The sequence below is a fragment of the Amblyomma americanum genome, chromosome 8 (assembly GCF_052857255.1).
Source record: "Amblyomma americanum isolate KBUSLIRL-KWMA chromosome 8, ASM5285725v1, whole genome shotgun sequence".
NCBI classification, from domain to species: domain Eukaryota; kingdom Metazoa; phylum Arthropoda; class Arachnida; order Ixodida; family Ixodidae; genus Amblyomma; species Amblyomma americanum.
This window is the reverse complement of record NC_135504.1, coordinates 67,898,520-67,964,330: the sequence shown is the minus strand read 5'-3', so window position 1 is coordinate 67,964,330 and position 65,811 is coordinate 67,898,520. Positions and strand designations below refer to the sequence as shown.

At 49.8% G+C, this 65,811-nt stretch overlaps 1 protein-coding gene and 1 pseudogene across 1 annotated transcript; one reads left to right on the top strand and one right to left on the bottom strand.

Moving 5' to 3' along the window:
* The first annotated feature begins 17,079 nt into the window (after window positions 1-17,079).
* On the top strand, window positions 17,080-38,608 carry LOC144102468 (uncharacterized). The gene is made up of 9 exons (XM_077635733.1): window positions 17,080-17,213; window positions 19,095-19,338; window positions 21,090-21,327; window positions 24,522-24,687; window positions 27,073-27,176; window positions 29,577-29,739; window positions 32,354-32,554; window positions 34,173-34,310; window positions 38,405-38,608. Exons 2-9 carry the CDS (start codon window positions 19,149-19,151, stop codon window positions 38,606-38,608), a joined length of 1,404 nt encoding a protein of 467 aa, XP_077491859.1. The 5' UTR covers window positions 17,080-17,213; window positions 19,095-19,148.
* An 11,694-nt stretch (window positions 38,609-50,302) lies between these two features.
* On the bottom strand, window positions 50,303-51,147 carry LOC144102146 (uncharacterized; annotated as a pseudogene).
* Between the last annotated feature and the right edge of the window lie 14,664 nt (window positions 51,148-65,811).

The following is a 65,811-nucleotide window of genomic DNA, read 5'->3' as shown; positions in this document are numbered from 1 at the left end:
TGCACAGCCAAAAACGAGTGGATTGAACGAGCAACCGCTGTAACCACTGCTCCACAAATGGGTACGATACGCAACAGGAGAGGCTTCGCCTTATAACTTCAGGGCTGTGGGGAGAAACAATATGTATCTGTGCCTCGCAGTGCATATGTGGCAACTATATAAAAAAAGAGTCGTCACAGTAAGAGAATAAAGATAGCCCCCTTACATCAAGTATGCTCCAATTACGAACAAAGTTGCGTTATCAGATAATTATTTATCTATTTATTCATTTAATTTAAATAGTAATAAATACCCAAAGCACGATGAAGGGACAGAGGCTAAAGGCTATCGATGTCTTACGAAGCCTCTGACCCTGTGCAGTTCAGAATGGTGCTGTTACCAAGCATATATATATGAAAACATATTCAAATAGGAAATTTGCGCTTTCATTGATCGCACAGGATATAAAACACGACATTTCACACTGTCCTAAGGTTACATGAACGTATCATTTAAAAATTTTGTACAGTATCACACCCAAGAGCAGAGACATTGCATTACACTATTCTAAACACCAATTAAAAAAAATTGCTGGTGGTTTAGCTCTGGCTCTGGTTAACCCTGATGGAAGGCGAAGAGCTGCATCTCCCTGGCTAAGATTGTGGTCGAGCGACTGGGGGTTTCCATAGATAGCCATACTGACATACACACAGTAGTAGGCATTTCTTTTTGTTAAGCACCTTGCTTTCTTCGAAACGACATTAAAGGCGCTCACACAAGAGATTATATATTTAATATAGCTTCGACGATATTTACACTGTATTATTGTTCGTTTTATGCGGAGATATGAAACCAAATCCGGTTCCAAACGTCGTGCAAACCGCGCAGATAATTTCATAAAGGCAAATTGAAAAAGAAACTGCTCTTTGGGAAAGGAAATGGCGCAATGCGAGTCAGGCGTAATTTCCTTTCCTTAAAACCAATTTTCATTTCATTTTCCTTCCCTTACGGGCGTGGTTCGAGTGTCCACCGAGATATGTGAGACAGGAGTCATTTCCTTGTTTGACCTCCAGCTACAATCAAGGTCCAACTTTAGGCCCGCTGACGACTGGAAAAGGTGGCGTAGTGAAGCTTTTCGCTTCAAAAGCCTAATCTCCCTGGCTACCTTTGTGGTCGGCCGACTGGCGGTTTCCATAGATAGCCATACTGACGCGCACACAGTAGTAGGCATTTTTTTATTTGTCAAACATGAGCGCAGCGGTGGCCAAGTGGTTGAGCATCCGCCTCGCATGCGGGATGTGCAGGGTCCGATGCCCAGTGCCGCCGGGGGCGCAATAGTGATACAATCGGTACAAGCTTTCCCCTGGTTTAATGCTCGGATTCCTTAGGGTGAAATGCTTGGGAAACGGGTCTTTGACCCCACATTGAGAAATCGAGAATACCTTGTGCCATGGCGCTCTTTGGCCATAGATGCTATTGCGCCATAAAAATTCATAATCATCATTTGTTAAACATCTTGCTTTCTTCGAAACGACATAAACCTTCCGACCATAACAGCTACCGCAAGCGTACAAGCAGTAACTGCAACTAGGCCTGCAATGGTCTTGAGCACGACCTTTAGAGCAAACGTTTCAAGTCCTTTGGGGACCGCGCTTAACGTGCTGTTAACCCCCTGTGAGACTGCACTCGCAACCCCGCTGCTGGATGCAGCGGCTGCACCGGCAACGTTAGCGTTGCCTAGCGCGGTGCTTGTCAAGGTGGTAGCCACGTGACAACATTATTACACCCTACCTCCACGGCAGGTGTCGCATCGATCACACCTAGCATTCCGCTGAACGCATCAAAGTTCATCGCTGTTTTATGGAGAGCCCACTTTCATGACCTGCGCATGCGATGCCGGCGGACGCTTTCCCGCCTGACCGATGGTCAATGTCAAAGATCAAGATCAAAGGTCAAGGTCGAGATAGTTGGTGTAACAGTCGCTGGTGTCGCTGCTGCTGGTCTCAAAAAGAAGACAGGCCCCTATTGCTAGCATTTCTGGATACGAGGGTGCTTACGACAACGTTATTTAAGAGTTTTTGTGGGACGTACTGGGCACATTGGATGTGGAAGATGGAGTAAATAATCTTTTAAAAGATATTTTTAAAGGTAACAGAGTGCTCATAAAATGGAAAAAAATGTATCAGGGCCTGTAGATATACAGCGGGGGCTTAGACAAGGATGTCCTCTGTCTCCTCCGTTGTTCATGTTGCACGCGCAAGGGTTGGAGACTAAGCTAGAGAGGAGCGGACTAGGCTTCAACCTTTCTTTTTTCAAGAAAGGGGCATGGATTAAACAGTCATTACCGGGAATAATATACGCGAATGATATAGTGCTAATGGCTGACAACAAGGAAGACTTGCAGAAGTTCATAGACATATGGGGTACAGAGGGAGATAGATTAGGTTTCAAGTTTAGTAAAGAAAAATCTGCAGTCATGATATTTAAAGATGAGGTCAGCGAGCGTGGAATACAGGAGTTAACGCTAGAAGTAGTGGATTTGTACAAGTATCTTGGGTATGGATAAATAACGGTGCTGAGTATCTGACAGAGCATGAAAAATATCTAACGAATAAAGCTCGTAGGAATGGAGCTGTCATGAAAAATAGGGAACTGTGGAATTACAATACGTATGAACTGGTAAGAGGAATCTGGAAAGGGGTGATGGTTCCTAACCTGACTTTCGGTAATGCGGTCCTCTACATGAGACCAGATGTTCAATCAAGGTTATAAATCAGACAACGCGGCGTAGAGAGGCTAGCTTTGGGAGCACATAGCAATACACCAAATCAGGGGGTACAGGGTGATATGGAATGGGCGTCGTTCGAGAGCAGAGAAACCAGCAGTAAGATAGCATTTGAGGAAAGATTGAGAAAGATGGAGGAAAAGAGGTGGGCTAGGAAAGTTTTCAGATACCTGTACATAAGGAATATGTTGATAAGAAAAAGAGAAAGCGAACTAGAAAATTGACAAGCAAATATCTGGACAGCACTAGAGGGGAAAGTCAACAATTATCGGTTACGAAAAAAATTAAAGAAACAGAAAGACAGGGATGCTGACGAAATCGGCACTGGGGACAGACAGGATCTTTAAGCAGGAAATTGTCAAACAAAATATCTATGATAATTTCAGGGGAAGCTATTTGTTCTTTGAGGCCAAGACGCGAGTTTTGCGGACTAAGACATATAGAATCAGGTACCACGAGATAGACACGTTGCGCGCTGCGTGCGGAGAGGAGGAGGAAACGGCTGAACACTTGAAGCTTTTCTCTAAAGGGCTTCCCCCTACAGTGGAAAGCAGCGGGGCTAATTTATCGAAAGCATTAGGGTTTAAGGACAGTGAAGGGAAAGTAGATTTTAAGCAGTTAGGAGTAACCAGGCGGAGGTTATCTGATTTGTGGCTAAAATCAAGACAAGAGTAAAATTTCATACGTCATGGCTAGGTGGCTTGAGCCACCGCCCGATTTAAAGGGTTCATTCTCATCCATCCTTCCATCCATTATATGTCGAACCTGACTACCATCAGTTATGGTCATGGTTTTACCTCCACCTACATTCAAGGTGAAACTTCCGGCCACGCTGACCTTTAGCTAAATTCAAGGTCAAACTTGCCGGCTTCGTTGACGGCTCCACGAAATGTCGTAGTGGAGCTTTTCGCTTCAATATCACATAAAATAAAGTATAATATAACGCATAATAAAAAAGATACTTTGCAGTTGTATACGTTGCACTTCGCACAGCACACGGGCGCATTTTGCATCCGTGAGCTGTGCGATGTCAGTGCACGTTAAAGATACCCAGGTGGTCGAAATTATTCCGGAGCCCTGCACTACGGCATTTCTTTCTTCCTTTCTTCTCTCAGTCCCTGCTTTATCCCTTCACTTACGGTGCGATTCAGGCGTCCGCCGATATGTGAGGCAGTTACTGCGCCATTTCCTTTCCCCAACAGCCAACTATTATTATTAATATATACCGCTTCCCCTCTGTAATACCTCTGGCTTTAGGTGTTTAACAAATGAAGGAAATGAAATTATGTTTTACAGCGAAGAGCATATAGATGCAGTTGTGTTTTAGAAGCGAAATCGACCTTCCCGACCAACATTAGCCAAGCCAAATACAAAGTTCTGCACTTCTTTCGGCTTTAGTTCTCATTGCGGAAGAAGTGCTATTTAAAAATCCGAATGTACACCCCCCGTCTAAAGTGTACAGCCCAAGGGGTTCACTTCTGAGCCCTGCGACGAGCCTAGTTGTCCGTGGCATCCTGATCTGCCGTAATCTCTCGAACGATAAATGGCTTCAAGTCCTCAATCCTCCCAAGCTTTGGACTGCTAAATATTGCAGGGAGCCCCGTTAAACAGCTTAAACACGAACCCTTTTGGCTCTATACTTTTGACGGGGGCTGTACGGTGACGGTTCTTGCCGCTCTTGGCAATTTCCAGTAACTCTGTAGTTCAACAAGGCTGATGAGTGATTCTAAAGCTTACGATTCTAAGATGAATCTAAAGTTCACTCGAAATCCTGTGTGAACTCCGGCTCCCGTAAAGCCGTTGTTTATTTTATGTTTGGTGAGCGATCTGGCGTATGTAACACCACTTTACATCTTGCGTATTTACGTGCCTTTTTGTTCGGGGACCCAGACACAATCGCCAATGGACAGAACACTTGCTCGGCCGCACATGCTTTGAGCGAGAAGAAGAAGACTGGTTCTTTAGGCGGACGTCTCGGATCTGCTCCAGCACAGTGGCATCGCCTAGGAGGACCTCCGCTTGTCACTCCACGAAGAAAGGATTTCGGTGGATGCCTGAGACATGGGTGAGGACACTGCAGGGTTTTTGTGTTGTCTAGATTTATCTTGTTCGCACAAACATTGTAAGATAGGCTTCGTCAAGCTGCACGCGGAGGTGAGAATTGCAAGCACACGAACTTCTAGCGCGACAGCGTTAAAGGCCTCGTTTCCAATAAATCCAGTGTTGCCGTTATCGGCGTCAGCGTTGTGAGCAAAAAATCACGAGTATGCCTATGGCAGGTGGTGCTTAGAGAGTGACCTAGGAAGCAGGTGGGCCACCTAGGGCATGTGACCTTGCAGCTTCAAGTGAACTATCTCGGCATTATACTTTGATTTCCATTTTTCACCTCAGCGGTGACCTCGTGGTTTGAGCGTCCGCCTAATATACGAGAGGCGTGGGTTTTGATGCCCAGTGTTGCGGGGTTCCCACTAGTTCCCTGTGGATACAATTTTGCCCCTGTCCTGGCACCCGATTTTATGGGATGAAATTCTGGGTAAAGGGCATTTGGCGCCACCTTGCGGCGACGAAAACATCTTGTACCATAGCACAGTTAGTCCAAAGCTGTCCTTTGCGCCATTGAAATTCGTGATACCATTGATAAGTATCACTTGATTGAACAAATTATTCTGTTTTGTGCCTACGTGTTATCACAAAAGCTCATGATCTTGTCTTGAAGAGATGTGCGAGTCATGTCTGCATTCACTTACCATAGGCAAGAAGGCAATCTCTTACGGAGGAACAGCCTACTGCAGAGTTGCAATTTCTGTCCCTGGAGAACTTTAGGATAGGAAACATTTATGATATGATTAGGGGTTTGTGATCGGATGTTCGGGAGGACCTGCGTGAAGGTGTGCGGGACTTCGGGATAGTTTATGTCCACTTGCTTGGCTCTTAGATTTCGATGGACCAGTATGGAGATGTTGGATTTCTGGTTTGGGGTTTTTGTTGGTTTCATGCGTAATTGCTGACAAGTGTGGTGTCGGTGCAACTACAAAAAATAGGTAGGTACAACCGTGAAACACACTGCAGGAAAGTGTTTAGAATTCAACGGCGGCTCCCACCAGAAGACAATGACTCCAATGGCCCGCGTTTCTCTGTCGGTTCTATCGTTGAGCGATAGTGGCCTTGTCTCACGAGTTCAGTGGTAGCGTTCATTCGGAACGCATTTATCATTCATCTGCGAAACGGACTTTTTAGGCGCCCCACGTCTGTTTACTATTCAGCTCCAAAACAGGACGCATTTCTTCTCATACACGCATCGATACGCGCGTCGCCCTGGAGGATTGGCTTTGTAGCGATGAGACCACTCGGGTTTCGCGCGGCGCTGGTGACCTCAATGGCATTCGCTTCCCCGTCATTTTTCCCCGCACGGCGACTTTCGCTCGCAGCGCCAATTTCCCTCCAGGGTACGGACAGAGCATTTCGCTAAGTCCGTTTTAGGTTAGGTATCATGTTCTCAGTTCACCGTGGTTGCCGGACGGTGTTCGCCTGTGTCATGGCGGGAAAACGATATTTTGGCTTACTTGATGAGAAACTGAGTGGAATTATTGTAACAGACTAAAGAGCAGCTCGATAAACGTAGATGGCACAGCACATGTAGCTCCAGTGAACTACAAGAAGTCCAGCGATGGAAATATGAAGCGTGTTGTAATGTTTAACGGATTGAGTTGCATATATATGAAGAGGTCCTACTTGCACAGATGCGTATGCGTTCTTACTTTCAGTATTCCAGCGGTATTTATGGCATCTATTACTTCATTTTAGTATGTGTGTTTTGGAACCTTATTCGTGATTACTCTATATTATTACCTGCATCTGTTCTTTCTTAATAGAATATAATTTTTGTTTGTCTCCACAGCTGATTATTCCACAGCATTGCTTGCGAGTAAGTTGTGATTTTCTAACATCAAAAAAATATGCACCACGCCGCTAAAGGTAAGAAAGCAGCCACACATCGCTAACTTGCAACGCGTCAGGACTGTGAAGTCACAGGAGTGTGGTTTTTGCATGGACGCGATCCTATAAGACTTTTGGCACATTCCCAGCAGATTGGACGACTTCGCCTCCTGTGTTCACTACTTGGAAAGCTATGCCGGCGCCATAAATTCAAATAATCGGTCATCAAGGCTATCAGAGCCACGTTCTTTCGTGCCGACTTTCCTATCTTAACCAGAAAAGTTAGCACCTGCATGGTTTCGAAACGATTACAATGTGTTTCATACCGGAACGCTTAGTCACGGGTCACAGTAGAGTGGATACGAATATGCGCGGAGCCTGAAATTTTCGTGATGACGAGTCCCATAACACTCCATGCTACCATATGGATTATTTAGGGTCCGTTATGGAGCAAAGAGAGTCAATATGGACTATATGGGAAGAACGTATGGAACCTTACGGACTTCACACGAGGTAATGCTCAGTGTATAGAAATTGAATGGAAATATGTTGAATGCTTATGGACTCCCTACAAAAAAAATATAGATTTCCATATATTATTCCGTAGCGTATGGACTATATATTCCCATAATTCTATAATAGCGGCCAATATGGCAGGTTTCAGGAGAAATACTACACCAATACTTCGTATTGCGCGAACACTGTCATCACTGATCGCCTAGTTTGTCATGTTTACACATGTCTGTCTGTCCGTCCGTCCGTCCGTCTGTCAACTTTATCTATCTATCTATCTATCTATCTATCTATCTATCTATCTATCTATCTGTCTGTCTGTCTGTCTGTCTGTCTGTCTGTCTGTCTGTCTGTCTGTCTGTCTGTCTCTGTGTCTGTCTGTGTCTGTCTGTGTCTGTCTCTGTGTCTGTCTGTGTCTGTCTCTGTGTCTGTCTCTGTCTGTCTGTCTCTGTCTGTCTGTCTCTGTGTCTGTGTGTCTGTCTGTCTGTCTGTCTCTGTGTCTGTCTGTCTCTGTGTCTGTCTGTCTCTGTGTCTGTCTGTCTCTGTGTCTGTCTGTCTCTGTGTCTGTCTGTCTCTGTGTCTGTCTGTCTCTGTGCCTGTCTGTCTCTGTGTGTCTGTCTGTGTCTGTCTGTCTGTCTGTCTGTCTGTCTGTATGTCTCTGTCTGTCTGTCTCTGTCTGTCTGTCTCTGTCTGTCTGTCTGTCTGCCTGCCTGCCTGCCTGCCTGCCTGCCTGCCTGTCTGTCTGTCTGTCTGTCTGTCTGTCTACGCACATACCTACCCACCCACGCGCCTACCTACCTACCCACCCACCCACCTACCTACTTACCAACCCACCCACCTACCTACCTACCCAACCATCTACCAACCTACCTAGCAACCCACCTACGTACCTACCTGCCAACACCCTGTCTTATTTTTTTTATACAGGCGAGTTTCCAGCAGTGTCTACCGGTGAGTACTCTAACAGTAGCTATTCCCTAAGTATCTGCTGCTAAGAGACACTTCCGAAAAATAAATACTTGACGCTTTTGCACCACTACAAAAAAATTGGCTGAAGTTCAGCCCGGCTGAATCTAGTATTCGAGCGAAAGCAAAGCCGGCGGTATTTATATCCAAGAGTGGTATGACGTCGTTCCTACGCCATCGCATGACGTCACATCAGGCGATGCCATTCTCAGCTCTAAAGGTCAAAGGTTAAAGGCCATCAGTCATGGGGTTGCTGTCATTAGCTATGATTATACCATACAGACACATTATGGCTATGCGCAGCAAGACACATAGTCATACATTGTTAATCTCGGGGATGTCCGCTTGGTTTGTCCTTGATCGTGCTTCAAGGTCAAACGCGCAAAGCCAAGCGAAATTGGTTTGGTTTGGTTTATGGGGGTTTAACGTCCCAAAGCGACTCAGGCTATGAGGGACGCCGTAGTGAAGGGCTCCGGAAATTTCGACCACCTGTGGCTCTTTAAAGTGCACTGACGTCGCACAGTACACGGGCCTCTATAATTTCGCCTCCATCGAAATTTCACCGCTGCGGCCGGGATCGAACCCGCGTCTTTCGGGCCAGCAGCCGAGCGCCATAACCACTCAGCCACCGCGGCGGCTCCAAGCGAAATTGAGTTGCGCAGTGAGTAGTAAAGCTTTCGCTCTGAAAAATTCTTTCTCTCCCTCCTTTATCCCTTCCTTGACGGCGCGATTCAGGTGTCCAACGATATATGAGACAGATACTGCGCCATTTCCTTTCCCCCAAAGACCAATTATTATTATTAAACGGCAGCCTGCAGTCTTGAAGGAAATTTCATGACATCGGCACACATAGTTGGGCCGAGAAAAAGTTTTCATTAGCGCTATTTTTTAATTAAACACTACCAGTCCCAACAAACTTTTCTTTTCCGCTTAGTGTAGTTTTATAGCTCAGAAAAATTCAACAGCAATTTTACGACCAATCTAGCAGTCATAACTCTAGCATCACTAAATAGAGGCTTTCAAGCCCCGAGACCATCAGGTCCGTTTTATAGATAGATAGATAGATAAAGAGGAGGAGGGAAAGGCAGGGATGTTAACCAGAAAGGGGTTCCGGTTGGCCACCCTGCCCTGGGGAAGAGGGATTAGGGGACTAAAAGAAGGAAGAGAGAAGGGAAAAAATGAATAACACACACACACACACGCACAACGCTGCCACAATTTGTCACTCAATCCAGTCGCTCTCAAGTAGGCAAAGAGTGCCTTGTATGCCTTGAGGGCAGTCGACTGCTGTGGCCATGGACCGAGGATCTTTTGATCTGTTAATGGGCGAGGATCGAGGCGGTCCAGGGCACAACACAGTGTATTTCTTGCACTCGCAAATGCAGGACACTCACAGAGAAGATAAGCGATGGTCTCCTCACAACCACAGCTCTCACAGGCAGAGCTGTCGGCCATCCCCATCCGGAAAGCATAATAATTGGTAAATGCAACACAGATCCATAAACGGCATAACAGTGTTGCGTCGCGACGTTCTAAGTTACGTGGAAGACGAAGACGCAGTTCAGGGTCCAGTGCCTTGAGGCGGAGGTTGCAAAACTCTCCCGTGTTCCACGCTGAAAGTGTGAGCTCCAGCGCCAAAGGGCGAAGCCCGCACGCAGCGTCAGGTCTCGATATTGGGATCTTCACTGGAAGTCCGTCGTTGTGAGCAGAACGCGCAGCCGCATCGGCCTGGTGATTACCGTTAATACCACAGTGTCCTGGCAGCCATTGAAAAATGATGTCATGACCTTTGGAAACGGTGCCGTGGTACAGTAGACGGATCTCAGCAACAAGTTGCTCCTGCGACCCGCGGCGTAGCGCAGCTTGCAGGGCTTGAAGTGCTGCTTTAGAGTCGGTGAAAACCGTCCAGTCATGTGGAGGCTCTTGACTGATGAACTCTACCGCAGCCCGTAAGCCCGAGTTCCGCACCAGCTGAAGATGTTGGATAGGTCGTCTTCACTTTCATGAAGATTGATCTGGCCTGTATCACCACCGACTCCGCGGAACTGGTCGAGTGAACTGATCCATCTGTGTAAATATGTATGCGGTGACTGTGGTAAGAATGCAGGTGATTCAATGTCAGTTGTTTGAGAACGGGCAATGATACACCAGCTTTCTTTGTAATGCCAGGAATATAGAGGTGAACCCGAGGTTCATGAAGACTCCATAAGGGTGAGCACGGTCTTGACGCAGTGGTGAACTGCGATAGAAGATATGCGCGATGGGCTTCAATGACTATGGCGAATGCAGTACGCGGCCTAATTATTGGGAGTGTTGCGAGGTGATGACAGGGAACCCGTGTGAGGTTCCGAATATGTGTTTTAATGGTGTCAACAGCAATGTATGTAGTAACAGGATAATCCCGGGCAACAAGAACAGTTGCTGCTGTTGATGAACATTTAGGCAGTCCAAGACAGATAAGGAGAGCTTGCGCTTGCACACTTTGAAGAGTCTTCATATTTGTTTTTCTAATGGAACTGAATATCGGAAGACTGTACCGCATGTAGCCCAGAAATAGGGAACGGTACAGTTGTAGCATCGAGCGCACTGATGCGCCTCAGGACTTTCCCCCGAGGAAGGAGAGGACGTGGACAATCGAAATTAGTCTCTTTCTCATGTCGTAGATATGTGGACTCCACGAGAGGTTCCTGTCGATGACAACACCAAGGAATCTGTGGCTTCTCTCATAGGGAATGGCTTCGCAATTGATGCGAATGGTGTAACGGGACATTATTTTGCGTGTGAACGCCACAAGGGAACACTTTTCGGTCGAAATGTTCCGGCCCTGCAAGCGAAGATAAGATGTCAATATCGATGCCACTTTTTGAAGTCGCACGAACTTGAGGACGGGTCACCCCTGATGCCCAAATACAGATGTCGTCTGCATATACCGAGATCTGAGCAGATTGTGGCAATGCGTCGACCAGGCGGATAAGAGCAAGGTTGAAGAGAACTGGACTCAGCACTCCACCATGAGGGACTCCGCGCGAATTTCGATGTAAGGACGTTGGTCCGTCCGCAGTCAGGACAAAAAATGACCTCTCTGATAAAGAGCTGCGTATCCAGCTGAACGTGCGGCCTCCGATCTCAGCAGCTTCCATTGCGTCCAAAATGGCCTGATGCGTTACGCTGTCGTACGCGCCCTTGATATCCAAAAACAATGCCACGGTCAATCTTTTCAAACGTTTGCTTTGGTGCACCGACGTTACAAGGTCAACCACGTTGTCGATAGAAGAGCGGCCCCGTCGGAACCCAGACATGAAGGTTGGATAAATCTGATATCGCTCCAAGTACCATTCCACGCGTGTGAGCAGCATTCTTTCCATGACTTTGCCGACGCAGCTGGCGAGTGCAATTGGACGGTATGATGAAAAGTCGAGCGGTGCTTTCCCAGGCTTAAGAAGTGGAACCAGACGACTGGTCTTCCAATCATGAGGAACTATGCCAGCAGTCCATGACTTTTTATAAGCGTCCAAAAGAGCCCGTCGAGCTTCTTGACCAAGGTTTGCAAGTGCGGAGTACGTCACACCATCGGGCCCTGGTGATGATGACCTTCTACAACAAGCCAGCGCAGCATCAAGTTCGTCTATGGAGAATAGTGCATCCATCCGAGAATCCCGTGAGGGTGGAACATTGTTGCAGTGCAGCGTTGCGCCTGGATTCGGAGGGCCTGTTATTCTTGCACAGAAATCTTCGGCTACCTCAACCACACTGCGCCTTTGGTGGAGCGCTACGGATTTGAACGGGTAGCGCTGTTGAGGGTACGTGCGAAGACCCCGAATTACACTCCAAACGCGTGACAAAGGCTTCCGTGGATCAAGTGTTTGGCAAAATGTCCTCCACCGTTGTGTTTGCAGTGCCTGAATTCTGCGATGAATCTAATTCTGTATGCGCCTAGCATCTCTTAGGTCTAGGCGCGACTTTGTGCGTCGGTATCTGCGCTCTGCCCTGCGCCGTTGTGATAGCAGTCGCTGCAATTCGAAGTCAAAATCGGTGTAGTTAGCGACAGGGTTAAAGGGGCAGGTGGCGTGTTCCATGGCTCCTTTATTTTTTGTTCAAGACCGGTAGAGAAGCCCTCTGCACAAGCAGCCTCCATAAGTAATTTAAAAACTGTCCAGTCAATGCGCTCCCTACACGTGGCTGGGTAAAATGTGGAATGGCCGGTAATAATCAGATAGGTTGGGATATGGTCGCTGCCATGGGTTTCTACATCCGAAAACCACCGGACGCTGTTGTTAAGGCACTTTGAAACGAAAGTCAAGTACAAGCAGCTGCTATAAGTCTCCCCTCGTATATAGGTCGGGCTTTCGTCATTCAGGCACTGGAGGTCATGGTCAGAGGCGAAGGACACAAGTCGTCTTCCCCTAACGTCCATCCTAACGCCTCCCCACATGGTGTGATGAGCATTGAAGTCACCCATAATAACCCTCGGAGCAGGTGTAGCTGCCATCAAACCACTCAAACGTCTGGCGTCGAAACGACTTGATGGCGCCAAGTACACCGCCAGTAGCGTAAACGTCAGGTCTCGGCTCTTCACTGTCAGGCAAACGTGCTGATTGTCTTCGTTCGGAGGAACTGCATGTTGCACATATGTAAGTTCACGTCGAATGTAGACGATGACTTTGCTGGATCTGTTGCACGTGGGTGATGAAAATGCCTCGTAACCGATATTCGCAAAATTGCCGGGGTCTTCGGTTCACAAATCACAAGAATGGGGATGTGATTCTCGTAGACGTAGTGCCGTAAATCGGAAATCCTGGACTGGAGCCGATGAGCATTCCATTGGAAAATGAAAGCTTTGCTTGATTTTCTTTTGAAAAGACAGGTCCGAAGGAGCCATGATGCCGTCTACTGTAGAGCCGCAAGAACTGGATGTAGCGCGTCCAGCACTTGAAGTGCGCTATTTGTTGCTGGCGTGCGTAGGCTCGAAAGCAGAGCACGCATGGCATTCATTAGTGTCGTGAGCATTGCAGTCACTTGCATATCTGGGCCATGGCCTTGATCGTGCCTGTTGGCTGGATCAGTCGTAGGCGCTGCACACTGCCCTGAGTGCGCCAACATCCCTGACGCAGTAGGCGTAGAAGGCTTTGGCAATGATGGCCAAGTTGCATCTGAGGCAGCAGGTCCAGCCTCACCAAGCTCCGGGCTTCCTTGATTTGGTACGGTTTTTGGTGGAGGCGGACAAGCTGCAGTTGGGTGTGGGGCATTATTGTCAAATGTGACTGCTTTCTTTGACGACCTTCGGCGGCGCGAACTATGTCGTCGCACCTTTGCGGCGGCTTGTTTGTGTGTAGGATGGTCTCGCACCATTTGCTTCAGTACCGCCCGCTCGGTCTTTAGACGGGGGCAGTCTTTCGAGGAAGAGTCATGAGGGCCGTGGCAGTTGGCGCACTTCAAGGTAGTCGCGCGGCAAACATCACCGCTGTGTGACTCGGAGCATCGCGGGCACACGATGGAGTTGATGCAGGCGCCGCTCACGTGGCCGATCCCCATGCACTTCCTGCATTAAAGTGGCTTTGGCACAAAAGGTCGAACTGGATGACGAAAGTGCCCAACCTTCACGTACGATGGTATGCAGTCACCCTTGAAGGTCAGCTTGATGCATGTAGATCGTCCTAACCGCTGAACTTGAAGGATGGAAATGCCGTTGGTTGCCGGCTTGATCAACATGGGTAAATCTGCATCAGAGATGGCGATGTCGACGTTGTAGATTACGCCAGCCGTAGTGCCGCTCTCCTGGAGAATAAGGGGGCGTACACTGATGTTGCCGAGTTTTGTGATTGCGGTTAAATTCTCTAGTGAACTTCGCTCCACCACATAAATGGCAATGACGTTTTTGAACGGATTGATTCTGACATCTTTTATGCCTCCCGGTACAAGGCTCTCCAGATAAATAGAGATGGCTTGCCTGTTCAGTAGGTTCAAGTTGTCCGTTGAGTTCAACGGCACAAACAAGGCTGTATGCGCTGAGGAACTTCGCGCCGTGATGATCGTTGGCGTTCTTGATGAGGACACCGTTGACGTGCTCGATGAGGACGATTCGGTTTGTCTACGCAGTCTGCGCTTGGCCAACAACCGGTATGAAATCGTCGTCGGCCGAGGACGAGGAGTCTTCACTTGGCACCGAGTACACAACAGTGCCCTGGCTGCTCGAGTCACTCTGGCGGTGCAGGCGCTTCCTCTGGTCGGCTGCTGCCGACCCACCGGGTTCCAATAGAGGCACAGCAGCCTCCACTTTCATCACCGTGGCAAAAGGAGAGCGGCGCCTCCCTGATTATAGCACAAATTACCAAAAAATTGCACAGACGTGGAAGCAGCGTTCTGATACAGAACAACTTCCGTCCGTTTTATAAACAGCATTAAAGCACATACCCTCATCCTGTGAAGTGTCCTTGCATATGTATTCACGGACGGTACAAATATTTAATAACTAATTACTTTTGTGATATATTGTAATTTTTTTTAACTCTCTCTAAATTTTTTCTTGCAGAAATGGGATCAAAGTAAGCAAGTAATTGTATTGCAGTGCTTCGAAATGCGTCTGTCCTTACATCGATCGAATCTACTGTGTGGCAAAGAACACTCATATTCATTCGCAATAGTAGCTTAGAACCGTGTTCAGCTCAGCCCAGTGCTTCCCTCAGTTCACCGTAGTTCACGACTGCCACCTTAAAGTCGTGCCCTGTGTTCCTCGTAGTGTACCGAGATTCTTCCTCTAACCCCGAAGCAAAGAGCTCTCACAGCCAGCGTTCAGTGTCACAGCCATAAGCGTACCACAACCACCGCCGTTTTTTTTTTAGTACATCGACTCGCAAGTCAATGCGAAAACCAACCGAACGCTTTCGACAACGACTACTCTTCGACAAGCACGACTTTTGGAGCTGAAACTCGCATGCTCAGAACTTTTGCTGGCCAGAACGTGCATATGATGTTTCATCCCAACCTTCGATGTCGTCGCTCTTCAATACAAATGAATTCCCTCATACGCATGTCGTAATAAAATTCGGTGCCGAATTCCTCGTTCCCATTCCTACTTGGCTGTACACTCTAAACAAGTATCCGCCTATATGGGTGTAAAAAGGGAGTCAGCTGCCCCCTAGCGAACTTCTTTTCGTAAAAGGGAGTTCGCTAGAGGACAGCTTACTCCCTTATACTCCCATATAGGCGCATTCGCGTTCCGAGTGTAGTAGTCATCACGTGACAACAAGGTGTGTTCATACTCCCATCATTGTCGTTCATTCCAGTCGTGTCTCATTATTCCTGCAGCAGTAGTGACCGCGACAGTTGGGGGAACGTGGTGCTGATGGCCTGTGTCCTCATGCTCGTCGGCTTCTTGCTGTTTGTGGCGGTCTTCACCGGCATCATCGCGAGTAAGTGTACTGCGCTCGACGTTGTTGTCAACTGCGCAACAGACGGCAAATCTCCGCAAAAGTGAGACTGTGTTGTTGCAGTACATGTTGAGTTTTCCTGACTGGTGGATACCAAAAATAGGGTGCACTCTGCGTCTCCTTGCGAATGACTTGCCTGCGCGCGTGTGGTGGTTGTTTTTGACGCTACAGCGTTAAGGCTCCCGTCATGCAGAAAATTCGGCGTTGTCGGTGTCGTCATATGCGTTGTGAGCGAAACAAGGGCCGGGGTTGGGCCACGTTACCTATAGGTGGTGGTTGGGCCACCTAGGTCACGTGACCTTGGGACGTAATCACAACCTGCCCACAGGATTGTGAGCAAAGTGCCCACCGTGGCAGGTGTCATTTAAGTTAATGATTGGTCGCTCGGGAAGAGCAACCTGGGTCGCACAAGCCCCACCGGTGGAAACACCTGCAGTCCCAGAGCAGTGGCGCGTTGCTTATTCGCTGCATCACAGCGCCAGGAGGGGTATGAGGATTCCCAGTGATCTATGCATGTGAAGTAGAGAATGGCCAATTGCACATATAAGGATGTTAACTTATTAATAGCGTCATACCCTTAAGGTGGAACGAAGGTGTTATTTCCAATTTTTATTGGGGTATGTGAAAGACTATGAATGGTGAGTATAGCTGAAAATCTTTTTTCCTGTTTTCTTACCTTCTGGATGCTAGGACACGTGACACTTCTCGATTGATCTGTGCGCTTGATGGGAAGCCAGCGTCATTTTGTCTCATTAACTCAGAAATCACTGCGATGCATTTTCAGAAACAGAACGCATCCTTCGTAGTCGCAAGATACTGAGCTCATTTCTTAGGCATATCTCATGGACGGTTTACTGCTTCATGTCGCCTGTGCTGTACAAATCTTTCGAACTGTCAAATGAATGTCGTCTGTATCTTTAGGTAAGGGTGGTTTATTGTTTAGAAAACGCACATAGGCTATGACAGCAGCACGCCGTTATAGAAGATTTTCTATTAATTTCGGCCAGGGTGGAAGGGGGGTCACCAGCGCACTGATGATTTTTAATTTCGCCTTAATCGCAATGCGCCCGCGGCGGCCAGGTTTCGAACTTGCGACCTTAGTATCAGCAGCACTGCGTCAAAGCGAGTGATTCTATGCAGCGGAATTCAGTGTCACTTAAAAGCAACGCTGCCTTTTGAGTGGAGTAGGTTTCGCAACAGCCATTCACGCTACGCTGGCTGACGAATAAATGTCGTAGTACTGGCGATTTTTTTCCTGGCATTTGTGACAAATGTTGCTGCTAAACAATTTATTACTTGTGTGGAACTGCAGTGAGCTACAGATGGGCTTTTATGCACTGTGACCAACCAAAGAGGCGAATTTTTGACGTACAATCTGTTGACTGTAAATGACTTGTGCTTTGCTTCGGGCCGGCCTTTGCGCGTTTATTTCCCAAAATAAGATGTCCGTCTTGTTCTGATGCACAGGCGGTGACGACGCCGACAACGGAGATGACGAGGGACAAGCGGAGGGAGAGAAAGGGAACGACGAATCCGTACCCCCAAGGCGTGGACCCAGGGCGAGTGGCGTCACCCCGCCCGACTTACAAACGAAGACTGCCGAGCAGGTACCTCTGGGCTCATGTTCACCTCGACGCATCCGGGAAGGAACTTTCCTTTTTTTAAGAGCGTTAGCTCTTGTTCATCGCGTTTCTCGATTTCTTGGGGTCTGACCGCAGCGGTGGCCTAGTGGGAGAGCATCCTCCTCGCATGCAGGAAGGTGCGTGGTTCGATCCCCAGTGCCGCCGTGTGTTACAATGGGAAGAAGCTTTCCCCTGGTCTGGTGCTCGGCTTATTTAGGGTGAAATGCTTGGGAAATGGGTGTTCGACCGCACCTTGAGAAGAAGAAAAATAACCATGTGCCATGGCGCTCCCAGGTCATAAATGCCCTCGTGCCATAAAAAAATATTTAAAAAATTTCTTGGGGTCTGCCCTTCGGCGTGAAAATCTCTATGTACGAGGATTCAAGAAGGCGGCCCTCATAGTAAATCGATTCAGCAACCGAACTGGTGATTGAATGGTGAGGTCATTAGTAAATCGGATTGGTGATTGATTAGTAATGTCAATAATTTTGTGCCATCTTAATTAACTACTCACGTTAATATGTTTATCCGCCTATAACTCAGTAATTAATGAGGTCATCATAAAACGAATTAGATATTTGGACTCCTGTAGATGAGCAGAACACGTTAGACGCCAATATTAACTAATTAATTTGTAATTTTTTGTAATTGCTGATAAATATATAACCGATAGCGTCATGATCTAATTGCATATTCGTAACGGGTTCGATGAGTATAACATGTTAGACTCCAATATCGCTTAATTAAAGTAATATTAGTTATGGCTAGGCTTAACATGGTAGCCGTGACGCCAGCACTCAGCAGCTCACCATTTCATACCCCATGGCCTCCAGGCACCTACCGCCTTGAGGTAATAAAAAAGGGCCCTCCAAAAAGTCAAAGAACTTTTTGGCCCAAACTGGTCAAAAATATCCGATCTTAAGGCGGTAGGCGCCCGCTCGCCGTGAGGTATGGAAAAGCAGCCTAATCACATGGTAATACATCGCATGGACGATAGAATGCGTTACCAAAAAGCTAACGCTCGTTACTTCAACGTCTTCCACAAGGTGGCGGCATATTTTTTTCTCTATACGATAAAGACATGCGTTGTTTCCAAAAGTATGAGTATTGATTGGTCATTCTCCGCATCGCATCCGTACGTTGAAACTCTTGTCTGCTTCAAACGGTCGCATTGAGCTGCTGCACGAGTGACTGCCGCAGTGATCGCCAAAACTCCTGAGTTTTAGGAAGCGATCCTTCACTGAACATAGCAGCAATGATGAGGGATCGGGCAGTGGCTAAAGCACACAACAGCCTGAGTCGGCTGTTCGCAAATATAAAACACAATATGTGAAATATATTACAACAGACTGCCCCGAAAACGCCTCTTTGCTAAGTAGCGGGGAAAAAACGACTGCACTGCGATGGGCAGAGACATTCTCTTTGCTGGAAATGCAATCCGCACCTCTGTGTAAGCAAGAACAAGTGTTTCTGCGGCATTCATTATGAATAAATGCCTTCCAGTTGGTCTTCCATGCAAGTCTGACTAGATGTCCAAAACAGAACCAGTGGTCAGCGATTCGCAGCACCTAGTAATCAAATTCCTGGCGCAGTAAAAATTTGGTATCTGCTTTTGAATGTGGGCACAATAGGTGGTAAATTTGGAGGTTATGATTTTTGTTCGATTCCTTTGTAAGAGTGGAATGACATGTTCGGCGAAGGTGGCTATTTAAAGCTGCTTGACGCCACCGTCTTAGAACATTGCGTTCTATAAGAGGCCTCCGGTGTCTCAAATGCGATTGCCAGTAGTTCCACCAGCGACTTCTATCATGCGACGTTGAAGAAACGGTAACTCCAGCTGTCTCTTTATCCATCATGCCTTCGCAGCCAACAACTCGCCCACCCGTCGTTCTAACAATACCACACACTCCACCTGTGACGATGACCTTCCCAACACTACCGTCTCCAACCCTGCCGCCTCCGCCTGTGACGAGCGCCTCTTCACCTGCGACTTCAACCGTCCACACAACGCCGACTCCGAGTTCTTCTTCGTCTAGTACCCGTCGCACTCCGCCGACCACCACTCCCAGCCACACCACGCCGTCTACCGCAAGCCAGACCACTGTCTCATGTAAGTATTTATGTCACCGCACTCTTCGGACTCTGCTAGGACACAGCCCGGTAAGAACAGCTGGTTTCGGGTTTCTGAGTCAGCGTCATGTTTCTCGGAACCTTACTGCGCCTCCCTGCACGTAGGCTTTTCACGACACCTAAAGTCAGAGCTTTGCCTCTCGGCATCGACTGAAATGAGCCTCGCAATTTAAGGTTTCAAAGAATTTCATTTCATTTTCATTACCTGTTATTACTTTAACGCTTTAACAACCAACCCTGATTTCTACTCGTCATGGGAGATTGTACCAAAGTCGCCAATGACGAGTCGCACTTGTGTCCAGCCCATTGTTGCCCTGCTCCCACCGCGAAAAACGAGTTAATGTCAGTAACTGCATTGATTGCAATCCTCTACACTAGAACGAAAACTTGGCGATCATGGTACGTTTTTTTTTTTGGGGGGGGGGGGATTAATTTGGTATTTGAAGGGGTAAATTGAAGTCTCTTATAACGGTGGATTAAAAACAAAAAAATTGCTATCTGTATATGGTGCACGGCGACAATTCCACGGAATCCAGAATGACAGGCGATGGCTGCGATGCTGGGTGGATGGTCATTCTAGTCGGGTGCTGTCCTGGCAAAGAATTACGTCGAAAAGGCTATGGTACGGCCATCTAGTCGTGAAGCTTGAAAGTGGTGTCCAGTGCGGTAAGAAATGCATGAAGCAGGTGCGCAGATGTAGGGTTCCTCTGGATGTGTCGAGTAGAAAAGAATGTCATAAAGACAGACTAGCAACGCGACGGCTAAATGTAAGATGCACCAAATCAGATTGAGACTTTAAGGATGAAATGCTGATAAAACGCGAGTAACAAGTCTATATGAATCTAACTGTTCTTTTCTGCACCCCCTCGAGAGAATTAGCGAAATGCAGTTACTTGGATGCCACCTTACAGGTGCGTATTTTAGTTTCGCTCGGACCTGCGTTGTATGCGGTTAGTCCTAGATGTTGAGGGGCATTTCGCAGGCTATACTTAAAAATGTCTCCTGACCTTTTAGTGGATGATAAGTTGTTCGTCACATGCACATGCAAGGTTAAATCACAAGAGAGAAACACACGAGCACACATATGTCGCAACTCAAGAGTCATGTGTGGTTTGGTTTTCCCGTTATAACATGCACACAATCTCTGAAAAAGCGTAGAAGCTTTATGCATAGCAGTTTGTTCTGCGCCGAAGATAATTGCACGCGGCGCATTGTAATGGCATTTATATCGTCGTCACCCTGTCACAATATATCTACATTCAAGGGTTCTGCTATAGAGACAACTTAGAGCACGGCGGCCTCCTTAATCGACAGAGGCGTTAATCACGATGGAAGGTTCCTTCACTATATGAAACTCCCCGGGAAGTTTCACAACTAATCCCAATGCTATATAAGAATCGATCCTATAAAAAAGAATTTCTGTTGTTACAACAGATTTTCCTGTAGTGCTGACCTGACAACAGAACTGCTTGTAGTAACAGGGCTCTCTAGTATTAAGCGGTCTTTTGTCGTAACGACAAAGCCAGTTCTGTCGCAACAGCAGACAACTTCACAAGTCTGCAGAAAAATCTGTCGTAACGACACGACAACAATTTCTGATGTATTTTGGGACCGGCTCTGTCGTAGTTTTGGACGGGTACTCCTCGTGATTATAAGATGGCATCCTCGAAAACCCAGCCATGCAGATATATGTATGCATTTTCTTTCGCGCATATTTTCTTTCTCCCGCAGCTTCCATCAGCTTCCTGAACAAGGCACCCACAAACTCTTCGCTAATCTGCACCGTGGCATGCACCAAGCCTATCTCGGTGCCCAACGACGGCCTCTGCGACTTCATGCTGTTCGACTCGCTATACTCGTCGTGCGGTGGCGAGGTTGCAGCACATTCGCTCTCGCGCAGCCTGCAAGCATTCGTGACACTGGCGGCGGCAAGCAGGAACACGCAGTACGGCTGTTCTGTCGACGCCCTGTGAGACTACGCTCGCTGTTCTCTTAATCTCTCTCAAGCGCCTAATAGCCACCGAGACAAACACCCGCGTCAGATGAGTGCAAATACAGCGCCACGCGCATTCACAAACGCCATGTCCATGCTGCTCTCACGAATTTGTTTCGACCAATCTCGCCTTTCCCGGTCGGCATGGAGTCTTTTCTTTCATGTCATCTACCTAGCGTTGCGAAGTGCGCCAATAAGAAAAGAACACGTAATGTACACAGGAGCAGACGTCAACAGCTCGGTAAGGGTTAGATGTCTGCGGCTGCTTCGGGTGATATAAAACACATTCGTATGCATAAACAAGGATTGGAGTAGCAATCCAGTATGCAATAAGTACAATTTATGGTTGTGATCCCAACCTAATCCTGAGTGGGTTACGCAATAACTAAAATCTGTGGTTGGGAACCCCACGAACCTAATCTGAGTACGTTTCACTCTAACTACAGTCAGTGGCGTAGCAAAAAATTTTGTTCGAGGGGGGGCTCATGTTGCAGCGCGGCCTCCTCGTTATAAATTTTTATAGGGATCAAATACATTAATCATAATTGCATTGCCATTGCCAATGCTATTGCGTATTAGATGATGCAAACGAATTTTGAACGCTACGCACTGTCAAGACAAGTAAAATATGTATTTTTCATAACACAATATATCCTTATGTCCCCAAAACTGTGTCAGAAATAACTGATTTCAATGCTTCAATCTTTTTTGTCTATTCAGTAAGTAAAGAAAATGTCCCATGAATTTTAAACCTATATCAGTTGGAAACCACCAAAGTAGCGCATGTCCCTGATATGAATAGTCAAGTTGAGGACAAAAGAACCTTTGTCATTCGAGAACCTTCTTAACAATTTTGTACATATGCAATGGCCAAGAAAAAATCTCTGACGCTGTCCTTCGTTCCAATGTATTGCGCGGGCGCAGCTGTCACCAGTTGAGTATTGTATTGCAGCGAAATTATAGTCGCAACAGAGAGCACATATAAAAGCCGGGGTTCTGCAAAATATACATTAAAAATGCGAAGTTACAATGAAATACCACAAATGCAAAGATACACCTTGATAAAGGGCAAAAAAGCGTCGCTGGAAACAAAGTTGACTGCATGTATAAACAAAACATGGCAATAAGGTATTTAAATATACGTATATTATCTAATAAATCTATATACCTAAGCTAAAGTCGCTTTATATAATATGCCAAACAAGCCAAATAAATAAGTTGTGCCATCACAGATAGTAACCTTTACGCATAGAAAGACCGACTATCCTGCAAGAATGAAACTATGTTCGCAGAAATCGTGATATGTATTTGGGCCATGATGCGGTCGCTGCAGCGCCATATGAATACAATAATAGAGGAAGAATGCAGAAATCAATACGAAAATGTATATTTTAGCTGTCTGCACTGTGGATACAATCACTCTGCACAGAAAATTAAAGAAGGGAATTGGTCTGGTCCAAAAGGAAGTAAAAGTAGGTAGCTAAAAAAAAAGAAAAGGACAGACGAAAGCCACAGATGATGCGACAATTTCAAGTACCCAATATACGACAGTGTTTGTTGGGAAACGCCGTGTGGGCCGGGCTTTCAATGAGCAAGGTCGGTCAAATTGCATATTGATGTCCTCGTAACCTTTATATTCGCATAACTTTGATTATGATGCAAACTGTTACAATAAACAGCAAATATTTATGCGGTTTCAAAGGCTAATGAATAGTCATACGTTTTCCTAATTACGCGTTTATGGACCTGAAAGAACAGAGCCTTTTACTTGCATTGCTTTTGCTGATTCGCTATGTAAAGGAAAAAGTTTCTGACAAAGTTATATCCATAAAGTTTCGCAATTAAAACCCGTGCGCTCTGTAGATTCCGCGGCCGCCGCGAGAGGCCGCGACGAGCCTGCTCGCCATCAAAACGCCCTTGAAACTTTGTGCTCCGATGGGGCTCGTCACGTTATACGACTCCAAGTGTATGGGCGTTAATTGCCACGAAATCCAGCCCGAGCTAATAATGTTCTCGCCGAAATGTCTTTTCAGGCGTGAAAAAGATATTCTACGCAAAATCCAGCACGATTTCCGGCGCCAGTGGTTGTTTTGGTCGGCGGCGCACGAAAGCACGAGAAAAATTTCGAGGGGGACTGAAGCCCCATAAGCCACCTCCCTGGCTACGCCCCTGAATGCAGTCTATGGGTGGGATCCCCGCCAACGCACTCTGAGTGGAATCGCAGCGCTAGCAGACAAAGCAGGGAGGACACAAACACACACTTGTGCTGCAATTCCAAGTGTGTGTGTCCTCCCTGTTTTCCTTGTCTGCTAGCGCTGCGATTCCATGATGTTCGATCACTACGAACTCGCCCAGCAACATACCCTGCAATCTGAGTGGATTACGTAATACCTACCGTCTATGGCTGGGATCCCGACCACCCTAATCTGGGTAATACGATATAACGGCAGTTCAGGGTCGTGACGCGATATTCATTTCATCTTACTACTCTCATAAAAGCAGCATCCAAGGCCGAAATCTCGGTTACATTCACCTACACTCGTTTCCCGTCGAACAGCATCTCGTCTCAATTTCTTTCATGAGTTACACCTTGCCATCATTCGATCAAATGATTCCACGCGCAAGACAGATTTGCCGGCATAACCGACCGAGCGCTCTTCACCCAGAACGTGTTCTTAGCAAGACATTTCAACAGCCGTTTTTCCAGAAGGCTGTCCGCAACATTGATGCCCTTCCTGCCGAATCGCCTGCAGTTTTCAATCTACGATTCTCAAAACTCAACATAAAGGTAGTAGAGTCCCAGGAAAATGTATCCGCTGAATCTACAAGGAAGCCCGATTTTTCCCTCCCCGCGGCAACTTATGTCCGTCGCTGAAGCAGCTGGTGCCGTCTAGAAAAAGCTTTTTGTAACTAGACGCACAGTCTTAGTCAAAAGTCTTAAGGCCACAGCGTTTAGCTGCAGCGAAATGAATGTTCCTTGTTTTCTTGCTTTTCCTAGTTTGCTTGTTAGTTTTCTCAGTACAATCAAAAGCCCTGCAGAGCGCAGAAATTACTGCTTACCTATTTCTTTCCATATTTACATTCTTCCCTCTATATCCTTAACATCAATTTCGTGTATTCCATATAAACGTCGTTTAATGATTTTTTTTCTCGAAAATCGATGCCTACAGGGCAGTCGGAGACTTCGTCAACGGCCTCAGGAAGACGCAAGCAAAAGCCTGGGTGGAAGAAAACCTACTGAAGAATAAAGTGTACCACTGGGGCGCCATGAACGTCCACAAAGTGTACCTGGAAGGAAGCCAAGGCGTACTCAAGGCTGCACTCGAAGGGCTCAAGGTTCTTCCCTCTCCCTCTTTTCTATCTAGGTTGTTGAGCAGTAAAAAAGTCCGGTTAGGAATCACACCAATTGATTCGCGCGTTTATTTGACAGTTATTGACTTTAAACTCACAATGGCTTGTTCCAATCTGCAGCTCATAAAGGAATGTCCGTAAAGCTTGCGTTGGGACTAACTGGGATGAATCTGAAAGCGACCACACTACGTTGTTTTAGCATGAAACTCAACTAAAAGGCAAGCGGTTAAGCACAAATGCATGTCGTGTTCAGTTTATACCCGCAAAAATCTTCGGGGCATCAGAAAGTACTAAGTAAGCCTCTCTAGAGTATTGTGCTGCACGGTTCATGGCGCCTCTATTCTTGCATTTCTCTTTACATATGAAGATTGTCACCTTCTCATGGGCACAGTGACAAGGGGAGCCGTAATGTGGCTCACCGACCATTTGATTGCAAAGCCCACTGCAGGGCTCAGCGGTAACCGTAATTTGAAATCTTTTGTTTATTATTACTTCCAACAGGCCGTTACTGCAAATCGCGACGAACTAACACAAGATGGAGACCAATTGACAAATCACTAGTCACGGCTTCTCTGGGCGGGGCGACGCTAAGTATACCCTAAAAAGAAAGGAGTAAAAACAGAGTAAGCTGTCCTCTAGTGCTCACCATTTTGTAAAAGGGTGTGCGCTAGAGGGCAGCTTACTCCCTTTATAACTCCCATTTAGGCGCATTCCTGTTTAGAGCGTATATTTTACCCCCGGCCATGCAGTCAGGCCGAGTCAGGGGGACCTGTTCCCAAAAACCGTTCCACATCCACGACACATTGTGGAAAAGCAGTGCGCATTTGTCACACTAATTCAGATTTGTTCGAGAGTGTTGCGACGTATGACTGTGAGCCGTGGAATGAAAACTATTAAAACTCAGGTTATATTGTGACTATGAGGTCGTAGTATGACTGAATTCTCATTATAGCATTAAGAAAGTTAAGTGAATCAATTGCGCTGAAAAGAAAATTGGTTTAATTAGTAAATAATCGAACCAATTACCCTTTGGTTTCGAGTCACACACGTTACCCCTAGGCCAATGAGGCACTCTCAAACATCAAGAGCGGACATGTGTGCCAATCACGTGAGAAAATGAAAACTCTTTCAAGGAACACAACTCTCCCATCAACTCGATAACTTCATCTCCTGAGACACGTTCGTTCGACTTCGTTAAAGGGAGACATTGCGCGTCTTGTGGTGTATTACATGGTCTAATACTCCTACTGATGTATGCTGATGAGTGTGTGCGTGAAATTAGAAAGAACTAATTAAGAAAGGAACTTTCAGTTAATCATCAACGCTGTCGTGTCATACCCTTAAGGCCGAGCCTTGAGTGTCCCCCTATAGGTTTCTTTACCACAAGAGGTTTAGCGTCGACAGAACACGTCAGGCGTGTCAAACGCGTCGTAATGTTCCGTCATACATCGTCATTGGTCCGCCAATATATTATGTGGGCGTGTGTCTGCAACTACTAGCGTGACGTCATTCCCCGCCGCCTTCGTCGCCGTAACCAGTGAACAATAGCAGAGAAGTAAATGATACGTTACGAAATCCGACCCCAGAATTGCGTCACAAAGCAGCGCGTAATCTTGGCAACATCCTCTACTCGGTAAGCTTGTGCAGCATTTCTTAGCGCCCAGTAGCTCTAAGCGAAGGCTTTCGGTTTTTAATCGCTACACCGACGCGGCCCCATTTAGCCCGATAAGAGCACCTCTGAAATCTATAACTTTATTATTGCTGCCTAACTTGACTACCGTGTTGCGCAAAGGTGAAGACAACAAAATTAACGAAAGTTGCCCAAAATACCAACACGCGTTCGAGTCGTTGCGCAAAGGTGAAGACAACAAAATTAACGAAAGTTGCCCAAAATACCAACACGCGTTCGAGTCGTTGCGCAAAGGTGAAGACAACAATATTAACGAAAGTTGCCCAAAATACCAACACGCGTTCGAGTCACTTATTCCGGAACAAGGGCGTCACAGAAGCCCTGCAGCCAACGCTCACTAGGCATGTTTCTCTAAATACGGTGGCAGTGGGAATGTTCAAGACAGCGTGGACAGGAGAGCTTAGTAGTGGAGCTCCAGAAATACTCAAAGGAATTTCGTAAATGGGAATTGCCATTTGCTGAAACTTCTCACCCAAAACGTCAGGATGACGACGCTGCAACGCCATTTTTGTTGAGCGAGGATTTTGAAGAAGCAGACCTCGCGTTTCTGGTATGCCCGCTGGGCGATTAGGACTCGAGATGCGCGCACTGCTGGTGGTCGCTGGTTCTTCGGGAAACGCGTTATTGGCGCCAGTGGTCTTTAAGCATTTCCCGAAAGGAAGTTTTCTTTTCTTTGTCAGGATGCTGTAACATTCTCTCGGCCTTTGGCTCATCAGAGGCAAATTGCGCCGTACACATTCCTTGGCTGCTACGGGGGCTGCCAGACGATCGGCCAAGAGCTTAAGTGAGTATGCGTTTTGTAAAAATCTAGAGAGAGAATCCATCATTCGAACCCCAGTTGCACTAGATCGAATATCGTCAGAGATTTTCAAAAAATACATTGGTTTACCTCAGGTCAAAGCCATGTAGATGGGCCCTCTCGCAAGCTCACCTACATCACATACCGGGCGTTTCAGCAAACACTTCAAACATTTTCAAAAATAGGATTTTGGGGGTATAAATATACCTCTTGCGGCATAGTATATAACCAGTCTTGGTTGGCACCAGAAAACCGGTGAATCGTCTTTGGTAGTAAGCCGGTTAACTAATTTTTAATAATTAACTTCTGAACTAGTTGAGTTAGGAGCCTAGTTGCAATTAGAGGTCTGTAGCCGGTCGTTAGTAATAGCCATGTCACATTTTAGACTTCCGAAAACGCGGTTACCCTCGCCGCTATGGGTCGACAAAGTTTGTCTGCATCGTGCGATAATGCGTGCGCTTTCGAAAGCATGCAGGCAAGGCAACTCCTCCAGTGCACGTAAGGAGTCGGAAAAGCCAATTTTTGCGAAGTATAATGTACTTCGCTTTGTCGTTTAAGTTAGTAATGTCATTTGCACGTATGGTGAAGACACATGTGTTGAAGACTCATTGCGTGTAAGACACGCTCGGAGTCTTATTGAACCAAGTCTTCTCGGTGTAGACTTAAAAATAATCATTTTCATTACCGTTGAAAATTGCAGAGCATTTCTGACAGGTCTACCAACGGCATAAAAACGAAAAAATGCCTGGGGTTCACCGTGGCTTGAACCTTGTTACACAAGCGAAAACTCTGTTAAGCATCATCTCCACTGTCTCAAATCAAATGTCAATGTCAAGGGTCAAGAGTCAAGGGCAAAGGTCAAGGTCAGGTACCCAATAATCATAGTCATATGATCAAGTGGTCATGCTACCATAGCTTGGACCACACTACCACGTAGTCAAGTTCGGTTACGACCTTCTGAGGCTTTGAAGGTCGTTCTCTCATCCACATCGAAATCAGAAGTCGTACCCAGAGAAGTCGAGCTTTCGCTCTAAAAATGACAGGTCATGCTCTGCAAGAGCAAGGTTTGAATGCGCTAGCAAGCAGTTGACAACACCAACGATTGTTTCGCTATTTTTCAAACCACAGCAAACACCGTTTGTTGGTCACTGCAAACACCTCCTCTTATTCACTCTTAACTTCTGCTGAACCTCTGCCACCACCGTCTTGTTCACGTAGCGTGATTGTTGTTTTCTTGTCGCTTTTATTCGAAACAGTGGCTTGTTTAAGACACGCCAAGCCAATGTGCGTTTTGTTTTGTCCAGCTTTGCGGCTGATGCGAGTGGGCGACGCGCGGAGTTTTTATAGGTGACCGCGCGGTAGCTTTCGATGGCGTCAAAGGAGGCGGAGTTTGTTTACGCTATCCAACTTCTGATTGTTCACGCCACCTAGGATGACGTCATAGAAAGTTCCGTCTCCTCTGCTGCCACCCTGCCGCGTAGACTGTGTTCATTTCTATCTACCAAATAACCGGGAACTAAAAGTTTCTTTTTTATGCTCCATACGAACACTCTTGAATTCAGGGCACACCTATAAGAAAATAGTTTTTTTTTGTGCCTTGAGCAAATTATTGCTTCATATGCCGAAAGCCTGAAACTATTGAACACGTTTTCCTAGATTCTTTGGAAGCCTGTTTCGTTTGGGACATCCTCCAACGCACGATTAAAAAAGACAAAGTTGGAGGCTTTCGGAATCAGATTTTTGCCCGTTGACAATGAAGACGTGGTTCCTTTCGGCATGATCGTAATACTGGGGCCTGCACAGTATTCTGCGATTCAGGATGGCATTCAGCCATGCAGACATTAACGCGAGGCCGATAAGAGAGTGTTTTCGTGAATCTGTGAGCAGAGTTATTGAAGGCTACAAGACACAAGACCCAGTGCCTGAGTGGCTTCCAAGAATGGAAGCTTTGTTCTACGTGCGCGAATTTAATGTGTTCAAGTAACCTCAAGTGCGAGTGCCATATTTTTAGCATGTGTTTTGTGTTCTTCGCGCGGATTGGTTTGTAAAATGACGTGCTGAAGTTGGAAGTAGTAAAAAAAAAACTCAACGTGGCTGTGAGGTTCCGTCCTCGCTTCCCACGAGAAGTTCCTATGTTCGATTCCAGCCGGCCCTTGACTTTATTTCTGGGTTTTTTTCTGTGCGTGGCGCAGCAGGGCCACACACAGATCGCTGAAATAGCTCACCACGGGCAGTAATGATAAAGCGTTAAAATCTGGAAACAGCAGGAGACATATCAGCAGGCTTTCGGCCGACTGCGGCGCATGCTATAAGAACCTTAAGCAAAACACGGCAAATTGGTGAACCCGAAGATCTGCTCACACCATTAAATTCTTCTGCACTCAGGTCCGTGTTCACGCCAGACGCCATTGTTATCCTGGGCCACATGTCCTTCCAGCCCTATGCGATTTCGAGCGAGATTCCCAACTTCAGGTGCATCATACTGCCGCCAAATATCTACCAGATTCCAGCACCTGTGCGCAGCCTGGCACCTTATGCGCACACTTACGTAAGTGCTCCTGGTAATATTGGTAATATTTTTTTTCTCATCACCCGCGTCCTTCTTGTAAACGTCCCAAGAAAAAACATCGGTTTTTACGGTTCTTCCCTACGGCCTTTGTTAAAATAGCCCACGTTTTGGACAGCGCTATGTTTTTGATGACAAGGGCATTTAAATAAAAAGCATCATTTAGTTCGGAAGGTCGTGGAAGCCATTAAAGCTAATCTGTTCCAGGCCTCCTGTTTCAATGATGCAAATATTGTCACCAAAATGAAGCGCTTATGTTATGAGGCCCTAGAAGGTAGGCTTTAAAGTATGGACTATTGGACTTCGAATATGGCATCTTTACTTCTTGAATAGACGCAGAAGAAGAGAAAAACGCGCTTAAAGTCCAGATGAGAATGCAGTGGAGCGGGGCAAAGAAGTGATGCAAACATGGAAAAAAAATTATAATGGAAGCAAATAGATTGCTTTCAGGTGATCCCTACTAAAACCAATATTAAGGAGCTAATCAATTATACTAAGCTCAAGACACACCATACAAGATGATGCAAATATTGTCATCAAAATGAAGAGACAAGAAACAGAACATGGAATGTATGAAGGTGACCTCTTAAAAATTTCTTTAGACAGCTCATAGATCTTTGTCTATACAGTCTGCCGACAGTGCATAGAATACACAAATTTTATAGCTTAGCTTACAGGCAATACAAATCCTATAGACACTCTACAGACAATCTAGATTCACGGCCATACTTTCAGTAGCCATTTTCTCTAGAGAGTCTGTAGACTACGAATGGGGCAAGGGGAGTGATGCAAACAAAATAAAGGAATAAAAATTGATAATCCAGACAAAGAGATTGTTTCAGGTCATTCCTACTAAAACCAGTATTAAGGGGCTAAAGCACAAAACTCACAGTAAGGGTCAAGACACAACAGCCAAGACGCCATTCACGGCACTAACTCGAGTGTTGCCAGAGATAAGAGGCAGAACACGGAATGTATGAAGGTGACCCTTAAAAAAATTTCTTTAGACAGTCTATAGGCTTACGTCTATAAAGACTGCAGACATTGTACAGAGACTTTCTTCAGAGTATGGGGAATACAAATCTTGTAGAGCGTATAGACAATCTATAGATTCACGGCCATACATTTTCAGTACACATTTCCTATAGGAAGACTTTAGACTACGAATAGACAAAAGAAAATAACTGTAGGAAATCAATAGAGTCTACAAAAAGTCTATAGGCAGTCTATAGTTCAGTTTTATAAGGAACCAGTGACTCACCAGAAGGTGGTATGCAGTGTGTGGGGTTTAACGTCCCAGTGCGACATATGGGCAACGAGCAGCGCCGTATAGCAGAGAGTTCCGGAGTAATTTGGACCACCTAGGGAACGTTAACGTGCGCTGGCACTGCGGAGCACACCGGCGTTTTTTCTGTTGAGCCACCGTCGAAACGCGCCTGCCATAGTCGGGACTTGATCCTGCAGAGTTGGTATCAGTAACCGAACGCCAGACTCAGAGTCGCCGCTTCCAGTCATAATCATCATCCTGACTACGCCCAGTGCAGGGCAAAGTCCTCTCTCATATCTCTCCATTTAGCCCTGTCCTTTGCCAGTTGCGAGTACCCTATGCCTGCAAACCTCCTAATCTCATCCGCCCACCTAACCTTTTGCCTCCCCCTGCTACGCTTACCTTCTCTTGACATCCACTTCGTTCCCCTTAAGGACCAGCGGTTATCCTGATGCCTTGACACTACATGTTATGCCCAAGCCCATTTCTTCCTCTTGATTTCTATTAGGATGTCATTACTCACGGCGGTTCCCTCGCCCACTCTGCTCGTTTCCGGTTTATTAACGTTACACCTTTCATTTTTCTTGGCATACCTCGCTGGGTTGTCCTTGACTTCAGCTGAATTCCGGCTAGTAATAGAAAGCAAATAAAGATGCTTATTAGACTGCACGTGCGAGGCGATTTTTTTTTGTGCGGTACCGCGACTAGAAAACTTTGCAAATTGGTTTTTGAGGAATGAAATAGGCGCAGTATAAGAGGTGCCGTATAAGAGGTGCCGCAGTGGAGGGCTCCGGAATAATTTCGACCACCTGGGGATCTTTAACGTGCACTGACATCGCACAGCACACAGGCGCCGTGCGTTTCGCCTCCATCGAAACGCAGCCGCCGTGGTCGGGTTCGAACCCGGGAACTTCGGCTCATTAGACGAGCGCCCTAACCACTGAGCCACCGCGGCAGGGTTAACACTAGTAGGCACATATTCCGATTTCGGACACTCGGATACGTACGTAACTCAAGCCTACTTTGTGTGCACAGGGCCCACCTGGCCAGGCTTTTCCCCAAGCATTTACCCAAATGAGTTTAGAGTAAAGGCCTTGTGATAAAGGTCTTTAAGGTTAACGCCTTTGAGGTAAATGCCTACCAGCTAAAGACCTTTAGGTCACATGCCTTTAGCACGTAAGAACCTTAAGTGCCCACCGTAATAGTGCTACTGCATGATATTACGCGATTAGACACGCTAAACCATTCGCAATTTTTTACACTCTAGAATGTTGGATACTTTATTTTTACTGAAGTCCCGATAAGCTTTGTTATTGTTTGGCCTTGCAGTACGAAGGATGCAGACTGGCGGAGTGTCTGCGAACGCAGCACAAGTTACAGGTCCCCATCGGCGTCTCGCTAACCCTGAAGGGACGCTGGTGGGTGCCCCTTACGGACGATGAAAAGTCAGCACCATCGGCAATCGGCAGCTACGGGTTGTACAAGGAGTGCGCTCTGAGGTCGTTCGACCAAGACGCACTTCCGGGCGTGGTGAGTGAGCAGTGCTTGAGAGCGGCGCACCTAAAACGTAGCAGCAGGAGCGTTAAGCCTTGTTAGCAGGGAAGTATTTGCTGTATGCATACGCCCGATATGGTTACAAGGAAAGCTAGGCAGCCGCCGCAACTTTGCCCATTTAAACAGCCGTCCTGCTCCGAGGCTAGGGTTAATCATCATTATTGTAGTAAACTAATTGGCAAAACACAAGACCTCAAGGGGTGGAAACAGAATACGCGGGGCCTCTTATGTAAAAGTACTGATCCCTATTTATCACGTACGGGGAAGGTTAGCAATTCATAAGGGTTCTACAAGAGGAGTATAACTAGACCAGATGAGATGTTATGAAGTGTCGAACTTAGGTCCGTAGGGGACTGCCTCAAATTCCAAGACAGCAGTGGGTTGGAACGTGCACTCCGGCAAGATAAGGCTTTGTCCAAGGTTGGCATAATTAGACGAGAGCAAGATATGTCGCAGTCACTATAATGTCGCACCAGAGGCCGTTCCACGTCAAGGCAGTATATAATGCAGGAGTGTATTTAATGCTAAAGCATTCCTTGTCTCATGAGTGGCGTGTACAGGGCCACGTGTCGGCAGAGTGTGTCCGCATGAACTGTCATTAATCAATTACTATGGCAATAATAAAATAGGTGATTAAATAGCTACAAAATTAGCACGAATTAATAATTTATTCACCAAAAAGGTTGAATGAATGTAGAACAAATTAATTAATTGAATTAGTAAACTACTCAAATGAATCGGCAATGTTCAGACAGGACAGACCATGAGCTAAAAAAGCTAATTGAGCCTGCAAAATTTGGTTTTCTTCCCGGAACCATGTTTGGATGGTATAAGTTTGTCGACAACGGATTTCTCGATCGCGTTTCGTGGTTATGCGATGCACGAAAAATAACAGTTATTAGCCATTCATTGCTCTGTGTCGTGATTTCGCCACATGCCACTTGGACGCTGTGCACTCATTACCCCGTGGAGCTTGCATACAAGATATTATGTCAGCATGCTGCCAGTAGCCAGCGCTTTTCACTAAATATGTTTGGCGGCATTGTATGAAAGCTGGGCGAAGAAAATGCCGCGTGAATAGGCGACATCTAGTAGCCAGAGTCCAACAATTCTTCGTCTGTCATTCTTCCGACGACTCTTGCGGTATAAACACGAAGGAATGTTTTGGATAAGAAATTGTCTGCCCTCTCTGTGATTTCGATCTCCTCCGAGGCCTTCAGTATGGCATTTCAAACAGCTCAGAATACCAGCAAAAAATGAACTAAATGCTAATTGTTGGCAATATGTGGTATATCGATGTGAAATGTTATTACGCGCTAACAAAATTTTGATATTGAAATTCGAACGCCGGTCGGGCTGGCAGAACGCAGAGATGACGATTTTTTTAAAGGTTAAGGAAGTGATTGGAACCTTATTCTGCGTTGGATTGAGAGGCATTATTCCTCATTGATGAAAACAGCATTTCATTAGCAAAGAGACGATGCTTCACTACTCGATATATTGCGAGCACATGATATGCGACAATACCATGAAATCTCACACTTGTTCTTCCTCCTTTTCTCTCTGTCTCTCTCCTCTGTCTTCCTCAATAAAGGTATGCAACATGACAAACGCAAATTACACCAAGAATGTCCAACTCGACCAGGACGCTCAATCGCTGACCGCGTACGACAAAGGACCCGGCTTCAAGCAGACCTTCGCTTTCGACAACCACCAGACATACCGGCAAAAGGTTGGCGCCACTACACGTCATAATAATAATAATAATTGGTTTTTGGGGAAAGGAAATGGCGCAGTATCTGTCTCATATATCTTTGGACACCTACGTCATACAGTGCCAGGAACCGTATTTCGCGAGGAGTTATTTCATTGGGTCGTGACCTCAATCACGACGACAGAATCAGGAGGGAGGGTGCAAACAACCAATCACTGCATGTACGGTCGGCTCTGTCCCGGCGTCTACACTAGCAACCCTTATGACGCTGCATCCAGTCCGACCGAGTTACATGGATCGTGAGGTTTCGCCAATTCGTCGCACAATAAGGACCTGGTTAGATTTATATTAGTGAGCTGGAACTAGGTTCCACGCTAACGAAAAAGCTGCCCTGTCTGCACGCAAATGAAGCCTCTAAGTATAGTTTGGTAAGCTCGGAAGAGCGCCGTGATTGTTGCAGCCAATCGGAGGAAAACCAGATAACCTCTGAGGAGCGTCACGCCAGCTGCTGCCAAAGGGAGGAAGCCCGGGTAAGCTGTGAGGGGCGTCACTTAAACTGCAGCCAATGGGAAGGAAAGGGATTAACTGCATTCGGAAGGGCTTCTCGAAGGGAGCAGTTTAGGTCGCTGCGAACTTCTTTGTCCAGTCCAGGGCCCCCGCGGAGACAGCCGCCTGACATGTTTGATCTATAAAGGCGAGCTTATCCTCAATTGTGACCACAGTAGAAAAAGCCCTGGCCAAGGCCACCTCCCACTGCTCCACACACGTGAGAAAATGGGCCTAAAGTGCTGGTCAACTGGAAGAAGGTCAGGTAAGCTCTGAGGAGTGTCACACCAGCTGCGGTCAATGAGAGAAGAGCGAAACATGCGCAGAACAACAAGCAGACGAAGAAGATGGAGGCGAAGGGTGAAGTCTCAAGAGGAACGTGCAATGCAGCAAAGGGTAAATCATGCAAGAAGCCGATCCTACGACAGATTCCGAAGCGGAACGACTTGCTCCGTCGAGCTGAGCAGCGACTCGAAAGAAAAGAGCGCCAACGTCAGTCAACCGATTCAGAGGACGTAGCGAGGCGGCAGGCCGAAGCAGAGCAGCGAAGACATTGGCTAGAGTGGGCAAGAGAAAAAGAAATGAAAACAACAGTGCCCTGAAAGCATAACCTAGCTAAACGGGATGCGGAAACAGATGAAGAGCGAGAAATTCGAAGATCGCGAAAGAAGAGGCTAATAATGAAGTCCCTGCAGGAGCTTGCAGTAATGGAAGTGGCTTCAGAGACCACCGTAACGAGAGAATGGAGAATCGAATCGCAACGAGCAGCTGAGACGGCTTATCGCAAGAGTAACGCCGAGGAATGGTTTAAAGAACATTTGAGTGCAAAGTCAGAAGAGCTAAACAAATATAAACAAAGCTTAACAGCAGGAAAAGTGCTTGCGCACTTAAGTCACATTTTGCTTAACCGGATAAATCTGGAGCATTTTTCTCCCGTGACCTCATTAGCGCCGATAAAAGTCGTTATCGTATCAAACCCATCGTCATTCTCCGTTATTCGTCGGCATCGGCATAGATTCGCCAGACCGACATGGGCTTGGGACGAGTTTATGCTGGGAAATGGCATCACGCGCGCGTTTCTGCATCGACCAGCATAACTTTCCGAAAACGGAAGAGGCCCAAACGAAATAAAAACGAAGTTATTCTTCACACATGACACGTCGTCAGGTATTTTTTTTACAGCGGATTCTTTTCTTAGAGTGAATGAATTTAGAACTTACATCGCGTGGTCTGTAATACTAAGGAATAGCAATTGTTTATACGCGTTGGTGTTTCCGCTCAAACAATTCATTGAGTGGAAGCCTAGGACAAATTCAAGCAACATCCATCAGAAATTCGAATTTTCGTTGCTGGTATTATTTGCGACAAAAAGCCAGGCCTTCTCTTCTTTTACGCGCAATATCTAATAATTCAACTGCAATAAATGTGCGCCATACCGCACCTGCTCAATCTATAGTGGATGCAAACAATAGATCTGACGCCTGAAAAAGTATTGCTTTAAGGGCAGAACACTGACCAAAACATGACATGAGATTACGGCTGAAATGAAAAGATTTGATCACTGCATTATCAAAAAAACAAGGAGTTATAATTTTAAATTGGCATTTAAAATCGCTTAAAAAGCCATCTTGCAACGAAACTCGCCATTATCATTCTAGTCAACCACGTGACCACATATAGGCAAAATACCGCCTACTTGTTTTAAGTGCACAGTGTTTTTTTTTCTATCAGGAGAATTCGTCATGGTTTATTATAGGTTACACTCTTTCCAGAGTGTCATGCGATGAAAAGCAGCGTTCCCTTCGCATCGTCGACCATGCGCTTTTAGCTTTTGTAACTAGGTGACGCCAGAGTGCTTCGAATTTCTTGGATGGAGTGACAACCACGGTCTACTAAAACCTTCATTGACGAGGCTTACACCACTGTGCTGTAGCAGCATTGGTATGGAAACTGATATTAACGCTACTCCTCATACTGTAAAAACATGTCATTTCTGTCCGGCAAGTGAGATTTTTATTGGATTTTGTTACAGCACTTTTCCCGATGTGCAGTTGAAAGTTATACTACGGCACCTCTTTCTTCCTTCACTCCCTCCTTTATCCCTTCCCTTACGGCGCGGTTCAGGTGTCCAACCATATATGAGACAGATACTACGTCATTTCCTTTCCCTAAAAACCAATTATTATTATTATTATTATTATTATTATTATTATTATTATTATTATTATTATTATTATTATTATTATTATTATTATTATTATTATTATTATTGCCATCGCGCGCGCTGATCATGGTTTCCAGCATCGCATAAACAAGGGCGCATGCAATGATTCCAAAATTCTCGGTACAAATTTTCTAGAGCGTTTCCAATAAAACCATTCTGGAATACAGCACCTTAGACAGCAAGCTTTCCGTTGTGCCGAAAAAAAAAATGGGTCCCTCAAGTTCATTGTTCTGTCCTTTTAAATTTTGTCCTCAAATATGATTACTGTAATTGCTACTCTCACTGTGAGAGTAGGTGGGCTTCCATGGCATTGATTTTGGGAAATGGGAGTCATCTTTATATATCGTTTCCTTGCAGGAGTAGGGGTGAGATGCTCAGGGCATGAAGCTAGGCTTGCTTAGTTAATCCTCCAATCTGCCTTCCGCTGTGATTCCCGCATCTTCAAGTAGTATAAGGAATTCATCGAGTATCCTCTTGTTAACTTTGTGTAGCGGCTTTTATACACCTGCATATGGAGGACCCGGATCTTAACTGCCACTGTTGTGATCGGATACCCAAGCATATCACCACATTCATTTGCACGTCACGGGCGACTTAGATTGCAGGAGGAGATTCCAGCATGCGTGGTGAACGTGCGGAGTTGGCCGATTTTACTATACGGCAGCGAGCAGCTTTGCCGGGAAAGATTTAACAGTCAGAAGCTTGGTCTTGTTTTTTTTTAAAGGTGACGCTTATTTCTTCTAACCTGTAGATAAGATGTTCGCTACGGACTGTGCCCAAATTTGTTCCCCATCCAACAAAATTTAAAAAATTAAGTGAGGTTCAACCTGGCTAAAAGTAGTAGACGAGCGAAAGCTTGCTTTTGCAGGGTTATGCAAGGTTATTGGGTACACATCAGGCGATGCGAATTTCAGCTTTAAAGGTCAAGGTCAAGTGACTACTGCTCATTGGTCACATGGCTGCTGTTCATTCTATAAGACCATACCATGCAGGCATTTGGGCATGCGCAGCAAGACATAGTAATACATTGTTTTTCTAGGGGGTATGTGCTTGGTTTGACCTTGGTTGGGCTTCAAGGTCAAACGCGCAAAGCCAGGCGAAACTCTTGTGTCGTACCTCGAGTAGTAGAGATTTTCGTCTAAAACTCGAGGCATGAATCTGTTAGCATCTTGCAACCCTGAGTGTTATTGTTTACTCCTTGCGTAGTTATCTGGTCCTGCTACTCGATGTTCTTGCCCGTAGAATAGGCATTGATAGTGCTAGGTTAGATAACGTAAGAGTGCAGTCAGCGTATCTTAGGACGACGACTGACTGCCCCTGTCTGGTGCCCACACGTACGCAGCTCTGCGACGCAAAGTACAACCTGACGCAAGTCGTCTTCACCGTCGCCGCTTACGACGTCAACTACGACAGCGTCACGATGTCGTGCCAGCGGACGCAGGTCTTCGGCCGCTACGTGCGAACAGTGAGGCTGAGGCGCATCGGCCGCTTCCTCAACGACAACTACACGGACTCGTCGAAACACGCGTCGTGCCTCGCACTGTAACGAATTTCAGTCCTCACTTGCTCACTAATGTTTTGACTTTATTTGGTTTCTTATTGCCCACGAATAAAATATGTATTTATCGATTCACTCTACTGTATAAGCCCTACCGAGCTTTTGTGTCCATCATAACCAGTTTTACATCCCAACGAGTACCCAGCCCAGTGCACACACATTGATGGTCAAACCAGTATGTACGTCTACAATCAACATCAGTCTGAGTCCACTCCAAGAGAAAGACCTCTCCCACCGATCTCCAGCAAACCTTTTCGTGTACCAGCTCTGAGCATGCTTGCGCCAGTCTCCTTAATCTACTACAGCCTGCTGGCACTCGCTTGCCTTTCCATGAAATCCGCTGTGTCCTAAGCGATCACTGCTTATCTGTTCTGAACACTGCTGCCCTGCACATGCACATTTCCTCTTCTTGATCGAGGCTAGCAAAACATTAGAGCATGTTTGATAACCCACTCTTCCCAACTAACCCACTCTGCGCGCTCGTCTCCCTTAACAATTTCCCAACGTGTCTTAATTTCTCATAGTCCCCCACAGCCTGGTCTGCCGCGCTCTCGATACCTATCTTCTCATTAGACACCTTTAGCATACCGTGTATACCGCGCTACCGTTACCAGAGTACCGGGAGCCCTCCTGCCCTGAGTGCGCATGCGCAAGTCGCCTCAAGCACGCCAGATGGCGCCAGGTACCGGGCAGCTTCGCGCGCTCCTGCCGCATCGGGACCAAAGGGCGCGTGCGAACTGGTGGTGAGCGGGTTTCCGGTACGCCAGTAACGGTTGCGGTAACACGGCATGCTAAAGTTGTCTATTGAAGCCGCCCAGCCGTACAGCGCACTCAGTTTTAACGCGTTAGACAGCGTTAGAGCGAACGTTCTTACGAGACTCTGCGTACGTTGTCACTAAATCAGGATTGACCAAGAGGGTTGTGACATCACGCACGGAGCTGTGGAATGAAAATGATTAAAACTCGAATTAAATTCTGACTGTGAGGTCGAAGCATGACTTAATGTCACTATGACATATAAGGTTGTCAAATAGATTGATTACGCCGGAAAAAAAATCGGGAATTAGTAAGGAATGACCGCGACCGTTGGGTCGCGAGTCAGACGCGCTGCCGATAGGCCACTGCGGCACGTTCGATCGACTTGGTTAAGGTGAGACCCTGCCTTGTGATATCACATCTACTGATGTTCACTAATGACTGTTTATTTATAAATATGAAATAATTAAGAAAAAGTACCAAATAACCATAACGCAATCGCGCCGTACTCTTAAGGTGGAGGCAAAGTGTCCCCCTAAATTTTTGTCTGCTCGTTGCCGATTCCGCTTCTTCGTGGAACCTTTCGGCTGTCTCATCATTACCGGATGTAGGTGCGTAGGCGTCTACAACCTTCAATATATGCGTCTTATTGCGATTAGTTTCAATGACTGCCACTTGTAATCGTACCATTCATCTATTGCTCATAAAGACCTGGCATAACTAGGTGGATGTGTACACCGTAAGGGTATCACCAGCGCCGAGTGAAAGCTATGACGTCACTCCACCGCCGCGGCTGAAGCCGAGTGCTCGCCTCTGTTTCTCACCCGCCGTGGTGGCTCAATGGTTAAGGCGCTCGTCTACAGAGTCGCAGTACCCGGGTTCGGACCCGACCGCGGCGGCCGCGTTTCGATGGAGGCGAAACGCAAAGGCGCCCGTCGGCTGTGCGATGTCAGTGCAGGTTAAAGATACCCACGTGGTCGAAATTATTCCGGAGCCCTCCACTACGGCACACCTGCCGCGGTGGCTCAGTCGCTAGGGTTGGTTGTTGGTTGCTGGGAAAAGGAAATGGCGCAGGATCTGTCTCGCATCTCGGCGGACACCTGATGCAAGCCGCAAGGGAAGGGATAAAGGAAGGAATGAGAAAAAAAAGAGGTGGCGTAGTGGAGGGCTCCGGAATAATTACGACCACCTCGTGTCTTTAACGTGCACTGACTTCCCACAGCACAGGGGCCGGCGCCTTATCACCGGCGGTATCGTTGCTAAACCGTCGTCGTCGCTTCAGAAGATGCGGTTGTTGCGACGCGCGTCCTTTCTTTCAATCTTGCCTCTCGTATCTCTCTTAACTCTCCTACTCTCTCCACGTGGCAGCGATTGTGGCTCAGCTTGAGCCAGTGGGCAGGCACGTGCACTTTCCCCTTTCATTCTTCCAGCAATCTCACCAACAACAACGCCCTGGTCAGATACGCGATGAGTGAAGATGTGCAATGCGAGCGCACCTACTCAGAACCACATCAGTAATTAGAGGCGACACGCGAAAGGCTCGGTTATGGGTCCCCCAGATATCTGAGACAGTTACTGCGCCGTTTCCTTTCTTCAAAAGCTAATTTGCATTTCATTTTACACCGCGGCGGCTGCGTTTTTATGGAAGCAAAACGCTAATGTACCCGTGTGCTGAGCGATGTCAGTGCTTGTTAAAGATCCCCAGGTGGTCGAAATTATTCCGGAGGCCTCCACTACAGCACCTGTTTCTTCCTCTCTTCTTTGGCTCCCTCCTTTATCTCTTCTATTACGGCGTGTTTCACGTGTCCAACGATATATGAGACAGATAGTGCGCCATTTCTTTTCCCCAAAAAGCAATTATTGATATTATTATTTCATTTTACAGGCTACAGATCCCGAAGTTTTAGCATTGTACAATTGGTTTTGAGGGAGAGGAAACGGGGCAGTATCTGTCTCGCATGTCGGCTGACACCTGAACAGCGCCTGAACTCTGACGAGGCCTGGTTGACCAAACAATAGCGAACCCGTTTAACCTGTGCATGGCTATCACGTACTCACTAGGTTTAACCGGTGCTAGGCCACCAGCAGTTTTAAAGCGAAAGCTTTACTGGCCACGAACTTGCGATTTCGCCGTGGCGGTGCTCCGAGGAGGCACATGACGTCACAACGCGCGCCTCGCAGCGGAGCTGGACCGGTCTGGCCGGGCCGGACCGGCAGCGGCTGGTGCACTCGGCGCGAAATAGAGGCAAGCTCCAAGTCTCCGCCAGTGCGGGCAGAGTACACCGAAGCCGCCGAACGCGTCGGCGGTCAAGCGCAGTTAGAGTTTAGAGGGTCTCGCTTTGGCCGAAGTGGCGTCGCCGTGCAGCGCGCGCGTTACGCCGGAATATAAACGCGCCTTAACGGAGCCTGCGTTTAACCGCTAGCTAAAGTTTTCGGTGGCCGCATCTATGGGACCACTGAAACCCCCGCACACTCACTGAATAAAAAGTTGGCAGTGGCTTAGCTCAGCTATACCAGGATGTACGTAGCGCTCTAGAGGTACGTTTCCCTGGCTGAGCTTGTTTTTCGGAAACTCGAATGGTGTGATCAGTCACACGACGGGCCTTCACATCCTCTTCTGTTGGTTCCCGTCGACCGACGCCATCCATAGGCTACATCTTGGCGGCTATGCGCCGTCTATTATGCTCGGCAGTCTGGCATCTCCGTTTGGCAAGGCGTTCCTCTCTGTTCGGGCGTCTCCGCTGCTCTCTTCACCTTCTGACGCTCATTCTCTCTTTGTCGAGTAGCTAACAGCCAGACGACAACCTCAGGATCGGAAGAGTTAGGGCGCGTTCACACTTCTCCAATCACCCGACGAGGGAAAAGCGGATTCGCTCGCAGGAAAAACTAGGGCCCGTTCACATCTGTTGACGCCCGGGCGAGGCGGAACCGCCACGCCGCTGCTGTTTCTCGCTTTTCCACACACTTCCCGGCCACCACGTCACCGCACGCGCGTACGCAGATATGGTTAGGAAAGAGCATAAATCGATGATGTCTGTGTACCATAACCGTATGCACGCTTACGTACGCAAACATGATCACATTCCCATTTTTAGTTCAGCGTATGCAAACACACTCGCAAAGAAACACCCATCCTAGTGGCGCCATCTGCTTGTCAGGACGGGAACTAGTACTGTCAACAAAACCGGCGCTCCTCTTAAGCCGAGTAGAGGCAGAATCGTCACACTAAATAAAAAATAAAGCAAATTTATCACGTATACGTTTACTTAAAGGTGAGGTGAGACGAAGCAATGGACCGGTGTCCCATTTATGGCCTGTGAACGCGCTGAAAAAAGCCGCGACAACGACGAATTCATTCCGAGGCGAGGGGTCGTGCGTCGAAGGGCGCCGCCTTGTTTGTCGCGGCGAAGGCGGCGGCGAACGCGAAAAATTTGGGTCCAGCCCAAACGCCGTCGCCGCGCTGCTTTCCGCCTTCGTCGGCGTCGAAAGCGGCCGAATTCGCTTCGCTCGCCGGATTTTTGGACAAGTGTGAACGCGCCCTTAGTCTTCTCTTGTCTATAACGCTGTTTAGTAGCGGCGGACTATCTCCTCTGCAGTCATGTCAAACATTGTGACACAGAAGCCCATTACATCTCCGCCTTTTACACGCAATGCTCCGCATGCGACGCGCGGTTCGGTTGGCAGAGCGGCGTGTGGCGAGGCGGCCACGAAGCACGCGGCGCAGCGCTGGGGTCTGTCTGGTTGCCATCCATGGTACCGGCGCATGCCCACAACTGCCCATCCGCGTGACGTCACGCTCGGCGTCGACGGTGGAGGGGGCACGCGTCCGCGGCGGTGGCGAAGCGCAAGCCGCACCTTGCTCTTCTCCGGTTGCCATGGTAACGGCGCATGCGCACAACTGTCCTCTCCCATGTACCGCGAAATGCTCGACTTATTGTAGCTCCCGCTTCAACGAAAAACCTGTGTCCGAGGCTCGGCATCGAACCAGGGCCTTTGGCGTTTGAGGCGGAGACGCTACCACTCCCCCACAAGGCTCAAGCTTTAACCGTGAACAAAGGCGCATCTAGTGAATGTACTCTTCCGATGCAGAAGTCTCCGCGCTTTCGCTGTGTATATACTTGTCTAACAGAGCTAGACCATAACCAATTTTTGTGTGTGGGCGATAGCGTGTTCTGAATGATTATGGTGGGAGCACTTTGCTATTATAATAATATCGTGGGAGCACCCTCGCCCCTCCACCTCCCAGGAGTGCTCTGCTGTGCGACTCCCTCGCCGCCCTCAGTCCACTGCAATCCATAGGCCGCGGTATCCCACTAGTGCGGGACATTCACTCCCTCATCGAGAGCTTCGCGCAGAAAGGTTGTGCCGTGCGTGCACAGTGGGTGCCCGGTCACTGCGGCATCGCCGGCAACGAAAAAGCTCACGGCCTGGCGACCGCCGCACATAAACTACCTCCCAGCTGCCTGCCCCTTGCGCTGGAGGAGGAGGAGGAGGAAAAACATTTATTCAGAGCACAAAAACTGGGTGGGTTCAGTACGAGAACCCATTGGTAGTCATCATAATCCAGCCCCTCTCAACCAGCAATTTCTGGTCGAGTGGACTGTGGCTATGAAGGGTTGCCTCCCAGCGCTCATGAGTCGGATCGGGATTGCTGTCCAAGTCTGGGTTTTCTTGACATTCCCAAACCGCGTGAAAGAGTCTGCCAACTGCTCCAAAGAAGGGGCAGGACGAATTGTAGGTTTCTGGGTACCATTTACTCATTAGGTAGGGATTGGGCAGAGTATTAGTTTGTAGTCGCCTGATTATGTGCTCTTCATATTTACTTAGGGTTTTGTGAGGAATAGGATATTCCCTTCTTGTGATCTTATAGTACTCCGTAATTTCTGCGTAGCTTAGTAAGGGTGAGGGGTTGTCAACTATGTCAGAGAGAGGCTGCGTGCCAGATGCTCGGAGGAGGAGAGCTCGAGCAGCTGTGTTGGCCGCCTCATTGCCCGTCGTTGAGAGGTGCCCTGGCGTCCAGAAGGTCTGGATGTTGGAAGGATTAGACCTTTCCAAAATTTCCCAACACGCAGCGCCAACGCGGCCTCTGAGGTAATTGCGTACCGCTGCTTGTGAGTCGGACATAACCGTTGCCTCGCTGTTCTTTGATATCGCTAGTGCGATAGCTGCTTCTTCAGCCGATGTGGTATCCACCGCTTGGATAATGCTGCTTGCAATGATATCCCCCCGGGGTGAAACTGCTGCAATTGCCGCGACTCCGTTAACGGGTCCAGCCGCATCGACGTAGATCGTGTCCTTGTTTCCATCCCAGCGCTTAGAGAGGTGTCTAGCTCTGGCTAGTCTCCGTCCTCTGTTATATTCCTCATCCATGCGTTTTGGTATGGGGTGAGTCGTAATGTGTGATCTAATCTGCATGGGCATGTCAATCTTGTCAGCGACTTCCCGGGGTGGACTGATTCTCAGCTTCTGTAATATTTTCCTGCCAGGCTTAGATGTTGAGAGCCTGACAATTTGATTTACACGGTGGGCCTCTATTAGTTCGTCGATGGTGTTATGGATCCCCAGCTGTAGTAAGCGCTTAGTGGATGTGCATAAAGGGAGTCCCAGCGCCGTCTTAACTGCCTTTCGAATAATAACATCTAGTTGGTCTTTCTCCTTTTTTGCTAAGCCGTAAGTACGGGGTGGCGTGTGTTAGTTTAGAGAGAATGAAAGCCTGAACTAATCTTAGGGCCTCCTTCTCTCTTAGCCCACTTCTTTTCTTGATTACCCGGAGTAGCATTCTAGAGACTTGTTCGGAATAGGCTTCGAGCTGTCTGATAGTAGTGGTGTTAGTGTTGCCGCTGGGTATGATGGCTCCCAGGATCTTGATCTCTTTCTTGATCGGAATGCTCAAACCCTAGACCGTAATGGCGACAGAGGGAGTGGACGGCAAAAGCCCCGTATTCTGCCTCTTGCCACGGTCGATCAGGAGTAACTCTGATTTCTCGAGAGAGCACGTTAACCCATGCCTCGCCGCATGCTGGCACACGACATTCGCTGCTTCCTGAAGCCGGCCTTGAATTTCCCCTTCATTACCGCTGCAACACCAGATCGTAATGTCGTCGGCGTATATAGCGTGCTCAATGCCTTGGATGCGGTCTAGCTTCTCTGGTAGCCCACGCATGGCCAGGTTGAAGACAAGCGGAGACAAGACAGCTCCCTGCGGGGTGCCCTTGGAACCTAGATTGAACGGAGAGGAGGACCGATCACCAATACTTATTGACGCTTTTCTATTGGAGAGAAAGTTCCTCTCGTAATTATATGTGCGGTAACCACAGTTCATGCTGTTAAGCTCATCCAGTATTCCCTGGTGGTTGACATTGTCAAATGCCCCTTTTAAATCGAGCGCAAGGATGGCCTTGACCTGACATCTGCCGGGGTTGTCCAGAATATCCGGAGGATGTGCGTGCGGTTATCCAGGACCATCTCCGATAGCAGCACCCCGACCCACGCATCGCAGGAGGAGAGCGCATTGACAGCATCACCGGCTGTCGCGCACTTACGCGGTCGCCGCGTGCAATGATCCTCCGCGCGCGCATTGGCTGCGTGTGGCCCGGGGAACGACGGGTGCGTCACGGAATCGCGACGAGTGATGCGTGTGACGGATGCGGTGCAGTGGAAACACTAGAACACCTGCTCCTTCACTGTGCTGCGTTCGCCGATGCTCGTCGCGATATGCTTGGGGCCTATATGGCGCTGGCATACTATCAGACTCCCTAAAGACGCTATAGTGGCCGCAGGGCAGTGCGCGCACCCGTGAGCGAACCTTGGTGAGCCTCTGTGCATTCCTCGACCAGACGGGCTTGACGTCCCATCTGTTCTCCGCCAGGTAGTTACACGCAGAAACCGAACGCTTCGCGAGTTCTAATTTGGACGATCAACAACTGGACGCCCGACTCCAGTTGTAGCCAGCACAGTGCTGTGCGCGTGTGTTTTAATTGCTCCATCATAAACTAATCACGTGAACAACCTGGACACATTTCTTATTGTGTAAAAAGTTTGTGTATATTACCTCTCCCCTATCCTCTCTTCCTGTACCCACACCTCTTTCATTTCATTTCTCCATTCTGCCTGCTATCCTTTATTTCCGCTGCCCCAGCTCAGGTGCTTCAGTATCGATGGCAGATGCCGGGGCTAGCAAAAATATTTTCCTTTCTTTTTACTATTATTTTAACAAATACCCACTACCACCACCATGTGGCCGAAATTTTTCCGGTGCCCTCCACTACGGCACCTCTTTCTGTCTTTCTTCTTTCCCCTCAACCTTACTCCCCTTATGGCGCGTTCCGGGTGTCATTAGTTTTTGAAGCAAAAGATTAATGGGGCTAGCAGCGGCGCGTTTTGCGCACGCCGGATTTTTACCATCAGCCGACCTTCAGCCGAAACATAGTAGCTGCGCCGCGCGCCATCGCCGGGCGCGGTTAGGGTGTCCACCAATATATGTGAGGAAGTTACTGCGCCATTTCCTTTCCACAAAAGATATTTGCGAAACCAACCTTGAATTTTTTCGAAAGCAAAGGAAAGGCGCATAGCTGGTCCCCTGGGACAGTGGACACCTCAGTTGGGGTTTAACCTTTGCAGCGGTAGTGAGAGATGAGCGCTACATGCGTTGGAATTCACCGCGTTCTAGCAGAAACGCGTTACTGAAGCTATAGACCGTCAGCGTTCATTGCGTTCTTTGCCGTTGGCGTTGACAACGTTCTAGACTTCCATGATTTTGAGGGAAGGAAGGCGCAGAACTGGCTCCCCGGGACAGTGGACGCCGCAATCGCGCTTTGAGGAACGTAGTCGTGGTTTGAGAGATGTGGTCTGCATGCATTAGCGCTGACAACGTTGCGGCAGACATGCGGCACTGCAGCAATAGGCCGCAGCGTTCATTGGGGTGACCAACCTCTCGCGATCAACCATTAATTTAACTGCCACCTGCCAGGCTGGCAGGGCCGAACAGAGTCAAGGTTACAGACGCCAAGCCGTGTCTATAGTTTCCCGGTGCCCCACATCTTTCGCTCTCTAACTAGGTTTAGCAATAGTTGAACCGCTGCTAATTTTGTTTGTTCACTGGCGTTGACGTCCACAACGTTCTCAACTCCGATGATTTTGAGGAAAGGAAGGGCTTATAACTGGCTGCCTGGGTCAATGGACGCCTCAATCGCGCTTGGAGGTACAAGTGGCGGTGGTGATGAGAGAGATGTGAGCTGCTTGCATTAGCGCCGACGTTGTTGCAGACTCGCGGCACTGCAGCAATAGGCCGCAGCGTTCATTGGGTGACCAACCTCACGCGATCAACCATTAACTGCCACCTTCCATGGTGGCAGGGCGGGCACGCTGCCTATCCAGTGTGCGGAACACACTCAACGTTACACACTGCAAGGCGCGTCCATTTGCCCTATACACCACTGCTTTCGCTCTCTAACCAGGTTCGGCAGTACTTATACCGCATAATTTTTCTTTACGTTTGGCCAAACAGAAACTGCATATATGTTAACAGTTTGATGCAACGACTAGAAAAGTACGTGGTTCGTGACAGTGAGGGCCATTTTTTTAAATAGATTCTTAAGCTTAAGTTCCAAGGCAACAAACGATCTTTCCACGCTTTATGCGCCAACAGAAACGGCATGCTGGCGCGGATATCAGTGCTATCAGCTCTGTCTGCACTACAGGTTCCACTATTTATGGACGACATCTCGATACCCGTTAAAGTCTGGACATGCGCACCCATTTTCCGCCACAGTGTTCTGGGAACGCAGTAAATCTGCGAGTGCGAGGCGCCAGTGAGCCAAACCAGCGGAGTACGGCTAGAAATGCTATGAAAACTGAAAATTGCATTTTTGGGGAAAGGAAATGGCCCACTATCTCTCTCACATATCGGCGGACACCTGAACCGCGCCGTAAGGGAAGGGATAATAGGGGGAGTGAAAGAATAAAGGAAGAAAGAGGTGCCGTAGCGGAGGCTCAGGAATAATTTACACCACCTGCGGACCTTTAATGTGCACTGACATCGCACAGCACTCGGGTGCCTTAGCGTTTTGCCTCCATAAAAACGCAGCCTCGGCGGTCGGGTTCGAACCTGGGAACTCAGAATCAGCAGCTGAGTGCCCTAGTCCAGAGTTCCCGGGCTAGAAATGCTTTCGCACTAAAATATTAGCTGTGGTTCAAACGGGCTGAACCTAGCAAGGCGAGCGAAAGCACGGTTAAGGTAATTAATTAACTAATAACTATTAATTAATGAAAAACTGGCAGTAACTACTCAGCTCAGGTATGCCAGGATACATAGCGAGAGCTGCAGTTCCCCCCTGGTCTTCAGTCGTCGTTAATTATGATGATTTGGTTGCAATTGCTTCACCGGGATTTTCTTGCGAAGGAACCATGCGAGCTGCTATGCGCCGCTTGTTACGCTCCGCCTCTTGGCGTCTCCGCTTGGCAAGACGTTCTCTTTGCTAACGCGTCTCCGACGCTCGTTTAGCCTTCTGATGTTCATTATTTCTCTCCAGAGCGGCCAAGTGCCAGGCGACGACTTCTGAGTCCGAAGGATTGGCCTTTTCTGGACGATACCGCCGCATAGCGGCACCTGGAGTCTCCTTTTAGTCACCCATACGACGCGACTGCGATACACCGAGTCGTATCACCTCAGGTTTTATTGGGAAAGCAATACTGCTCGATGTTTATGCTCTTGGCCGTCGTCCAGGAGAATCCACCATTGACCTTTAGCGTGACCTATGTGTGAGGTCATGCCAGCTGTGAAAAACCGGCCCCCATATCTCGGCTTGTGGCAGTCGTCCCAGCGAATCCTCCACTGTATGTCGGATTATGTGTATAAGGTGAAGCTGCAACGATGTGCTGCAGCTAAGAAGCGGCGGCGTGCGGAAGAAACTGATGAAGAGCGGGAACAACGTTTAGCTAAACGGCATGCATATTATACTGGTTATGGAGAGCGCGAAAGAGACGCAACGACGACAGAACGAAGCAAGCAAGAGACAACGCGCTCAAGAGACGCCAGAAGAACGCGCCGCAAGACTCAAGAAGCGTTGTAACGCAGATGCGGCTAAAAGAAGTACACCTCCCTTAGTGACTCTTCAACTTCAGAAGAGACCGCTTTGAATTCTCGAGAGCGTCGGAATGAGACGCTGCGTAGACGACGTGTCGAGGAAACGAAGCTTTCGCAATTCGACTTGGGTTAACCAGAGCTAAACCACAGACAATTTTTTTTTTTTACACACATCCGCGCATACGCAGTTTATCCACAAGACACCACACGCAGCCGCGCCGGCGGCCAAGCTCTAACCTCATGCGCCGCGCACCTGCTGCCCTTCTCTGGTTGCCGCGCATGCGCATTCACGCGCGGCGGCGGCGGCGGGAAAATTGGAACATTCGTTTTTGGGGAAATGAAATGGCGCAGTATCTTTCTCACATATCGGCCGACACCTGAACCGCGCCGTAAGGGAAGTGATAAAGGAGGGAGTGAAAGAAGGAAGGAAGAAAGAGGTGCCGTAGTGGAGGGCTCCGGAATACTTTCGACCTCGTGGGGATCTTTAACGTGCAGTTGCATCGCACAGCACACGGGTGCCTTAGCGTTTCCCCCTCCATCGAGACGCAGCCGCCGCAGTCAGGTTCGAACCAGGGAACTCCAGATGAGCAGCCGAGCGCCTAACCACTGAGCCACCGCGGCAGGTGCGTTGGCGGCGGGCGTAGTCGGTTCAGCGCGGCTCCTCGCGCGGCGGCGACGAACTCCTACATCATGCGCCGCGCAACTGCTGCTCCTCTCTGGTTTCGCGCATGCGCACTATCGGCGTCCCAGGCTCGCGGTGAAATGCTTGACTGGGTAGCGTAGTGTGGCTCTCGCTACAAACATTATTGTCAAGCAGGATTGTCTCGGCGTAGGTGGGTTCCTCAGTCCAGGGCCCCAGTGGCCTTTGCAGTCTTGCGAGCCCTGTCAATGAGCTTGAGCTGTTCTTCAGGCTTCGAGCAGGACAGCGCAGCCTCCCACTGCTCCGGTGTTGGTGGGTTTTTATTGCCGCTGTCTGCTTTTCTAACAGGTCCATGTTACGTGATAAAGCGTTGAGTGTTCCCCGCAGGGTCGCAGAGCGGGCACTTGCTGTCATATGTTGAAGGATACACTTTGCTTAGTAAACTAAGATTGGGGCATGTATTAGTCTGCAGTTGTCACCAGGCAACTGACTACTCTCTGCCAAGCTTTTTGTGGGGAGGAGGGTAAATCCTCCTGAGGGCCTTTTGGTGTTCCAAGATGGCTTCATACTGTCCCGTGACTGCGTCCAGTTCCCCTTCCGTGTGCGCCTCCCGGTGGGCATATGCTCTGGCGATGGCATCCGCACGTTGGTTCCTTTTTACAGCCTTGTTGCCTTGTGTCCACGTGATCAACCATCGCGTAAAACTGACTGTTCTCGCCTTGAGTATGCGGATGGCCGCAGTGTATATGCGTCCACTGCTGTATCTACACGCCGTTTGCGAGTCTGTAGTTATGTGTGCATGGGGCTCCTCGCCCTGGTTGGTGATGGCGAGTGCGACTGCTGCTTCCTCAGCCTCGAGGATGCTGTCGATTTTGATCGAAGCGCAGTTAATTTCGCTGAGCTGAACATCCACCACGCTGGCTACCGAGCCGTATCGCTCTCTGTATGTGGTTGCGTCAACGTATAATACGTCTCTTTTCCGGCGAAGCTTCTTTCGTGGGCTTCCGATCTTGCCTTTCTTCTTGCCATGTGTATATCTGGATGCATGTTTCTCGAAATTGTACTGACCTCAATGATCCCCCTGATTTCTTTCGGTACGCTGGCTGTGCTGTTGATTTCTCTCAAAGCATTCCTTATGCCCAGTAAACGCAGCATGTTTATGCCTGTTCGGGACCGCAGGAGTCTGCTTTTCTGCGCGAGATGATGGGCCTCGACATATTCTTGTAGCTGTGTTGTTTATGCCCAGTTTAAGGAATTTCTCCGTCGAAGTGTTGGCCGGCAGTCGGAGAGCGGATTTGTATGTTTTCCTAAGAATTGCCTCTAATTGTTCCTTCTCTTGCTGGAGCCGTGTTTGGTAGGAGATGCTGTACAATATCCTACTGACCACGATGTGTCCTCCTCGTTCATACCGCTTCTTATTTTGGAAAATTCGTGCATTCATCCTTGTGATCTATGCGGTGGTATTTGCTAACAGTCTGATTGTGGGATCTATACGATGGTTACTCTGTGTCCACACGCCAAGTATCTAACTCTCGATACTTCAGGAATCAACATTTCCCCTATTTAGATGTCAATGGAGTTTTGCAGATCATACCCTTTTCTGTAGACTCTGAGCACCTAGGATTTTTCAGGGGAAAATGCAAGTCCGCAGTGCTGCTCGTATGCGTTCACCATGTCGGCTGCTCACTGAAGAAGGTCTTGTTTTTGTCCTAGAGATCCCCTCGTCACCCAGGTTGTGATATCGTCTGCGTGGGTGGCATGGCTGGTTCTTTCAATTTATTCGAGCTTCCTTGTTAGGCCAATCATAACAATGTTAAAAAAACAGGGGATATCACACAGCCTTGCGATGTTCCTTTTTTGGGGGAGAAGGTGTAAGTCCTGATTCCTCCTATTCCAATGGTAGTGGTTCTGTTGCTGAGGAAGGGTTTTACATAGTTGTATATTCTCTGCCCGCAACCCAGGTTGCTGAGCCCCTCCAGCACAGCCCTGTGACTTATGTTGTCGAAGGCCACTTTAAGGTCGAGAACTAGCAAGACGTTTTCTCCATATTTTGGGACATTATTAAGCACCTCCTCCTTGATCTGTAGGAGAACGTCTTGTGCTGACAGGTATTTTCGGAATCCAATCATAGTGTGCGGCATGAGTTTGTTATCTTCAAGGTCGGCTTGCAACCTGCGATGAGCAACTCTCTCTTATACTTTTCCCAAGCATAAGTTAACGAAATGGGTCTAAGATTTTCTATGTTGTGAGTCTTTCCGGGCTTCCAAATCATTACTATTTCACATGTCTCCAGTCTTTCGGGATGGTCCCCTGTTCCCAGAGTTGTTGAAAAATTCCGTGAATCTTTTGATTGAATAGTCATCTAGGTTCTTTACCATGGTTTTGATGTTTTCCTTCTCTGGTGTTGTGTTCTTTGTGTCTGACTTCCTCTATGTTAAGAGGTTTGTCCAGAGCGGGATTTTCTTCGCCCGTGTATGCTAAGCTGCTATCGGCGTGCGTCGCATTACCGATATACCCCTGCTTGATGTTCTCTAGCATTTCCTGGTCAGTGCCTTGGAATTGGTGCGCGTTCCTTTGGGTGGTACTACGTGTTTAGGATTTTGTCCTGGTTGGGTCTATGAGAGCCCTTAGCAAGGCCCATGTCTTGGCCCAGCCTAGTGTCCACTGCAGCTCGTTTCACTTTTGTCCCAGTCGCGCCTAGAAAGCTCCGTCGCATACTCCTTGGCTTGTCTGTTGATCTCGGCGATCTTAAGCTTGAGCTGCCTGTTATGCTTTTGCCTTTTTCATCTTAGCACCCCTCGTCTGGCGTCCCAAAGGTGTAAGAGACGTTTATCCACCTCGGGCGTGTTGGTTGTGAGAGCGACCGCTCGGGTTAGTTTTTGCCAGTTTGTGTTGATCCTTGCGACCCAGCTTTCAATGTGCGTGATATCAGCGTCTGCGGAGCTGTGCCCTGGATTTCCTGTAGGCTTCCCAGTTTGTCAGTCTAGCCTGGCCATGTTTATTTTTCTTAATCGGGAGGGTTTACTCTGAGCAGTGCCCACTGCATTTTGCGCATAAATATAGAAACCTTCCTGATTAAAAAAATCGGCTGTGGTTTATCTCTGGTTAACAGTAGTTGAATTGCGAAAGCTCCGTTTCCTCGGCACGTCGTCTACTCAGGCCTTATTCCGACGCTCTCGACAACTCAAACCGGTCTCTTCCGCAGTTGAAGAGTCACCCCGGGACGTATATCACGACTTCTTCTAGGCGCATCTTCGTTACGACGCTTCTCGAGTCGCGCGGCGCGTTCTTCTGGCGTCTCTTGAGCGCGTTGTCTCTTCCTCGCTTCGTTCAGTCGTTGAGTCTTTTTCGCGCTCTCCATAACGACTGCAATACACTGAGGCGAAGCGTATATTATATATATATAGTTATGAAGGGAGCTAACAGTCATATATATATATATATATATATATATATATATATATATATATATATATATATATATATATATATATATCCCGCGAGGCGACACCTCCTCTCCCCCTACCCCAGCGGAGCACTCAAGGTAGTTCGTCGGCCACGGCATACGGCTAAAGTGCGCGACGAGCCGAAATGGCTCGCTGGCTGGTGTAGTGTTGCTTTCGCAACAAAACATGTTAAGGTAAGCCCACGAAGGTAAGTATACGCCAAGCGCTTGTATATAGCAAACGGCGCTTCACGCGATTTCCAGCAGTTGCGAGAGTGCCGTCGGCTGCACATACGCGGCTGTGGCGAGGCACAGCGAGTCACGTGGCATGACGCTATAACCAAGCCTCCGCTCCTCCTCGAAGGGCTCGCAGGACTCGGAGTCGGGTAGCGAACGTGCAACTCTATCAAGGACTTCTCACCATGCAGAAAAGCCTGTATGAGATTTCAAACTTCAGAGTCTCCCACGATAGATTTAGGAAGCGAGGGCACACCGCGGGACTCAGTGCTCTCCCCTTTCCCATTCAACGTGGTGATGAGAGGCCTCCCGGGGAAACTCAGCCAAATCGAGGGGATAAATTTCAGCATGTATGCGGACAACATCAGCCTTTGGAGTAACCATGGGAGCGATGTGAGTACGGAGGAACGCCTGCAGGCAGCGACCGACATCATTGTCGAATACGCGGGCGAAAGGGGACTTTCGTGTTCACCGCAAAAGTCGGAGTTGTTCGTATACAACCCAAAATACCTTCTCTGAAAAAACAGGGGGCTTTAATATTGCGGTAGAGGGTAAGCCTGCGCGAAAAGTAAAACAGATCAGGATCCTGGGGATGGTCATCGAATCGCACGGGCTCAACGGAGAAGTTCTCAAGAAATTAGAAACCTAGGCAATGCAAACGCTCGGGCTCGTGAGGAGGATCGCAACTAAAGCAAGAGGCCTCAAGGAGAGAAACTTCCTCATTCAGGCATACGTAACAAATAGAATCATTTACGCGACGCCCAACCTTGACATCAAGGCCGGAGAGAAAGACAAACTAGACTCCTTAATCCGGAGATGCGTTAAGAAGGCACCTGCTGCCGTGGCTCAGTGGTTATGGCGCTCGGCTACTGATCCGGAGTACCTCCATGGGTTCATACTCGACCGCGGTGGCCAGGTTTTCGATGGAGGCTAAACGCTAAGGCGCCCGTGTGTTGTGGTGGTGGTGATGGAAACTTTTTTACAAGCAGAGGAGTTTAGGACACGCAGGTCCTTGGGCCCCCGCACGCCCCACTGCACTCAAACGTTCATGACCCGGAGGCTCATGACGCTGGCAGCCTGGCCTGTGGCGATGGTTCTCTTGGCCGGGTCCTCGGAGCGCAGTAGGGTCCCTCAAGCCTCCCAAGTGGGAAGGTGGTCCAGGCCCCGCGGGGGAGGATCCGCCGGGTAGAGGAAAAGGATATGATCAAGAGTGGCTTTGGGGTGGTGGCAGAGGGTACAGGAGGGGTTTGTGTGGACTTGGTGATAGCGCGAGCGTATATAAGGGGAGGGTAAGGTGCGTGTTTGGAGACGCCTCCAAAGTGTCTGATGATAACTGTCTAGGGAGAAATGGGGTGAGGGTACAGCCGACTCTCGGCTTTGCAGGCCTGCGTCAGTTCACGGAAGGAATGCATGCGCTCCCGTGAGAACCCCAGATCGGAGGCTGCCGGTGCCCGGTTGAGAGAACCTCGGGCTAAAGCGTTGGCAGCCTCGTTTCCGGGATTCCCGGAGTGGGCAGGCACCCATATGAGCTCCATGTGGCGGGGCGGGTGTGCGGCGAGGCAGTTCAGTATGCGAACTGCAGGGACGGGAACTCTCCCGCGGGCAAAATTTAGTATGGGAGTTTAGAGTCCGATAGTGTATACCGGATAGTATATATATGTCAGTTAAAGATCCCCAGGTGGTCGAAATCATTCCGGAGCCCTCCACTACGGTACCTCTTTCTTCTTTTGTCCTTCCACTCTCTCCTTTATTCCTTCCCTTACGGCGCGGTTCAGGTGTCCGCCGAGATGCGAGACAGTTGCTGCGCCGTTTCCTTTCTCCAAAAACCAAACTATTACAGAGGAGTGAGTGAGAATGCATTATCCACCACCGCATAAGGAATTGAGCACAGAAGACGTAGTAGCATGGCGATTGCTGCAAATGGGCGTGTTCCCAAATCTGAACACACTTAGTAAAGCCTATCTCACACAATACGGCGACACATGCCAGTGGTATGGAGAAAAGCAAACTCTATATCATACAACATGGGCATGTCAGCAAAATGACAGAATTCCTGGCATAGAACACCCAAGTGCGGAACAGTGGGAGGGGATGCTCTCCAACGACCACCTGAACGTCTAACATGGACTAGTAGGGCGAGTTCCCTTGACAGCCTTCCTCAGCGTAGCCCTCGACTAAGGGAATCAACCCTGGTGAAGAAGGTGGAAGACTCCGTCCGAAGATGGAAGAAACCACCTGAAGACCGCGAAGATTACTCCTTTTAGTGCACAAATAAATGTTTTCCTCCTCCTCCTCCTCAAGGCACTAGGACTGCTCATGGCCACCTCGACCAAGCGAATGCTCTAATTCGAGGTGCACAACACGTGGGTGGAATTGGCGGAGGCAGTGAGTCTCTCAGTTCGAGAGACTAAGTACGACCGAGACGGGCAAAGCGACCCTTGCAAAAGTGGGACTCAAACCAGACAGCGGAATCCAAACAAAAGTCTAAATTAGAAGGGAAAGCAGCAACGCCTTGGCAGCACCCAGAATTTAATGTAGAAATAAGGGCCAAACGAGCCGAAGCTCTACAGCGAAGGTTCAAAAATATGGAAGCGAAGGAATTCGCTTATGTCGATGCGGCGAGTGGCAGAACTGGTGCGGCGCTAGCCTCGGTAGTCGATGGCCGAGGGGCGCCATTATCCGCGGCAGCCATCTGAGGCCGCGAAATATAGAGAATGCGAAGGAAGTTGCGATAGCGCTCGCTTGGTAGGAACGCAAGGTGGTGGTGGTAGTGGTTTTATTAAGAATAATAGTAAAAAGGAAGGAAAAGATTTTTGCTAGCCCCGGCATCTGCCATCGATACTGAAGCACCTGAGCTGGGGCAGCGGAAATAAAGGACATCAGGCAGAATGGAGAAATGAAATGAAAGAGGTGAGGGGACAAGAATAGAGGATAGGGGTAGAAGTAGTATGTACAAACTATTTACACAATAAGAAATGTGTCCAGGTTGTGCGCGTGATTAGTTCATTTTAGAGGAATTAAATCACACACGCGCACAGCACTGTGTTGGTTACAACTGGAGTGGGGCGACCAGTTATTAATCGTTCAAGGTAGAACTCGCGGAGCGTTCGGTCACTGCGTGTAAAACTACCTGACGGAGAACAGACGAGACGTCAAGCCCGTGTGTTCGAGGAATGCACAGAGGCTCACCAAAGTTCGCTCACGAGTGCGCGCACTGCCCTGCGGCCACAATAACGTCTTGATGGAGTCTGGTAGTATGCCCTGCGCCCTATAGGCCGCGAGCATATCGCGACGAGCATCGGCGAACGCGGAACAGCGAAGGAGCAGGTGTTCTAGTGTTTCCACTGCACCGCATCCGTCACACACATCACTCGTCGCGATTCCGTGACGCACCCGTCGTTCCCCGGGCCACACGCAGCCAATGCGCGCGCGGAGGATCATTGCACGTTGTGACCGTGTAAGTGCGCGACAGCCGGTGGCACTGTCGATGCGCTCACCTCCCGCGATGCGTGGGTCGGGGTGCTGCTTTCGGAGATGGTCGTGGATGGCCGCACGCACGTCCTCCAGCGCAAGGGGCAGATCGCTGGCAGGTAGTTGGTGTGCAGCGGTCGCGAGGTCGTCAGCTTCTTCGTTGCCGGCGATGCCGCAGTGACCGGGCACCCACGGTGCACGCACGGCACAACCTCTCTGCGCGAGGCGCTCGATGCGCGAGCGAATTTCCCGCACTAGTGGGGTACCGCGGCCGTTAGATTGCAAGCGGCTGAGGGCGGCGCGGGAGTCGCACAGCAGAGCACTCCTGCGTGGCGGAGGGCCGAGGGTGAGCAGCAGGTCCAGCCCGAGCCGGATCCCCATCAACTCCGCCGTGGTGGAGGAGCCCAGGAAGGCTGCGTGTTGCTGGCTGTGCAGTCGCAGGGCGGGGATGGTGGCCGCCGCAGCAAGGGAGCAGCTGTCGCGGGCCACTGAGCCGTCGGTGTACACGAGGAGATGGTCCTGAAGCTCCTCGTGTATGACGGCTCTGGCCAGCTGCTGCACAGCACAGTGAGGTGTGCTCCGCTTTCCCGCAATGCCGATGATCTCTCGCTGTACCACCGAGGCAGCAGGCCAGGGCGCGCAGGAGCCGTAGGGGGGTGGGCCTTGGGTCAATTGCTCATACTCGAGCAGCGCCGCGCCCATTCGTGAGCGCGGGTGCGAGCGCATACGCTGCAGCAGCGAGCCGCCGTCCGGTGCGCGGTGAAGTCGGTCGATGTGATTCAATGCCCTGCGCGCTGCTTGAAGCTCAAGGGGCCACGCTCCTGCCTCGGCCAACGTTGCGGCGCACTGCGAGTTTTTGGGCAGGCCTAGGCACACGAGCAGGGCCTTGCGGTGCTGAAGCTCGAGTTTCTTCCAGCACGTCTTGCGCACCGTGACGAGCGGCAGCGCATAGAGCACCGCCCCCAAAGCTGCGGCATTGTATAGACGCAGCGCAGCTTGCTGGGAGATGCCCTGGCCTCGAGCGGTGAGCTTGTGCGCGGCGGCGGTGATCCTCTTCATCTGCAGACAGGCCTTGGTCGCCGCGGGGCGGAAGGAAAGGCGCCAGTCGATGTCCAGGCCAAGGTACCGCACCGATTTACGCCAAGGAATCGGAGTCCCGGCCAGTGACAGTGGCGCAAGGTGCGCGCGCGAGCGCGAAACGCAGGCCATGGCCACCGATTTGTCCGCGCTCAGCGACAGATCAAGGCCACGCAAGCTGGCATCGATTGCGGTCAGGGCTCCCTGAAGGCACCCCCGCACGCGGAACGCCAAACCCGGTGGTCCCCGGCACCACAGAGCTATGTCGTCTGCATATATGGATATGCACACATGGTGTCGGCCGCTCGTGGGGAGGGGGGCCGGCACCATCGACAGGGCCACATTAAACAGAAATGGTGATAGGACAGAGCCCTGCGGCACGCCCATGTCGACCGGGCGAGGCTTGGAGAGATTACCCCCTACTCGTACGCGCATGGTGCGCCCGCTCAGGAAGCCATGAACGTATCGCAAAAGGCGCCCGCTCACACCAGCCCCCTCAAACACCGCGAGAATTGGTGCGTGGTGAACGTTGTCAAAAGCGCCCGAGACGTCCAGTAGCAGCAGCAGCGCAACCTGGCCTGCCGCCCTGGCATGCTCCAGCGCTGTAACAACGTCCGATATAGAATCAGCCGTGCACCGCATCCCACGGAAACCCGTCTGCCGCTCGTCAAACAAATCAGCCTCCGCAGCCCGCTCGTTCAGACGCTGCAACGCCATATGCTCCATGAGCTTACCTGCCGCCGATGTTAATGCCACTGGCCGGTATCCGCTCAGCTCCGTAAGTGGGCGCCCTGCCTTTCGGATGGGACAAACGACCGCGGTTCGCCAATCCTCCGGTAGCTCCCCGCGTTCCCACGCCAGGTTGATCTGCTGCAGGAGGATCTGTCGTTGCTGCGCATCCAGGTTTCGCAGCATCTGGTATGTCACCCCGTCCGGTCCGGGCGCCGTGCGGCGGCGGTAGCGCTGCAGCGCATTGTTCAATTCCGCCGCGGTGAACGGCGCATCACATGGACCTTCCGAGGCGACGGGCGAGGGACTGGCGTCGCTTCTGGGGCTCTCAGGAGCAGCTATGTTAGCGGCGTTTGCGGGGCTGGGCGGCGCGAATCGATCGGCAAACCGCTCTGCCAATTCTACAAAGCTGAGCCCGCTGGAGATTACGAGGGCGGCCAGCGGTTGACGGTTTGCCTGTGGTTCGGTGATGCGCCGCAGGGTGTCAAACAGCCTCCGCGAGCTGACATCTTCCTCCATCCTTTGACATAGTGAAGCCCACTGCCGGCGGTATAGCTTGTTGGCGTGGCGGCACGTTGCTGCGTCCAAGCGGTTGTAGACAGTCCAGTCGGCGGCTCTGTCAGTCCGTCGCGCTCGTCGCTCTGCGCGATCTCTCTTCTCGCGCAGATTGAGCAGCTTCATATCAGGTGTGGGCTGCCCTGCCCTTACATGTGCTCGTTGGGTGGCTGTGAGAGCGCTTCGGACTAGACTTGAAAAGAAATCTATGCCAGTGGCCGCCGCCTCGTCGACCGCCCGCCTGAACGCACTCCAGTTGGTAATGGAGTAGGCACGTTTGGGGCACGCCTGCAACGCAGTGGGTTCGATTAGGATGGAGTAATGATCCGAGCCCCAGAGAGATGGTGATCGGCGCCATGTCGCCTCGATGCCTCTGGATGCGAAGGCAACGTCGATGCAGGAGCCGGTTGTTCCGCGCCGTCGAAAGGTGGGCTCGCCGGTGTTCAAGGGGGTGAGTCCCAGCTGCGTTGCTGCGTCGTGCAGGTCGTCTCCACGCGCGGAGTGGCGCGCACTGCCCCACGCACTATGGTGGGCGTTAAAATCACCACAGATGATTTCGCGCGGGGCACAGCACGAAGACACAGCACGAAAACACAGCGCGTTCCACGCGACAGCTGGACGCGCATAAACACTGGCCACCGACGTGTCAACCCCACCGACGCGCACTGTCACCACCACGCACTCCTGGGCGTCAGATGTCGCCGCCGTCGAGCCGACGAGGGTGTGCTGGACGTCCTGCCGCACGTATATCGCGCACCTTGATTTCCCGGGGCGATGAGATGTATCCCAACAGGGCACTGCAGCACAGGTGGGTTCCTCGCACTTGGTGGCTGAGTGGTAGCCAATGTAGCCAGGTAGCCGCATCTGGGGCTCTCCGTCATGTGGACGTACGCACGTCTCCTGCAGCGCGATAACTTCCGGCGAATCATGTGCGATGCGAACTCGCATTTCGGAGTACCGCGCCGCAAGTGAGCGCACGTTCCACTGCAGGATGGATGGTATGCGGGAGGGAGTCCGGCGGCTAGCCATCATGCTGGCTTATCTGTGCGGGAGCACCCGCTGCTTCTAAGCAAGCCCGGTGCCCATCGGTGCCCTCCGGGAAAAGTGCGCTGAGGGCGCGCAACGCCAGCTTTAGGCGCGCGATCTCCGCGTCCCGTGCGTAAGGGGGCTGGCCATGAGAAGCGGCCGCAGGCTCGGGCCGCGCTGTACGGGACGCTGGGCAACCGGATCGCCGCTGCCGCTGCCGTCGATGCCGTTGCTTCTATGACTGCCGCTGCTGGGGTGTTCCCCTGACAGCCTGCGCATAAGAAAGAGCGCGCGGCGTCTGCTGATGTTGCTGGGCTGGGGCCGCTGTCTCAGCCTGGACGACGGCTCGGGCAACCCGCCTGGACATCGGTGCCATGGATGTGGCCATTAAAGTGGCCACGTGACGCTCTCGCTGCCTGTGCAGGCACGCTGGTCAATGGCTGCGTGCCGCCCCCCGCAATTTTTGCAGCGGGGCTTGCTCGCGCAGGTACCAGGCTCGTGCGGCCCGCCGCAGCGCGTGCATCGGGCAGGAGCACGAAACACCTCAGTCGCATGCCCCAGGCTGGCGCACTTGGCACACTGGAGCGGCCGGGGGCGGCAGGGGCGGACCGCGAGCCTGCGCTTGAATATGGTGATGAACGCTGGGGGTGTCGGCGCCGCAAAACGGACAGCGAGTGTGCTGCCCGACAGAGACGCCGACACCATCGGTACCGTTGACTCCGCCGCCGCTAGCAGCTCCTCCGCCGTCCTGCGCCCGTCCACACCGAAGACCGGGCCGGACCTTTGATTCCGAGGAGGAGGCTCCTTGGCGCAGATCGGCACGCCGCGGATGACGGCCGTGGCTAGCAGGGCCTGGAGAGCATCGCTGCTCCCCGCGTCCACTGCCACCACATTCCGCCGCATGTTTACCCGGACGGCGAGGACGCCCGGGCGGGATCCGATCTCCTCGGCCAACTCCCAGTCCTGTTCCCTGGTGAAGGCGGTGCTCCGGTTCGCCGGCCGAAACAGCACCGTCCCCACCAGGCTGGACGGGACCTCCACGGCAGCCGCGGCTCGCTCCAGGGCAGCTTTCCGACGCCGCTGTGCGTTGGCAGTGATGGTGCGCCACGGGACCAGGCTGGCCCCAGCATCAGCGGCGCCACCGCATTGCTGCGGCGCGCCGCGGAGTTGGGCGCGCTCGCTGCCAGCAGACGAAGCCCCAGCCGCAGCCTGGTCTCTTGCGGCGGGATTTGGGGAGGTCGCACCCGGTTTTCCTCCGGACGCCGTCGCCCCACCAGCAACAGCAGCAGCATCAGCAGCAGGCTGGAAGTGGGCTCCATGGGGCTCGTGCTGGGAAGGCCCTGCTCCTTCGAGTGTGGAGGGAGAGGGAACAGTGACGGGGGGGGGGGGGGCTTTGAGCTTCCCGCTTGGCCACCGCGATGTCCCTTTTGGTTTCCGAGTCCCTCTCCTCCTCGGACCCCGTTGAGCGTCGCCGTTTCCGGAGAGCAGACTCGTCCATTGGGGTGCACATGCTCTCCTCGGCTGCAGGTGCCCGCGGTGAGCCCGCAGCAGCAGCATCAGGGGGAGAGGGCATCACAGCCGGTTCCCCAGGTGTAGCAATGGCGGCAGGAAGCGCAGGGGCGGCCAGAAATGGCGGGGAGGGAGCCGCCATGGAGTTCTGCGTCTGGTGAGCGAGCGCCATGCGTCCCTCAAGGCTAGAACGCGTGGGTCCGCCGGCGACACGTCCAAGGTCCCGATGACGGACTCAAGGTTCCCCGAGGTGGTGATGAGCGCCGCCGTCAGGCACCTCACCGTGTCCCGCAGATCAGCGATCTCGGCCTGCATTCGCCGAATGGTGCTGGACGACCTCGCTCTGGATGGCGTTCGTCTCCTTGATCGTGAGCGTGAGCGGCCTGCCCTGCGTTGCTGATTGTCACCGCCGAACACAGGCCTTCGCTCGTTCACGGTGTTTGTGGCCTCCATGGGGAGACCCCGCAACGCCGCGAAGCCTTAGGCCCAGCGTCCGAAGGAGCAGAGAGCTAAAAAACACGTCCGCTCGCTTCGAACGCCCACCGAAGAATCGTAGGAGCGCAAGCCAAGTTCATAATTAGCGACAGCAAAACTGCCGCCCAAAATATTGGAAAGGAGAGGATATCGCCGGAAGCGGCCAAGATCCTCACCCAAAGAACGCTGAATAGGAAAATTCAGTTAAATTGGACACCCGGCCGCGCACGTTGGCGTCTCTGGTAACATGTTGGCCTAAATAATGGAGAAGCTGTCGCGTTGAGGCGCTCTAATACCTTCATGAACCCGGTCTGGGCGTTTCACGTGCTGCCACAGGACGATCAGTGCAAACACTGCGGGGCGAGAGGGACCCTCGACCACATAATTTAAGATTGCCCACAATCCCCAGGGGTGGGACAAAATATAGTAAATAGAGAAGCCTGGGAGACCCTGCTGCGAAGCGCGGACCCTACCATTCAGCGACGCACCATCCATCTGGCGGAGGAAGCCGAAAGAAGCCAAGGGCTGCCTGCCAGCCTCAAGTTCGCGGGCGCACGACTCCCCGACGGGTGCGTCACGGAATCTCGACGAGTGACGTGTGTGACGGATGCGGTGCAGTGGAAACAATAGAACACCTGCTCCTTCACTGTGCCGCGTTCGCCGATGCTCGTCGCGATATGCTCGCGGCCTATAGGGCGCAGGGCATACTACCAGACTCCATCAAGACTCTATTGTGGCCGCAGGGCAGTGTGCGCACTCGTGAGCGAACTTTGGTGAGCCTCTGTGCATTCCTCGAACACACAGGCTTGACGTCCCGTCTGTTCTCCGTCAGGTAGTTACACGCAGTGACCGAACGATCCGCGAGGTCTACCTTGAACGATTAATAACTGGACGCCCCACTCCAGTTGTCACCAACACAGTGTTGTGCGCGTGTGTGATTTAATTCCTCTAAAATGAACTAATCACGCGCACAACCTGGACACATTTCTTATCCGGGAATAGTTTGCACATATTACTTCTCCCCATATCCTCTCTTCCTGTCCCCTCACCTCTTTCATTTCATTTCTCCATTCTGCCTGCTATCCTTTATTTCCGCTGCTCCAGCTCAGGTGCTTCGGTATCGATGGCAGATGCCGGGGCTAGCAAAAATCTTTTCCTTCCTTTTTACTATTGTTTTTAATAAAACCACTACCACCACGACTCCCCATCTTCCCAGGCCTGCGTGCCGGGGGCGGGGAGGGATCGAGGCGCCTTTTTTTCAAGTTTATTCAATCAAACAAAATGAATACGCTCCTCCTGGTTAGAAGGTCAAATTTCGTAGCCACCTGACGGCCAGCATTGCACAGGAGTAGGGGCTTCGCTCTAAAATTACGCCTAAAAGGGGCACTTAATCTCTGGTTAGGTGTGACAAAGCGAAGCATAGCCGCTTTTCATCGACACCCACGCTGTAGGCACCCATAGTGTGCCACGCATTTTAGTTCGAAAGCACTTTAGCCGCGCTCCTCAGGTCCTAGCGGTATGTGTCTGAAGCCTCTGAGTAGCAAGTGTTATGGCTCACTGGCGGAGCGAACACCTCGGTAACGCTGCGAGTAGACAATAGCGTCCACCTACAAAATTTGAGGTAGTTATGCGCCTTTCCTTTTCTCAAAACCAGAGAAGGTTTAGGTTTGGTTTTGACGCGTACGCTGGGTATAGCCGACATCGCGCAGTGCGTTTCTGGTTGGCCTTCAAGTGAGCCAGAGGTCAAGTGTCGCCATAGGCCTTACAATATGTGGTCCACCATTATGTCGCACCACTTGACCTTTAGATTCGCCGGTAGTGTGGGGTAGAACAGTCACGTGACAATCGCGTGATGTCGCGCGATGGAATAATAATAATAATAATTGGTTTTTTGGGGAAAGGAAATGGTGCAGTATCTGTCTCATATATCTTTGGACACCTGAACCGCGCCGTAAGGGAAGGGATAAGGGAGGGAGTGAAAGAAGAAAGGAAGAAGAGGTGCCGTAGTGGAGGGCTCCGGAATAATTTCGACCACCTGGGGATCTTTAACGTGCACTGACATCGCACAGCACACGGGCGCCTTAGCGTTTTTCCTCCATAAAAACGCAGCCGCCGCGGTCGGGTTCGAACCCGGGAACTCCGGATCAGTAGTCGAGCGCCCTAACCACTGAGCCACCGCGGCGGGGCGCGCGATGGAAGAACTTTATTTTCCACCGATGTAGGAGGCCCCTACTCCCCGCCCCTGGCACGCAGGCTCAAGGGGTGGTGGCCGGGCCCTTCGCGACGGGCGAAGTTAGTAATTCTTCGCGGCTTCCGTCGCCATGCGGACGACTCGTCGCCATGCGGACGACTTGTTCCTGTTCGGCGGGGACTCGCTTCGAAGCAAGGCCTCCCAGGCATATCTATTTTTAATGCTCTTCCTGACGCCTGGAGAGCCAGGGCATCGCCAGATTATATGATCAAGTGTACCCCTGTCTCCGCAGATATATTACATTCACCATCAGGTCTATCTTCTATTCGCGTGAAGAACAGCCAGACTGGATTCGGGAAATTCCCAGCTTGCAGGCGTCGCCAAGCGACAGCCTCTCTGTTGCTTAAAGTTCGGTCCGGTGGTGGCAAAGACCTTCTTCCAGCTCTATAGTGCTCGATGATTTCAGTGTACGTGCGCGTTGTCATCCAGCCCCGACAGTCGGGTGGCTCTACGATTACCCTGAAGCAGAGAGCTCGGGCTAACCCGTGTGCCGCCTCGTTGACTGGGACAGATTAGTGTGCGGGGGTCCAGATTATCGTAATTTTCCGGTTCAATTCAGCACTTGCTAAAATTTTGTTTTCGAGACCCTTCCTTTGTCAAAATTTCAGGCAGCCGTGTTACCCGCCGCGGTGGCTCAGTGGTTAGGGCGCCCAGCTACTGATCCGGAGTTCCCGGGTTCCAACCCGACTGCGGCGGCAGCGTTTCTGTGGAGGCGAAGCGTAAATTCGTCCGGGTGCTGTGCGATGTCAGTGCACGTTAAAGATCCCCAGATGGGCCGGAGCCCTCCACTGTGGCACCTCTTTATTCCTTTCGTCTTTAACTCCATCCTTTATCCCTTCCCTTACGGCGCGGTTCGGGCGTTCGGCCAGATGTCAGACAAATACTGCGCCATTTCCATTCCGACAAAAAAAACAATTTTTCCGCTTTGCTATCGATA

Coding starts and splice junctions, on each gene's coding strand:
- LOC144102468 (XM_077635733.1), top strand. CDS start 19,149: ATGACCTTCCCAACACTACCGTCTCCAACCCTGCCGCCTCCGCCTGTG. Junction 19,339..21,089: donor AAGCCAGACCACTGTCTCAT/GTAAGTATTTAT, acceptor TTTCTCCCGCAG/CTTCCATCAGCTTCCTGAAC. Junction 34,311..38,404: donor ACCAGACATACCGGCAAAAG/GTTGGCGCCACT, acceptor ACACGTACGCAG/CTCTGCGACGCAAAGTACAA.